This window comes from Marmota flaviventris, chromosome 15 (assembly GCF_047511675.1).
Source record: "Marmota flaviventris isolate mMarFla1 chromosome 15, mMarFla1.hap1, whole genome shotgun sequence".
NCBI lineage: Eukaryota > Metazoa > Chordata > Mammalia > Rodentia > Sciuridae > Marmota > Marmota flaviventris.
Window position 1 is genome coordinate 1799081 of NC_092512.1, and position 56075 is coordinate 1855155.

General features: G+C 60.4%; 5 protein-coding genes across 5 annotated transcripts; 4 read left to right on the forward strand and 1 right to left on the reverse strand.

The window, feature by feature from the left end:
- Window positions 1-5697: 5697 nt before the first annotated feature.
- LOC114082005 (putative RNA-binding protein 15B) lies at window positions 5698-7159 on the reverse strand. The gene is given in 2 exon segments (XM_027923463.2): window positions 5698-6942; window positions 6944-7159. Coding segments are annotated over 2 exon segments (1263 nt in total). The 5' UTR covers window positions 7130-7159; the 3' UTR covers window positions 5698-5865.
- Window positions 7160-12476: 5317 nt separating this feature from the next.
- On the forward strand, window positions 12477-19495 carry LOC114102889 (ly-6/neurotoxin-like protein 1). The gene is made up of 3 exons (XM_027948340.3): window positions 12477-12528; window positions 16013-16111; window positions 19284-19495. The coding sequence occupies exons 1-3, from the start codon at window positions 12477-12479 to the stop codon at window positions 19493-19495; spliced, it is 363 nt and encodes a 120-aa protein (XP_027804141.3).
- Window positions 19496-29119: 9624 nt separating this feature from the next.
- Window positions 29120-30806, forward strand: Ly6d (lymphocyte antigen 6 family member D). Its single transcript, XM_027948770.3, has 3 exons — window positions 29120-29240; window positions 29994-30092; window positions 30274-30806. Exons 1-3 carry the CDS (start codon window positions 29180-29182, stop codon window positions 30504-30506), a joined length of 393 nt encoding a protein of 130 aa, XP_027804571.3. The 5' UTR covers window positions 29120-29179; the 3' UTR covers window positions 30507-30806.
- Window positions 30807-38461: 7655 nt separating this feature from the next.
- Window positions 38462-44380, forward strand: LOC114104634 (ly-6/neurotoxin-like protein 1). Its single transcript, XM_027950843.3, has 5 exons — window positions 38462-38493; window positions 39067-39174; window positions 40059-40229; window positions 40422-40523; window positions 40685-44380. Exons 3-5 carry the CDS (start codon window positions 40178-40180, stop codon window positions 40879-40881), a joined length of 351 nt encoding a protein of 116 aa, XP_027806644.1. The 5' UTR covers window positions 38462-38493; window positions 39067-39174; window positions 40059-40177; the 3' UTR covers window positions 40882-44380.
- Window positions 44381-45569: 1189 nt separating this feature from the next.
- Slurp2 (secreted LY6/PLAUR domain containing 2) lies at window positions 45570-48839 on the forward strand. The gene is made up of 2 exons (XM_071602417.1): window positions 45570-45621; window positions 48550-48839. Exons 1-2 carry the CDS (start codon window positions 45570-45572, stop codon window positions 48837-48839), a joined length of 342 nt encoding a protein of 113 aa, XP_071458518.1.
- The last annotated feature ends 7236 nt before the right edge of the window (window positions 48840-56075 follow it).

The following is a 56075-nucleotide window of genomic DNA, read 5'->3' on the forward strand; positions in this document are numbered from 1 at the left end:
GCCAACAGGCTGGTGTCAGCTGGCAGAGGGAACCCCCTGCCAAGATGATCACCACTCCACTGTCCCCGGCCTCAGTTTCCCTGAGGTGCTCAGAGGAAAATCGTCTTGCGAGGGTTCCTCTGCACAGGCATCTGCTGGTGCCTGGTACCCCTAAAGCTGACCCTGCCCACAGAGGCCACGGCTCCCTCCAAACACTCCTCGGCACACCGGAGAAAACCCACTCCTCCACCTGCAGCGGTGCCCAGGGTATCGGCTTGGCAGGTGGGCACTGTGTCTGAGGGTCCTGTGGAGGCGGGAGAGCTAGGGCCACCTCCCAAGGCCCTCAGTGGGGAGAAAGCCTGGGCCACCATGGGACCTGTGCAGTGTGGGAAATATCTCAGGCAAGTCAATGCCCGCCTGGGCCTCGCCACGTCCTCCGCTCAGGGGCCATGCAGACAGCAACGCCCTGCACACCCAAGCTGCCCAGTGCCCACCCCCTCCTTCCCAGGTCCTTCCCCTCCCCTCCATGCCAGTCAGATGCCACTGCCTCACCCCTGGCACGCGGCATGCTCAGAAGAGTCCCTTGCCAAAATGAGTCTCTGAGCAGTGTGTCAATGTGACCACCATGTCCAGGGAGCCCTGGGTCCAGATGCTGCCCGTCCCCACTGTCACCAATTGGGCATCTCTGGAAGGGGCTCCAGGAGGCCATCCCCTGCATGCGGGAACAGGAGCCGTGCTGCGGGACTCAGACCGGTGGAGCAGCCCGCTGGCCCCGTGCAGGTGGGCAGCCTCGGCTCTCATCAGGCTGCCCCACCCTGAGGGGACAGCCCCGCCCCAGGACAGAGCCCAGCTGGGATCCAGGCTCACCTCAGACCACTGCTCCCAGACCTGGGCTTCCTACGCTTCACACATCACCCCGCAGGCTTCCTTTACCAGGAGTCGGTCCCTGATGGCCACATGACCTGTCCCTCAGGGATCAAACTGAGCCCCTGAAAAGAAGTGCTGAGTGGGTACCAGAGTATGCATCAGAGGGATACCAACTGTGGAAGTGTGTCAGGGTGTGACTGTGCGAGGGCATGTGCTCGTCTGCAGGCACGTGTGCGTGTGTGAGAGTGTGTCAGGGAGTGACTGTGCGAGGGCGTGTGCACATCTGCAGGCACATGTGCGTGTGCATGTATGACTTTTGGTGGACTCACCTGCAAATGTGTGAGGGTCCTGAGTGTGCAGGCATGTGTTAACATGTGCACGTGTGTTTGGGTGCCTATGCCTGTGTGTTGGTGGATGGTGAGTGCCTGTGCGTGTGGCAGGAGAGCCTGTGGTGTGGGGCAGGGGCTGTGACAGGACGCGGGCTCTCTGTAGGAGGACTCCGTGCTCCGCGTTGGTTCACACGAACCTCGACCTACAGCAGCATTTAGGGGGCTGTCTGTGAAGAATGGGAGGGGCCAGGATGGGTGTGTGAGCCCTGGGGCCACCATGCCTCTGACTGGTGTGGAAGGAGAGAGACAGAAGGTTCCCGGTGGAGGGGCCATTCTGGGGTCCAGCAGCCTGGCCGAGTACCTGGAGGGGAGGTCCAGGGTGCGACTGCCCGCTGTGGCAGTCATCTGCTTTAAGCAGGGAAGGCACCCATAGAACTAACAGGCTGAGTCCACAGGGGCAGTGGCTGGGGTGACTGTCCACTCCCAAAGCTTGAACAATCCATGGCTGCGCAGTCAGGCTGCTGGCAGAAGTTCCGGACTCACACCCGACACTGCAGCTGTGCTTCTGCTCTGCAGGCAGGGGTGGCTGGAAGGACCCTGGACGCTGGGGGCTGGGGGCTGTCCCTCAGTCTGGCTTAACAAAACAGGATAACTGAGCGTCCATCTCTCAGATGTACCCAGTGTGGAAACCTCTATCACACGATTCTGGTCAAGAACTGAAGGGCTCATGTCCCAGAGGCCAGTGGTGCCCACACTCCCCAGGACAACTTTGCCCGATTCTCTAAGCACCGTCCTCCCGGCCCCCCTTCAGCGTCTCCCACTAGAGGCCCTTCAGGACCAGCCTGTGGCTCAGCCCCAGCTGTTGGGGAGGGGGCAGACAGAGCTGTCCCAGGTGCACCCCAAAGAGCGCTGGGGCCTGGGAAGGAAGCCAGAATCCCTTGTCACCCAGCTGCCACCTCCTCACTGCTGGAAAACAAGGGCCGCTCCCTGGCTCAGAAGCACATGCCCAGGCGCCCTGCAAACTGGCTCCCGGCCGGCCTGACTGGCTGAGCCTGGTGCAGCTGGACTGCTTGGGAACCCAGGACGCATTATCAGTGTCCACACCCCACCCCGCGGCCTCCTACAGGAGCCAACAAGGCTCAGGGAGGGGCAGCAGGGCACGTCTGGACAAACAACTGGCTGGTGCAGCTACCATGGCACTTGGCGAACCCAGACCCGAGACTGGTCCCTCTGGGTGGGCCTAGGGAAACTGGTGCCTGTCCCAGAGGAGAACAGGAGGTAGCAGGGGACAGAGGTACAGGGGCTGGGCAAGTCAAGGCACCTTGGATGCCCAATTTTCACCTGGCAACTCCCCCAGTCGGGATGCTCAGTGCCCATGGCCTGAATCCGCAGTGCTGCTGAGCCCTTCAGGGGAACTCTGTGCCCAGGCAGACGGGCACTGCCTTGTCCCCAGGTTCTGTTCTGAGTCCATGACCTGAGCCAGGGCTAGCAGGTGAGCAGGATTGACACCAGAGATGGGGACATTTGGCTCAATGACAAGAGACATGAAGATGGGCCAAAGGGTATAAAACAGGGAAGGCTTTCTAGGAAGAGGGGCTCACCCAAGAGGGCAGCACCGCAGTGGGGAGGAAGCCCGGGGAGGGAGAGGCTGGCCTTCCATCAGCCAGCGAGGCAGGGCGGGGGCTGGTGATGTTGGGGAGATTTTAAAAGAGCTTCCCGTGAAGGAGCCTCAGGGCATCCAGATGGCCATGAGGGCACCTGGTGTTTATGGTTGATCTGATTAAGAAAGGCGCATTCCACAAGAGCTAGACAGTGGGGCAAAGGCTCCAGTGTGGAAGTTGTCGGCCACAACAGGTTCCAAATCAAGGAGCAAGAGCTTCTCTGTGCTCTCCCATGACTATCTCGGGATCAGGGCTCAGTGTGGGACCAGGGCCAGGGCTCAGAGTGTGTTTAGTGTCAGAGGTCAGTGTGTGTCCAGGGTCAGGGCTCTTTGTGTGTCCAGGGCCAGAGCTCACTGTGTGTCTGGGATCAGGGCTCTGTGTGTGTCCAGTCTCAGGGCTCTGTGTGTGTCCAGGATCAGAGTTCGTGTGTCCAGGGTCAGGACTCAGTGTGTGTCCAGGGTCAGGGCTCAGTGTGTGTCCAGGGTCAGGGCTCAGTGTGTGTCCAGGGTCAGGACTCAGTGTGTGTCCAGTGTCAGGGCTCTGTGTGTGTCCAGGATCAGGGCTCAGTGTGTGTCCAGGGTCAGGGCTCTGTGTGTGTCCAGGATCAGGGCTCAGTGTGTGTCCAGGGTCAGAGTTCAGTGTATGATCAGGGTCAGGCTCAGTGTGTGTCCAGGATCAGAGTTCAGTGTGTCCAGGGTCAGGACTCAGTGTGTGTCCAGTGTCAGGGCTCTGTGTGTGTCCAGGATCAGGTCTCAGTGTGTGATCAGGGTCAAGGCTCAGTGTGTGTCCAGGGTCAGAGTTCAGTGTGTCCAGGGTCAGGACTCAGTTTGTGTCCAGTGTCAGGGCTCTGTGTGTGTCCAGGATCAGGGCTCAGTGTGTGTCCAGGGTCAGGGCTCTGTGTGTGTCCAGGATCAGGGCTCAGTGTGTGTCCAGGGCCAGAGTTCAGTGTATGATCAGGGTCAGGCTCAGTGTGTGTCCAGGATGAAAGCTCAGTGTGAGTCCTGGGTTAGGACTCACTTTGTGTTTAGTGTTAGGGCTCCATGTGTGTCCAGGATCAGGTCTCAGTGTGTGATCAGCGTCAGAGTTCAGTGTGTGTCCAGGGTCAGGTCTCAGTGTGTGTCCAGGATCAGGGCTCAGTGTGTGTCCAGGATCAGGGCTCAGTGTGTGTCCAGGGCCAGAGTTCAGTGTATGATCAGGGTCAGGCTCAGTGTGTGTCCAGGGTCAGGGCTCAGTGTGTGTCCAGGGTCAGGACTCAGTGTGTGATAAGGGTCAGGGCTCAGTGTGTGTCTAGGGTCAGGGTTCAGTGTGTGTCCAGGGTCAGGTCTCAGTGTGTGTCCAGGATCAGGGCTCAGTGTGTGTCCAGGATCAGGGCTCAGTCTGTGTCCAGGGCCAGAGTTCAGTGTATGATCAGGGTCAGGCTCAGTGTGTGTCCAGGGTCAGGGCTCAGTGTGTGATAAGGGTCAGGGCTCAGTGTGTGTCTAGGGTCAGGGTTCAGTGTGTGTCTGGGATCAGGGCTCAGTGTGTGTCTAGGGTCAGGGTTCAGTGTGTGTCTGGGATCAGGGCTCAGTGTGTGAGCAGAATCAGGCTCAGTATGTGTCCAGGGTCAGGGCTTAGAGTGTGATCAGGGTCAGGGCTTAGAGTGTGATCAGGGTCAAGGCTCAATATGTGTCACAGGTGAGGGCTCAGTGTGTGTCTATGGTCAGAATTCAGCATGTTACTAGGATCAGGGTTCAGTGTGTGATCAGGATCAGGGCTCAGTGTATCAGCAGGGTCGATCGAGGCTTAGTGTATGAATAGGGTCAGGGCTCAGTGTGTGTCCAGGGACAGGGCTCAGAATGTGGCCAGATATTAAATTTTAGCCATTTTCAAAGTCAGAATACCCTCCAAGGGCAGTGGCTGGAGGGCATGCTGTGGCCTCTGCCCATGGTCTTCACATTTGTCTCTGTTGAGGAGCCATTTCCAGGGCTTCTTCAAGCTAAAGAGATGGTGCCACTGCCCGCACAACCAAGCCATGCCAGTGGGACATTTGAGGTGCCAAGGCAGCACCTACTCTAAGGTCTGTGGGAGACCAACCTTACACGTGACTGAATCACACTCCCCAGCTGGGTGCTGAGGCGCTCAGTTTCACGTGCATGGGTGTGTCTTGCTACAGCCCCATGGGTGAAGCTACGCTCACTTGTTCCTTTGTAATATAACCCCTTGCCCTGTTTAGGGTAGAATCTTCCATGGAAGTGCCTTGTGTGTGTCTCCTTCTCTTACTGTGTCCTTGGGTGTGGCCTACCCAGGTGTCAGTCAACCTGCTGACAGTGGACATCATGAAGATAGACTCAGCCCCCTGAAACCTGACCCCTTGCCTCATTTGAATAGCTTCTCCTCAATAAAAGGGGTCAGCGAGTGCTCTCTCTGTCTCTTTCTGGAGACCCTTAAGGTCAGAGGAGCTGTCACAGCAACCCCAAAGAAAAAGGTCTTTGTGTCTCTTGTGTGGTTATTTTGCACAGCCCAGTTAGCCCAGTTTACCTGGAGTGACCCTGAGCCTTTTAGTCGCGAGAACAGAAACCCAGCAAAGGTCGACCAGCTTGGGTGGAGGAAGGGCCGTGGCTGCCCGTCGCCCTGCCAACCACGTAAAACCTCGCGTGTGGCTCACCTTCTGGAGGCCGTGACTCGTTTTTTATGTAAACTTTCTTTCTTTTTTTTTTTTTTTAGAAATCCATCCTCTGACAAAGGCTTTACTGACAACTTTCCATACAGTTAGTCAAAAAATAAAAAAATACAGAATACAGCAGACAGTATCTTGTACACTATAAGTCAATGTAACAGAGTCCCTTCTCATAGTTGTTTTTTTTTAAAAAATCCCCCCCCCCAAATCTAAGAACTTAGTTTTAGTGGTGGACAGAACTTTGTTCCCCTTCAAATAAACCAAAATAACCCAGCAGAGAATTCAAACCAAGGGAGTAGGGTTGAGAAGGGATCAGATTTTAAAATAACTGCTTTTGTGACACAAACATGGAGCTGGAAAAGACAGGTTTGGGCTAGGCAGAGTCTCTCACTATAACTATCACCATGTGCTCTTCTTCTAGCTTGCCCAATGTCCTCAGTGCTGACTGGAGGTACTGCTGTGAAAAGTCGCAGGGAGGGAAGGCATAGAGCATGCCTGTGCTGTCTCTGCCCTTGGATCCATCCACTGGCAGGCTGATCACCCCTGCAGCCTGCTTCTGTTTCAAGTAGGAGACCAGGTTCCTGAGAAGCCGCCTCTGTAGGCCTGGCTCCACCGTGGGCATCCCCTCAGTGCCAGGCCCACTAAAGGTTGCCTGGGTGGCTAGGAGCACTGCATAGCCATTGGGGCTCCCCTGTTTGATGCGACGCGTGACCTCGTCCAACTTAGGCTGGTCCAGTCGAAGGCGCTGGGCAATCTTCAGTTGAGTCAGCTTGCTCCCGGAAGAGTGGTCTTTGAGGAGGCCACTGATAACTCCCTGGTCCCCCTCCAGGATGTGCATAGATGTTGGAAAGCAGCTGTTTTTCAACACTAGAAGCCCATTCCAACCTAGCTGCAGTGTCTGAGCATACTCTGAAAGAGTCTTTAGTTTTTTGGTCTCATGTTTTGGCTCTTCAAGAGGCTTGGTCTCGGCCTCAGTGGTCCGATGATTGCGGTCGCTCTCTCTTGTCTTCTTCCCGTGAGAAGAGTCTGGGGCTTCATGGTGGTGGTGGTGATGGCCCCGCTCTTCAGCTCTGTGTCTGCTGTTGCTAAGGGAGTTGCTACCGGATTCCTTGGTCCCTTCACTGGAGTGGTTCTCCTTGCGGCTGCGCTCAGGGGTGCGGTCTGAGCCACGTTCAGACTGCTGCCCACCACCCTTGGTCCTGCTCCGTTCCTCATAAGGAGAGTGGGTTGTCCTTCCACGGTCACTGGAAAGGCTCCTCCGCTTGCGCCTCTCTTCCCAGGGCTTCGGCATGCCCCGGTCAACATCTCCCCCCCAGTGTTCACCACTACGGCTGCGCACAGAGCGGCTATAACCTTCCAGGCTGTTTCTGCGATCAGAACTTTTACTGGGACTGGTCCAGTCCCCTTCCAAAAAGGTCCGGTCTCGGTCTGAGTATAGAAGGTGTGGGGGGGGGGGTCCTGTCTCGCACCCTCAGGTCCGCATCCAGGTTGCGGTGCCTGGTATATCCATCAGTGAGAAGCTCATAATGCACGGGGAGGGGTGAGGGCTGGTACTGCTGGGGATAACGAGTTTCCTCTGCTTTGGCAAAATCCACCCGCAGCCTACGGTCTGGACCACCCAATGGAAAGCCCCTCATTTTAGCACAGGCGGCCTGGGCTGCGTCCAGGCTCTCATACTGGATGTAGGCAAAGCTGTATGTAAACTTTCCATTTTAGATTGGGCCTGGGTCCTCCGAGTGGTCAGAGGGACAGCGAGCATGGTGCCATTCCCTGCACTCGGGTTCCCCCCTCCTGGCACCGGCACGCGTTCTGCCCTGTGGTCCGTGAATGGACATGGCTGCCTGCTCCCAGTGAAAGTTCAGACCTCCCTGCTTCTCCCTGCGGACCTTTCTGCTCCAGGGTCCCTTCCAGGACCCCCCACGACACTTACTCACCACGTCTCCTTGGACCCCCCAGACTGTGACCCTGGCTCAGATGCCCTTATTTCCCATGACCCTGACAGCTGTCAGTACTGGTCAGTAGTTTTTAGAGTGTCCCTCGAGGATGCTGAGCCAGGTGGACATGGCCAAGAAAGCCCGAGCAGAAGGGAAGGGAATTTCGTGTCAGGGCCTCACCCTCTCGGTGTGACTTGTCACCAAGGACGTTGGCCTTGGTCTCCTGGAGGACCTCGCTGGCCATATTTCCCCATCCCAGGGTTCTGTCCACGCCCACACTGCACTCCTGGTGTTGGGGTGTGAACTGATAAACACCATCAATAAGAGTGTGAGTCACAGGTTACAGATTAGTAAAGAACATAGATCACAGGTACGAGGTTTTGATAAGTGAGACAAGACAATCATCTTGCTTTAGCAAGAACTGACCCAGGCCTCAGTCTCCATTTTGCTGCCTTCTCTAAAAAACTGTTACAAGAGCTGTTTCTGAGAAGCTGAAATGAAAGCTGTTTTCTTATTTTGAAAACTTGTTTTTCTGCACTTTGTACCCACACCCTGAGCCCTACTCGGGATGCAGCAGTGGGCATGGGAGCTACACCCTGGGTGTGAGTGCCCTTGTGGGTCTACGTGACTTTGAAGTAGATTCTTGTCCCACTGACGCCCACCCAGGTTCGGGGGTGACTGTCTAGCACCTGCTTGAGCCCGGGGACTGTGGTCATCTGAAGCGCAGAGCTGTGCATTTTTAGCTTCTGTTTATCGCTCGCTGGCTGACTGGAGTCCTGCCCAGAGCCCACGGTCCCATTATTAATATTTTCATGTCTGTGACTGGCTAGCTTCGATGACGACAAGCACGTCACTGAGTTGGGGTTTTGTGCTTTCTCCTTGGATGGACAGGAAGCTGCTGTCCTCCCACAGAGCTGAGTCTCTGCGGTGGGTGGCAGTCCCTGGCCAGGTAATTCGGACTCAGCGGCTTTCTGGAACGGCTCCCCATGGCACTGGGAGGCAGGCCCAGCTGGCTGGGGGGTGAGAGCCGGCCGCCTCCCGAGGGCCGAGGCCCATAGAACCTCTGAAGGGTCAGCCGCGTCTCGCACCCGCTGTGTCTGGCTCTGCTCTTCTTCCGTCGCCTGTTTGTGTCGTGGTGGACTCAGGTGGACTCAGGTGGACTCAGGTGTTCACTTGACACATGGGGCTATGACACAGTGCCGTCCTATTAGTCACTTGGCTGTTCAGAGTGGCCCTGGAAGATTCTTTGGTTGCCTCATGATTCCCTCTGTCAGAACACCATCGTTTTGTCTTACGTTTTAGCATTTTCTCATTTTCTGTCCCACAAGATGCTCCACGACCCAAATGTCCACCAGTGAGACACAGCGTGGCCCACCCACATGAGGGAGCACCACTCCATCTCTGAAAGGAAAGCGGGACGGACACCTCCTACCACGTGGGAGAACCTCAGGTCACCAGGGTGGGCGCCACCAACACGGGGTTGTCCACAGAGACTGTCCTGGGCTGGAGGGAGGCCGGGGTGGCTGCGATGGCACAGGGCTTCTTTTCCGGATGACAGCTGGATGCTGGTGATCTTGAGGGACAGCCCGGAGCCTCACAGCGCAGGTGGAGTGAGCCCATGCCACTGGCTTTGGGTCCTCCGTAGATGTCCTCGTCTGTCCCCTGAGAGGACCTGAGATTCTTCCATGCTCCCTCTGACTGATGCTAGCCCAGGGCCTGGACATTCTGCCGTCCTCAGCATAGGGGTCCTCCGTGGGTGCAGAGCCCCCAAGTCCAGTTGTCCAAGTCCCCAGCACAACCCCTTTCCACACTTGCCTCCCAGTGGAGATGCCTGAGTTCAGCCCGGGCTCCTCCTCAGCCTTCCCTGTGTCCCGAGTGAGGGGGCCGCCTGGCTGAGCGCCCAGTGCCTTCGACCAGCTGGACCAGTGCGCCTCTGCCTGGGGCGGGGGGCACATGATGGGCACAGGGGGTGTTAGGAGGTCTCAAGGTGTTGTTGGGGCTCAGCAGGCAGCAGGTGGTGAAGCGGGGGTGCACACAGCCTGGACCCTCCACATCCAGGGGTCGGTGTGCGTACAGCCCCCAGACCACACTGAGAAACCCCGCCAGAGGCTTTCCTCAGCGCGGCTCCCTCCACAGGGCTGTGAACGGCATTCAGACGGCATCAGGTGCCGTAGGTGATCCAGAGGTGACTCCAAGGTACCGGAGGAGACGCGTAGGTCAAGTGCAAATGCTGAGCCATCCTACGCGAGGGCCTCGAGCATGCAATCATGCCGGACCGACTGCTGCAGAGACCAGCAACGTGTGCTGCTGCCCCTGCCAGCCGAGCAGGAGAGGGCGGGGTGCCTGCCCACACGCCTCCAGCTCCAGCCCCCCCACAGGTGGGAGCAGGCAAAGTGGAGGCTGGGAAGGGCCTCAGGAGGGAGAGAGCAGAGCGGGCCTTGGCCCTGGCTCACTGGGAAGTCTTGGGGCTCCTAAGGGGACGCAGGGTCCTTCCTGACAGTCAGCTTGAGCTGGGCCTGGTAGAGCACTAGATGCTGACCAGTGCAGCACCCCACCCTGGCCCCGTCCCTCGCCTGCCCTGCACACCCCTGGTCCGGGAGGCCTATCCCTGGTGGGCTGCTCTGGGAATGGAGGCCAGTGCCTGGTTGGTGAGGCCAGGGGTTAATTATGGCCCTGAGTGAGCATGGGCTACAGTTAGTGCACACCCAGCTCATAAAGGAGCGAGTCTCTGATGCCTGATTAGATTAATGAAGAGGGTCACAGCCAGGCCGCAGCCTCCCTGGGTCCCCCGCCCCACCAGCCCCCAGATTAGAGGTCTCCCTTTTCTAGGACCACCTGAGCACCTTCCCCTGGGGGCTGAGGAATCTTTGCCCCGAGAAGGCCCTTTGAGATTTGTTGAGTGCAGCATTTCTCATTCCTTACTTTCATGGGTTCCTGACAATATAGACGCCAACCTAAGACCCTTCTTGGGCAAGGAGTAAAACCCGGCGACTTTGCCGGCACCGAGACCGTGGAACCCAGCAGGCCCTGGCTCACCCTGTCTGGGTGGCTTGTCCTCCACTGTCAAGGGTCCATTGGGACGTCCACCTTCTCCAGAAAGTGCAGCCTGCCCCTGCCCTGCTGTCCCCTGGCTGTGATCACTCCTGCTACTGTGGGTCCCCCCACACACAAGCCACCCCAGGCCCCTTGTCCCTTCACTGGTCAAGAGTCCCAGCCTCCAGCAGGAGGGTCGCTGCCTGGGGCAGGGAAGCCTGGCCCAGCTGCTACTCCCCTGTCACTGCCCTCAGCTCTGTCCCTTTGCACTCGGGGCCAGTGGAGTCTGAGCAGGGTGTGTGGGCTGCGGGCGGGGAGCAGATCTGGGTGTGAGGATGGAGGGAAGCTTGTTCTCATCGACCGTCCAAGGCGCACACCGGCCGCTGGCACAGCCTCCTGCTCGGGGAAAGGTTCGTCCTGCCCTGAGGGCCCGTCTAGAGCCTGGGGGAGGTGCCCAGCGGGACCTGCTCTGGGCCACCCCCACTTCCCTCAAGGGCTAGGCCCAGGGCCTGTGTGCTGCTGGCTGCCGACAGCCTGTCCCACCACACTCTTCCCACTGCCTTCCCGGCCACAGAGCAAGAGAACCTCGGGTCAGGCCGAGGGCTGGGGCTGCATCTGGGGAGGAGCCCAGGCCAGCTCTAGACAAGGCTGGCTATGGGCCTGGGAGACTGGGGCTCATAGCACAGGAGGAATGAGCCCATGCCACTGGCCCCGGGTCAGCCAGGGCCTCCGGGGCCTGCCCCGCCTGTCTGGGCTCACTCTGTCGTGCCCAGCACCAGGGGCTCCAGGCTCAGAGGAGACAAGAGTGGGCTGAGCAGAGCCCAGGCGGTCAACCTGAGTGTGTACAGCCGTGTCTGCCCTCACAGCCCACAGAGGTGTCCCTGTCCCAGGAAAGCTTACGAGAGCCCAGGCCTCACCATCCCCCACGACAAACAGCAACTCGCACATCATGTGTCCAAACTAGGGAAGTTCTAAGGAAGTCTAACACACAGTTAAATAAAATAGACCATCCCAACCCCCTGGAGTGCCTGGTATGTGGGAGGGGAGTCGCCCCAGCTGACCCTCGTCTTCCCTCCCCAACCCCATCCTCACCGCCCCACCTCCCTCCCTGGACCTGACAAATGCCCCTTCACCTGGGGCCCAGCAGCAGGCAGCCAGCAGCTCGGCCACACTCCAAGGGGGCGGGAAGAGAGAGCCTTGGGCACCCAGGTCCCCAGAGAGGGTGTGGGAAGGGGTCAGGCCCCATATGAGTGCCTCCTGGGCACAGCCAGGACAGGGGAGGTGGTGTTCTAGACAGAAGGAGTCTTCCTTGGGTTCCTTGTTGTGAGCACAAGGTCCTGAAGGGCCTGGAGGTAGGTGCCAGTGGTCCACACAAGAGGGCCAGAGCCACCTGGGGTGCAGGGAGGGGTCGAAAGGGACAGGGAGGCCAGCTATTAGAGGGATGGAGGAGAGATCAGGGACCAGAGCTCCTCCCTCAGCCTCCAAGACCCAGCGAGACCCGTGGACCAATGCAAGCACAGACCCTTTCCTGTGGCCCCTGGGCACCCTGGTCACACCCTGGTCACTCTGCCGTTCCCAGTCCAGCCTGGAGGCCAGACTCAGGAATCTGGTGGGGATTGGCTGCTGGGTGCTGCTCGGCTCTGCCTCGGGTTTGGCTCTGTGGGTGATGGACCAGTAGCACCATCAGCCCCAGGACGAGCCCAGACCTTCACCCTGCCCGGACCTCCACGTCAGAGTCAGCATTAGTCCCCAGTAGGCCCAAACAGGTGTCCATCATCGACCTCAGGGAGGAGAGGTGGCTGGCTCAGAACCTAGGCACAGCCAGAGTGGGCACAGAGGACCTCCTGAGAGCCCTGAGCCCTGGGGGTGGGGCCAAGGGAGCCTGGGGGCATGAGTCAGGCCAGCCCTGCCATCCCAAGCTCATCTTCCTGCTAAATTACCAGGTCTGACCCCGGCACCCGCAGCTGTATAAAGGCACCCTTACCCAGGCGGCTCCCAGTCCTGGCGGATGTCCACGATGAGGCCCCTCCTGGTGTTGCTGCTCCTGGCTACTGCGTGTACTGTCCTGGGTAAGGCCGCTGGCTGCAGGCGGGGCGGGGCGGGGCGGGCTCCCAGGCAGGGCGCGGGGGCCTGGGCACTGGCGAGGCTGGCTCTTTGCCGAGGAGACCGAGTGCTCCCTGGAGCCTCAGCCTGGGTTGGGGGTCACAGGGAGCGAGGGGAGCCCCTCAGGCAGTCCCCTGCCTGGAAAAATGTTGTGGCTCTCTACTTAGGGCCTGGCTCTTGTGGAGACAGAACTCTGGCGGAGGGCTGGAGAGGCAGACTGTGTGCCCAGGGCACCGGGGCTGGCCTTCGACTGGGGCAATTCCATCCCCTTCCCCCCAGGACAGGGTTCCTGGGGTGCAGGACTGTTCACTCTAGGAAGGAAGTTCCCAAGCAAAACAGAATGAGTGGGTCACCCCCACCAGCCCACTCTGCCCTGACCCTGATAAGCTGGTTTGGGGACAGAAATGAGGCCAGGGGTGGGAAGGGATGTTCTGCAGCAGGCGATTATCAGCTGAATAATTATCATTTGGAGGATAATTAGCCCCATCAGCTTCCCCTGGGGGTGTGGAGAGGGAACCTTGGGGATCCATCCAGCTGGAGGGACACCTTCAATAGGAGGCTGGAGAGGCAAATGAAGGGGCATTGGGCAAGGGCCTGAGGCTGACTCCAGAGGACATGGCAAGGACAAAGCTTAGGCACTCACCAGAGGAGGCAGGGTGCTGGAAGATCCCAGGCCACAGCGCCACTCAGGTCCCACCAGTCCTGGTCAGGACACCGCTGTGGGAGAGAGGGGCTGAGAGGCCTGGGTCAGGAGTTAGGACACTGGCCGGACCTTTACCCTAGGGCTTAGCATCTGTGGGTAGCTGATGAGGACATAGTAAGGGTCATCCTGGGGTCTCTCACAAGTGCCCAGGGCAGAGGGTCTGGAGAATCTCAGGAAAGAGACTAAGGTAGGGTCCTTCCTCAGAGAACCCTGGGAGTGCCTCTTGGGCCTGGCAGGACCAGGGACCAGCTGCAGAGAGAGGAGGCAGAAATGGCCAGGGGTCACCCCAAAGGCAGCTATTTCTCCTTGGGTGGTTCCAGAGCCCTGACCTGAGAAGTGTGGCCTCTGAGCTCAGAGTGGGGACTAAGCACCTCCCCACTCTCTGCCCAGGGCCGTGACAATGGCTGTACATGGGCTGACCCATGAGTGGAAGGTGTGATCACCTCATTGCACAGGTGGGGCTCTTCAGTCACAGTAGGTGTGCATATCCAGGGGAACCAGGGCACCCTACAGACCACCCCTACAGGACACCCCTTCAGAGAACCCCTACAGGACACCCCTACAGGACACCTCTGCAGGCCATCCTTAGAGGGCACCCCTGCAGGGCACTCCTACAGGACACCCCTACAAGACACCCCTACAGAGAACCCCTACAGGACACCTCTACAGGACACCCCTATAGGACATCCCTACAGGACACCTCTACAGGACACCCTTATAGATACCCCTACAGGGCACCCCTACAGAGAACCCTTACAGGACACCCCTACAGGACACCCCTATAGGACATCCCTACAGGACACCTCTACAGGACACCCTTACAGATACCCCTACAGGGCACCCCTACAGGGCACCCCTACAGAGAACCCCTACAGGACACCCCTATAGGACATATCTACAGGACACCCCTACAGGGCACCCCTACAGAGTACCCAAACAGAAACCCCTACAGGCCACCCCTACAGACACCCCTACAGGCCACCCCTACAGGCCACCCCTACAGACCACCCCTACAGGCCACCCCTACAGGCCACCCTTACTGGCCATCCCTACAGACACCCCTACAGGACACCCCCATATGACAACCTATGGGACATTCCCTACAGAACACTCCTTACAAGGCACCTCTCCCGGCAGCCCAGCCTCCACACAGGACACCGTGGGGGAGCCTCCTGGCCCCTGCATGCCCTCTTGCAGCCCCCAGGTCCTTGCATCTCTTTAACTAGCACGTCCCTTCCCCAGACTGCCCACAGAGATCCTTACTACAGGCCAAACTCTGGGCCTCCCACTCCAGAAGACCTTTCCAGGTCACCCTCTTCACTCTGTGGAGACAGCGTCCACAGAGTGACCATTGTACCTTCTGCTCCAACCCGCTGCAGGTCATACCACTGTCCCTGGGCCAGCCACACCCAGGCAGTTTGTCCTCTGTTAAGGGAAGCCTTGACACAGTCCTTGTAGTCAGAAGTTGGGGTAACCACAGAGCACCAGAGCCAGCCATCTCCAGGGCCTGCCCAGCTGCTGACCACTGGCAGCCTGGACCAAGGCCTTTTGCTGCAGACTCTGTTCATCCCAGGGATGAGGGTCACCCCATCCTGGAGGCTTCTGCCCTCCTTCCTCAAGGAAGGAGAGGACTGGACACACACATGTCATGCATCACACCACTCCATGATCTGAGAACTCCAAGAGCATCATTGTTAATCCCATCTCATCGGTGAGGACACCTTGGCTCAGACAGGGAGGGGACAGGGATGGTGGGATTAGAACCCAGATCACCTCTGAAGCCAACCAACCCACTCTGCACAGATCCTGCTGCTGAGGACTGTTGCTTTCTACCACCCATTCATGCACCCATGCATCCACCCACCCTGTCATCACTATCCACCCTCCCACCCATTCATGCACCCATGCATCCACCCACCCATTCATGCACCCGTGCATCCACCCACCCATTCATGCACCCGTGCATCCACCCACCCAGTCATCACCATCCACCCTCCCACCCACATGCACCCACCCACTCGTTGCCAAACACCCATCAGGTCAAGGGGGTGCCCGTGGTCTGCAGTGGCCCTGTCGGCACTCTGGACCCACTGTCCTGACGGCTCCAGTTGGGCACAAGGTAGGAACAAGAGCGGCCAGATCCTGCCCTGCAGGCATCTTGCTGGGAGAGGAAACAAGGTGCCAACTAGAGAAACAGATGCCAGGCCCCAGAGCCACTCTTCTCCCCAGTGGTTCCCAGTAGCTCAGGACCACTCACCTACCCATCATCCACCCCCTCCCCCGTCATCCACCCGCCCATCCATCCATCTGCCCATCACCCATCCATTCACCAGCTATCTACTCATCAGGACCTTTCCTGGTTCAGCTGTCATGGCTCCGCTACTCTCTCTAGTCCTCTCTAGAGGCACTGCAGGGCAGAGACAGAAGAACGCAGGAGTTCACGGTGCCAGGAAAGCCTGGGCAGAGGGGCTGTGAGCCCAGCCCCAGGGCAGCCTGTCCACACCACACCCCACACCTACCTATCCCTCAAGCTGACGGCCTGGCACTGACACATGGGACCAGAGGGAAGGGAGTTGGGAGCATGTCCAAATCACCAAGTCCCTACCCCCCAACCCTCCAAAGACCTGGAGCACCCCTGGAGCAGGGAGGAGGAGACCCAGAGAGGAGACCCTGAGTGGGCCGCAGGGCAGGCAGCTGGGCCTTCAGCCCCAGCCCAGCCCAGACTGACGGCCTGTGCTTCCCCCCAGCCCGGGCCCTGCACTGCCACGTGTGCTGCGGCCACGAGAACTGCGAGTCTCTAGTGGAGTGTGCCCCGACGGACAAGTTCTGTGTGATCACCAGGGCGAGTGAGTACCCTGGGCCACGCGGCCCCGGCCTGCCCACCTCCACACCCAGCCAGAGCCCAGTGCCCAGCCCCACCTCAGTCAGATCCCAGGGACACCCTCCAGTCCACAGTGCAACCCATGAATCCACGTAGGAGATGAGGGATCAGGGGCAGCTGTCCACACACTGGCACCTGGAAGACGCTAGCCCCACTCCACCCCGGCTCCTAAGCCCAGCCTTCCACATACTGTGTGCCTCTTGGCCTCTTCCCAGCTCCCTCTCAAATCAGCCATGACTGGACATGACCTCCTGCCCCAGTGCCCACTCCCTGAGCTGGATCTCTGCCCTGTCCACATGGTAGCAGAGCAGCCTCCTCCAGAAGTCACTGCCTGCCGCCCTTCCCACACCTCCACAGGCCAGAGCTCCTCCTTCCTGTGCCCCTCTGCACCCAGGCTTTGGGGGCTGAGCTAGGGCCAGAGCTCAGGTGTGGGGCCAAGAGGTGCCTGTGACAGGAGTCCGGGCAGTGCACGGGAGTAGCCCAGAGGTCACCTCACAGGGCTGAGCAGGACAGAAGAGAAGGTGCTGCGCACAGTGAAGCAGGTCACCGTTGGTGACCCCGAGGGCTGTAAGGCCTGACCCAGTTGCAAAGGATGAGACTGGGCAGTGGGGAAGCTGGCCAGAAGGGGCAGCAGGACCAGGTGAGACTGCAGAGAAGGAAGGAAGTGTACAGGCAGAGCCTCTGACCTTGGTGTGTCACCTCTGGGCAGTGTCACCTCTAAGCCTGGGGTGCTCTCCCCTTGCAGCTTGCTGCCACCATTGGGATCATGTCCATGAGGTTCTCTGGCCCCTGATAAATGGCAGCTGCAATGGTGACTGTCCCCAGGCTCCTGGCCTGCGTGTCAGGCAGGGGAACCAGGCAGCACTGCAGCTCTGGGCCACTCCCTGGGCCACAGACTCCTACAGCTCCCAGAGATGACAAAAGCCCCCTCAGACTCAGAGTCACCCCATCTACCGAGGCAGTATCCTCCCCGGGCCCTACAAGGACCCAGGTGGCCCTTGTGCACCTGCCAGCCCTGGAGAATGAAGGGGAAGCAGCATGTGCCCCTCCATGCCCCCTACTCAGCACAGCAGGGCCCTGCCTGGAGACACCTCCTCGCCCCACTCTCCACCCTGCTCCACCCTGCTCCGTACCCCCGAGCTCGGGCACACCCGCCCTTCCGAGGCTCACGTGATGCAGGGGTGGCAGGTCAAGGGGGTGCCCGTGGTCTGCAGTGGCCCTGTCGGCACTCTGGGCCCACTGTCCTGACTGCTCCAGTTGGGCACAGGTAGGAACAAGGGTGGCCAGATCCTGCCCTGCAGGCATCCTGCTGGGAGACGAAACAAGGTGCCACCCAGAGAAACAGATGCCAGGCCCCAGAGCCACTCTTCTCCCCAGTGGTTCCCAGTAGCTCAGGACCACTGGGCGCCCCTCGCCTGAAGCCTCGGGTCTCACAGCCAGACAGTGCCCAGTGCCCTGAGGGCCCTGGCCTCCTCGGGATGGGGGTTCTCTCAGGCCCTGCAGGCTCCCACTCCACGCCCCTTCCCCTAAATAGTCACTGTGTCCCTGAGTGCCAGCTGGGGGTGGGTTCAGAGATGGGTGCAGACTTCCGGTCCTCCAGGGACCTCAGGGTCACCGCTGACCATGGGACAACGGGGTGCCAGGCTGACAAGCAGTCAGGGGCACTCCTCTGAGGGGCACCAGGAAGCACCCTGGAGCAAAACAGGAGGCTGGGGACACAGCCTTGGCAGGAAGGTCCAGGTGGAAGGACCCCACACCCTGGGCCACCAAGCTGACCCCAGCAGGTGGTGGGACTCCCTGACTCTCCTGGCCCTGAGGAGGGAGGGAAAGGCCATGAAGCTGCGTCAGAGACTGACCCTGCCGAGCCTGGCCCGCGTCCTTGCCCACCTCTGACTGGAGCCTGCAATGGTCCGGCTCAGTAGCCCATCTCTTGGGCGAGGAAGCCAGCTCAGAGCCCAGCCAGGGAAGGAAGGCCAAGCTCCGGCCAGAGCCAGAGCTTGCTTTCTTCAAACCAGTGCCGGCAAGGACACTGTGCCCGTCCATGTCCCCAGCAATCACTCAGAAATGGCCGGTGAACATTGCCTCTCCTTCACCTGACCCATCAAAAAAGCTCCTTGCTTAAAAACTGGGCATAATGACATACTGACCACAGGTCTCAAGCCACGACTCACGCAGGGCAGGATGGGAAGGGGTGCCACGGCCTGCCATCCTGTGCCACCCTGGGAGGCTGTGTCCTCAGAGCCTCTCAAGAGGGCCACTCAGCCTTAGCCAGCAGGTGGATTCGCACTGACCTCAGAGGCTCCCTGGTGTCCAGGAGAGCTTCGTTCCACCTGGACCCAGCGGCTCTGTCCTTCCACTCTGCCAAGGCCGGGAAAGGGCTGTTCAGACTTGGCCCCGAACTCTGCTGTCAACCACCAATGCTCCCAACACGACCCCAAGTTCACTCGTGACCCCAGAACAAGGGCAGAGGCTGCTGGCTCCACTGTTACCAGATGGAGAGACCGAGGCACAGGGACCTGGCCCGCGAGGGGCACAAGCACCTTACCCCACCCGCCTATTTCTGGGCCAGTTGTAAACAAGAGGCCCCTGGGGGCTGGCCCGCGTCCTTGCCCACCTCCGACTGGAGCCTGCGTGTCAGGCAGGGGACCAGGCAGCACTGCAACCCCACCCCACAGCCCCCGGCCTCCCCCGAGCCCTGTGCACACAGATGCAGAGTCACCTCCCAACAACAGCCGTGAGGCCTGGAGGCAGCGTGCAGGCCACAGGCCTTGCCACCCTGTCCCTTACTACCATCGCAGGTTTCCTAATCCCCAGGTGACCAGGGCTGAGGGTGGGGTCGGTGCCTTCCTGAAGCCCAGAGGAGGAGAGGGGAAGGGAGGGAGGAGCCTCCAAGTCGCTCCTTGGACTCAGAGACCACAACGGTGCCAGGCAAGGGGGAGACAGGTCACTGCAGGTGCCAAAGTAGGACCCCACCTACTCCTCCAAGGCTCCACCTCAAGCCCTCGCAAGCATTCGAAGTCCCAGGAGCCCCCCAAAGCAGGCTGCGCCCTGGGTGTTTAGGTGGCAGGGCTGGGTGGGTGCCGGGGCCTCTGGGCCTGTGGTTCATGCCACCCATGAACCCTGTCCTCTCTCCACAGCCAACCCCGGCGGCATCCTTGTCATGAAGTCCTGCGCCCCGACCTGCCCCAACAGCACTGTGTCCTCGGACGGCCGCGCCCTCTCTGTCTCCTGCTGCGAGGGCAGCCAGTGCAACCGCAGCGCAGCCTCGGGCCTCGGGGGCAGCCTGGGGACCCTGGGGGCCAGCGCCGCCGCCAGCCTGCTGTGGGCCCTGCTCCACGCGGCTTGGTGAGGGTCCAGCCTGCATCTCGGCGCCTCGCAGCAGGGGTCTGTCTGCACCTGAGCAGTGCCCCACTCAGTCCCAGAGGGGGCCCCAGACCCAGCTAGCACCCCTCCCCCACTTCCCAGGACCACCCAGCACCCTCCCCAGCCCTTCCCCAGAGAGAAATGAAGGACCACAGCCCCTCAGTCCCCTACCCTGATGAGGAAAGAGCCCCTCCTGCCCTGGGGGCCGTCCAACAGGCTGCCCAGGAGGGGACATCTCCAGCCATGCTCAGCCCTTTCCTGCTCCTGAGGCTTCCTGGCCACTTTGCAGTGGGAGGGGTGCCCCCGGTCTCCCAGCTGTCTGCACCCCCACTCAGGGCTAAGACCCAGGGCTCAGGCTGGGGTTTTCCCTCTCAAGGGTGCCTGTAGGACCTGGTGCTCATGGCCGTCGGGCCCCTGGGCCTCTCCTGTGCCAGGAGTAGCCCTGACATGGAGAACATGGCTGTGAGTTTGGGGCATCTCTCTGCACTCCCGTGCAACCCCCGTTCTTACCCCATTCACCCACCCGCCACCACCCACTGCTGTCACTCACTGTTCCTCACTCTCACACATCCCATCCACCACTGACCACAGCACTGACCAGTCACAGACCTACCTCCCAGGGCTTCCCAGGGACTCCAAATGCTAGCCAGTGCCCCCAGCCCAGGGACCACCACCAGCCCCTGTCCAGGTGAACACAGGCTTTTTAAATGGTCCCTTGGTGGCCGCCGTGGGGGTGGGGCAGGGCCTCGGGACTTGGTATCCGGCATTGAGACATGGGGGGTGGGCTGTCCATTCCCACTGGGCATGGGGAGACCCTCCTATTTCCAGAGAGTGTTGCCTCCCAGCCTGTTCCCCAGGGTGTCCTGAGAAATGAGTAAAGTGGCAGAGATGTCAGGTCTGGGGGTCTTTCTGGTCCTTGGTCTTCGCACTCAGAGAGAAGACGGGCCTCAGCACCTCAGACAGCCGGGGGGCTTTGGGAAAGGCTGCTGGTTCCCCTGAGGCCAAGCCCAGGCATGAGGGAGAGCACTTGCTTCGTACCTTGGTCTACTGCAAGCCTCAGGAGGACGCTAGGAGTGCGTGTCCAGTCAGTCCCAGTGGGGGTGCCCTTGGGCTGCTCTGGGGAGCTCTTCTGAGCCTTGGTGTCCCCCAGGGTGCCCACATCCTCCTTGGTGTCCCCACGTGGCCTCACCCTCCTGCTGCCGTGGGCCCCATGCCCTCACGGTCCACATCCCCTCCACCCCCTGACAGGCCCTGGGACTCTGAGGCCTCTCAAGGCCACGTCTCCTCCCAGGGCTCTTTCTGGGGAGCAAAACCAGAGCCCCCCAATTCTGGAGGAACTCTGTTCCCCCACCTTCAGCCCAGGGCTGGCCTGCAGGGGCAGCAGGAGGCCCATCCTCAGAACCCGCCCAGGCCCTACAGGCCATGGCTTGGGTTTCCCTGCTCCCGCCATGGGCCTGCCTGCCCTGCCCACTTTAGTGTCCAGTCCTGAGTCCTTCCCTGCTCTTCTGCCTTTTGGAGTTCAGAGGCTGGAAGAGATGTCGTTTCCCTTCCCCTGCTTCTTTATCCCCCATATCCCTGCCCCAGGTGACAGGAACAAACACTGGGCCCAGGCAAGTGGAGGCAGGCCTCCTGCCCACCTGGCAGAGCCGGCTCTCATGGCCAGGTGTGGCTGCGAGATTCCCTAAGCAGTGTCTGTCTGCACTCTGGGAGTCTGGCAGGGGGGGAGGCAAGGCACCCAGCCTCCCCCACAGTCTCCCTTGGCCTCTACCCTCTTCACCTGCCTGCTACAGGGTCACACCCAGAAGGAGGAAGGCCCCACCAGAGCCCCACCTGTCCACTGGCCACTGCCCCTTTGTGCCCAGACTCGAGCCCCCTGCCCTGCATGTTCCTGAACAGCCTTGCCTGGCTGATCCCGTCCTGTGCAGTGGCCACTCTGTGGGACATGGGTGTAGCTGGAAATGAGGTCAGGACACCGAGATCTGGAGGGCACACTTTATTAGTGGAGCCACGGCCCAAAGGGATGATTCCCAAAGTCCGAGCCCCGAGCGCAGCCGGGTTCTTACTTTCATACATAAGCAAGTTTGGGGTGCAGCAAGGCAGGGAGTTGGTGCCATGTCACTGGGGGGTGTGTTCTACGTCTCCTGTGCGGGCACAAGCTTGTGGACAGTCCGGGACTCCACATACAACACAGGGACTGTCACTGCACTGAGTCTGAGGGGACGGTTCCGTTGCTTTGTTTTCCTGCTGCTGCTGCTGAGGTTTCCTTTCACAGCTGCTGCAAGCCTCTATGGTGACATGTCCCTGTGCAGAGCTGCTGGGCTTCCGCCTGCAAGACCGCAGCCCGCCAGCTCTGCCCCTGCTCAAGTTCCTATTGTGTCCTTCTACCACGTGGGGGGGGGCGGGGGGGGGCGGGGGCATGGGGTGGGGTTCCCGTTCCGCTCTCACCACACCTGGCGCTGGGAAGACAATGAAGGGCAGCGCCCCCACTCGGAGCCACCCCCTGGAAGCCAGGCTGTCGGACCCCTCACCCTCTGGCCCCAGCCTCCAGGCCCTGCGTGGCCTGCCACTCTGGGTTCCCTTGGGAGTGCTATGGCCCCCGGGAGGGACAACCATCCAGGAGCAACATGGGTCTTCTCTTCTTAAGGGTGGAAAGCCCAGCATGACCCAGGAGGGACCCACCCTGAGGGCAGTCCCCACCTGCAGGTCCCCAGGGAGACCATCAGATGCCACACGGCATCACACCCACCTCCTCTCAGAACTCCCTGCCTCCCGGGCAGGCGGGACAGGGGGGCTATTCCCCCCCCACCTCCAATGGGGAAGTGGGACACAGAGAGCTTCCCACCCCAGCCCCCAGCTCCGGGGGAGTGGCGTGGGCAGCCTGGGTTCTCCACCTCCCACACACTGAGTCACCACACCCAGGCGCCCCCTGCACACCAGGCTCCTTGGACTTGGGATATCGAGGGACAGCAGACTGGGTCCCTGCCCTTAAGCAGGAGAGGCGGGGGGCACTGTGAGCAAAGCAGCTAGCCCACGGGGGCCCCGTATCAGAGAGGAGGGAGGACAGGCCTGGGGAGCGTGGCCGAGATGCTGCCCACCAAGGCCTGGAGGAGGGGGTGGGTCCCGGGACTAGGAGGAGCCCAAACGCTGGGAACAAATAGGGGTGGGCCCCTGAGAGTGGCAATAAGCCTGGCCAGCCCAGAGGGCGCTAAAGCAGGGCCAGGAGGCGGGTCTGACCCTAAGGCACTCTGTGGGCAGAGGCCCTCCATCATCATCTGTGTCTAGAGTCTGGCCCCCTCCTTGGGACAACACTGGGGATCCCGAGGGGATGGCAGGGCTGGGGCAGCAGTCTCAGCCCCCGCCAGCCAGAGATGGGGCTACAGAGGAAAGAGAGGAAGGAGGGAAATGGGGGACCAGGACTTGGGGAGGGTTTAGATGTGCCCTCCTAGGTCCCTTCTTGCTGCTAGACTGGTTCGGGAGGAGCCATTGCCATATGTGGGGACAGGAGCCAGCAGGCTGGGACAATCACCCCTGAAGGCCAGGACGGGGAGAGGCATCCAGAGCCCACAGGAACTCGGCCAAGACTCAAAGTGCAGGTGAGCCAGACCCGGGGGCCAGCCCGCGGCGGCCCTGCTGGGAGGGCAGTGGGGAGCTCTGGAGCGGAGGCGGGGCCCTCTGGACTCTGCCAGCTCAACTCATCAGACCTGGGCCCCGAGTCAGGCTGCACCTCTGTCCTCTGCCCCACAAGGGCCTGCCAACGTCTCGCCCTACATGACCCTAGGTGCTCACAACACACTTAAACTCTGAGGACTGTGGTAATGAGATCTCAGGTAGGGCCCAGTGTGGGATCCTCCTCCATCTCCTGGGGTTGTCACCACACCCCAAGAGGGGACTTGTAACAACATGCAAACTCCTGGGTCAACTTCCCCGTCCCTGCCCCAGACAGAGCACCAAAGTGGGGTCCCTGGCTACCAGGCCAAGCCCACCTACTCCAGACTCAAAGCTCAGAAGCCACCTGAGCCTTGAGGGACCCCAGTCCCCCCGCTCCCATCATGCCATGTGCAGAGAGCTGGCTGCTCCCAGAGACGAGGACCAATGACAGAGGCCAACCTGGCAAGCAGGTGCACAGGCACGCCCTTTCCCCTCTGGGCGAGCATCCCAAAGCCCCTCCCAGACCCCTCATATCATATAACCCTTAAAAAGAGCCTGTCTGAAGACTGGGTGTCTCAAGTCCCAGAGCTACCGCCCTCCACCTGCAGACCCAGGGTCTCGGAGCCCCCCGTAGCTACTCTACAGCTTGAGAAGGACCGCTCTCCCGTAGGGAAGGTGCGTGTGGGTGGGCAAGGGCAGGGGAGACGAGAAGCAAGGCAGAGGCAACCTGGCATCTGCCCTCCAGTGGGGACTTCTAGCTGGGGACAGGGCCTGGAGGAACAAAGCAGACCACCAGGTGGCCCTTTCCTGGGATGAGCTAAAGGTCTCCATGCCCCTGGGCCTTGTGGGACTCCACCCTGGGAGTTGGTCTGCACTGACTCACAGGGAGGGGTCCCTGGGTGGGGTAGGAACACTCCAAAGGCACAGGGAGGCCCTCAGGGAGAGTCAGAAGACCAAGGCCCATCCAGAGGGCGGGGAGCAGTTGGGAAATGGATATCTGGGAAGGGACTCTAGATACCGTCACCGTCCTGGGACTTGTTCCCATGACTAAGGGAAATGTCATTGTGCAGCACTGCTGAATTCACCCAGGTCGTGACAAGATCCAACTCACTGCTTCTTCTAGAACAATCAACCCACACGGCGCCCCACTCCTCATCCCCCACCCTGTTCTACTCCTCTTCATAGGCTCTGTCCATACCAGATGTCCCAGAATGCATTTTGCTTTCCTTATTTAACAAAATAAAACCTTCAGCTCAGTCCTGAAAAAGTGAATTCTGTGGGGAGGAATGCTCCTCGTTCGTGTGGGTCTTCCTGTGTGCTGTCCAGCAGGCAACCAGCCCATGTCGGTGCTCTTCCGACCATATTTATGTGACGGAAGATGGATGAATGGGCACAGGGATGGATGGGTGGATAGATAATGGATGGATGATGGACTGATGCATGGATGGATGGGTAAATGGATCAGTGAATGGATAGGGGATGGATGCATGAATGCATGAATAGATGGGTAGATGAAGGGATGGACGGATGACGGGTAGGTGCAGGAATGGATAGATGTGGACCAGTGTGTGCATGATGGATGAATGGGTGATGGCTAGATGAACTAGTGTGGAGGTGGACATTGGGAGCAAGCGAAGGCAGGGGGCAAGGAAGGAAGTGTAGGAGACGCTGTGTTCTCTTCCCCCGTGGAGTTCAAGGCTTGGCAGCCACCATCTCTGGGCTATAACGGAGGTGAAGTGAACTGCAGCTCAGCAGAGAGGTGAGCCCAGAAGCTGAGCATAAGCGCAAACCCTCGTCCTTCCCTCGAAACTTGGAAGGAATTTATCTCAACATGCAGAGAGCAGATCACCTTCCAGGTACCTGGTCCTCGGGGCCTTTGTGTGCTACAAGCCCACACTGCCACAAGCCTGCCGTCCTGGTTTGGGGTCCCCATAGTCATTTGTGCCAAGGTTCCATGGCCCCATGGCTGTGCCCTCTGCACTCTGCCGCACTTCATCATCACTCACTAAAGTCTTCTCCGTCATCACCCAGACGGTGGCCCGAGGCACCCCTGGCTGAGACCTTGGTGCCCGTGTCTGTTGGTCCTACCACACAGGCCTGAGAACTGGTTGCTCCCTCTCTGAAGCCTAGGGCCCCAGTCTTGCCCTTCCCAAGAGCAGGCCCCACCCAAGGCAGGGCTGAGTTGCTCAGGCTGACTCCGTGACGTGCTCCTTGGATGTGTACCGTGGCAGGCAGAAAGGAGAGGCCCAGCAAGGATGGAGGGCCAGCACAGGGCATGGTGCCAGCCACACACCCAGACCCCGACCCAGTACCTGGACACTAACTGCACCCAGCCCAGCCCAGCCCAGCAATGGGGGGAGGGTACACTGGAGAATGACTGCTGGGGGCCAGGGTCCCAGAGAAGGAGCAAAGATGCAGGCAGGGTCATGTAGGCCCTGGGAAGCAGGCCAGCAAGACCCACTTCCAGGCTGTGGCTGAGCGCAAAGGTGACTCCTGTGCTCGGAGGGAGGGCTGTGGAAGAAGAACCCCAGGCCCCGGGGACAGGCCCAGCTATGACTCCACCGGCAGGGTGATGCTGGGAAGGCCCCACCCCTCCCTGTGTCACCGAGGCCCTGCCTGCCAAGTGTGTGATCTGGAGGGACTAAGTGGCCCAAGGGAAACCCTGCCTCACTGACTCCTCTGGGAGAGCCCCAGGTGACAGGGGACTTGGAACCAGGCCCTGGTGCACTTGTCAAGATGTCCTCCTTGCTCCACAGCTGATGGCCACCTCGGGTCTCACTTAGATGGCTCCACCCAGGTCTGCCCTCCCGCGGCCCCAACCTTCTGGATGGTCACATGTCTGCAGCGTTAGGGGCCAGGCTCTATGGGCCACGGCCAGACAGACTCCACTTTACCCGAGACTCCACGCCATGGAAGACGTGCTTCTCCCAGGGACAGCCCCCTCTGTGCCCAGGGACAGTTGCTTACAGAGCACGTTTGGCAACACAAGATGGCGATTCTCATACAGTGTAAAATCGTCCTCTTTTGGTTCCCATTTTTCTTGGACAATGTACCCTGTCAGAAATTGACTGTCTAGATGTTAGTAACCATTCTCTAACTTGTACTCAACTAGGGACATTTGGGGTCACTCCCCCTTCTGCTTATGATTTTAGATCTCATGACGTTTCTTTATGGTTTTAAATCATAGCAACAGCCACTTATGATTAATATGGTTTGGGAGCATAAAGATGCACTCAAACCCCAGGAGGGGGTCAAAGGGTGTAGACTTGCAGCCTGCCCCTTGGTTTGCCAGCTGGTGGGTCCAGACTCCGGCTGGTGAATAGAGCTTCTGTCTCCTGCTTTAAGATCAATTTGGTGATTTACTGCAATCTCGCCTTAACAGCATAACCGCGTACACCACAGATCAGTCTGCCATCTCTCTTTCCCCCGCTGACCTGGGGCCTGAGACCTGCATATGGTATGTCCTGATAGAATGTAGACTGAATCAGTGAAGTGCCTGGAGGGGCCTGGGGAGTGGCCAGGACTCGGGCCTGCCCACATGGCAACCTTCCTTTGCCCCAAGGTTTTTGGACATCTCCAGTCCAGGGGCCTGACCTGCGGCCTGGTGTCCGACTTCAGGCCAGGGCAGGACCCGGGCTACACTTTCAGAGGGCCTGGAGTAGCATGCTCTGCCCCCTGAGCCAGGGCCTTCCTTTCTGAGCTCAGGCACCTGGCGGCCTCCTGGCACACACAGGGGGACCACAGGAAAGCAAAAGGGAGGGACGTCAGCAGAGGTCTCTGCTCCAGAGCGAGGTTCAGGCCTGTTCCCCGACTTCCTGGCCACCCAGCCAAGTTCAGGGAGTGGGCTGGGCGAGGGGCAGCACAGTGCATCCCTGCTCTCTGCTCTGCACCATTCCTATGGCCAATGTCCTGAGGGTACAAGTCACATCAGGGTCCTGGTCCCAGGGACTGAGAGAGAAGGGGCTCTGTGGGAGGAGGGTACTGGAGGGCCATGGAGATGGTAAGAGGGCTTGACACCACTCCAGGGGTGCTGCCTGTCCTCTCTGCCCTCATTTCCACTCGTAGACGGGTGCTGGTGGGACAGAAGTAAGGCACCACGGGCTCCTGTGCCCGCCATGCCTCCAGGGCCCCGATCTGGCTGCTGCCTGCAGAGAGCCCAGAGTCCACATTTCCTCCTGAGAGTGAGTTTCCTTCGAGGCTGCTTCACACGTGGGCCAGGAAACTGCGCAGGGAAGCCAGCTCACGTCCTCTCGGGCAGCCCTGCCAGGGACAAAGGCCCTCCCCATAGAACTGGAGCCCAGCTTCTCTCTTGGCCTCGGGACACACAGCCATTGTGAATCCCGAGGCCCCACCAGCTCCATCATACCCATCAGAAATTCCAAACCTGTTTTTCCAACAGATTCCTAGCCCAGTGAGTCACCCCTCCCACCTGCCATGCCCCATCTTCACCACCCTGTCCCCAAGCTCTGGGTTCTGCTTCCCAAGGCCTCCAAGTCACCCTCCCTCCAACCACCCTGCGCACCCTGGGCCTGTTGTGCCCAGCGGGCCTGGAGCTGGGGTGGCCTTCTGGGCAGCATGGGCCCTGCATCGCCTGCCCACCCTGTGAGGCTGTGGCAGCCCTAAGCAAGCGCCCGGGGACCGGGATCAGCCAGGGAACAGGAGCCCTGACACACGCAGGCTGCAGAGGTGGGGCCGCCCCAAAGGGCTACTCCCGACACCCCTCCGGGTCCCAAAAAGCATCACCCGTGCCCCCTCTGTCCTTGGGCAGGTCTGGCAGGCCCAGGGACTGTCAGAAAGCAGCCTGTCCTCTGTTCCCCCGCCTACAGCCTGAGCTTTACCCCCGGCTCAACACAGAGCCAGCTGGCCCAGGTGTAGGCCACAAGGGCCCAGCAGTGTCAGAACCACAGGGCTCCCAAGAACTTCAGACTGGCCCAGGCCCAGCCTTGGGATAGGCCCAGAGCTCCCTCCATGTTAGCCTGGCCCCCCAGAGCAGGGGCAGCAGCCGGGGGAGCAGGAGGACCCTGCAGGGTCCACCCACACTCCCAGCTGGGCCCATAGGGGAAGCCCCGGCTCCAGTGAGGTGGGTGCTTGAGAGACTAGCTCACGGGGAAAGAAAGTCCCTCTTACACATACAGAGCAAGAAGTGGCCTCTGCCTCCACTCGGCACCAGAGCCAGCACCTGCCAAGGACCCTGGATGCTGGGCCCAGACTTGAGGAACTCCGGCCTGGGAGGATTGAGCAGACGGGCAGATCAGGATGGTGCTGGTTCTGTGCCCCTGAGCAGGGCAGGGAGTGCTGGGTGGGGAGGGTTATGGGCTCCAAGGGAGGGAGGGGGTGAGTCCTGCCTCCACAGGCATCTGCAACGGCCAGATCTCCACAGCCTAAGGTCTCCACACCACCTTCCCGGCCCACACTCGACTTCCAAGAGCTGTTCCTGCCCAGTGGCTCCTCCTCCCCACCCACCAACCCAGCTGCCCCACAACCTCTGCCTCAGCAGGGATGCTTTACTCCCTGGGGTTCTTGCTCCAGGGTCCACTGGGCTGGCCCAGCACCCTGAGTCAGAACCCAGGCAGGCAGGGTCAGCGCCTCTCCCCTGCCTCCCTGCAGTGGGTTCCCCAGAGCATCTGGGACAAGCTGTGGCTTGAAGGACCTCTCTGGGGTTGGGAAATGCAGGGCAAAGACACAAGGTGACAGACCAGGTAGATGGTTAGAGACAATGTGACCCAGGACCAGCAGACAGACAATGAGGGGACTGAGCAGAAGCAGGGAGCCGCAGGGCAGGACGGACACGGAGGCCCTGTGCACACCCAGCCCTGGCTAGGCCCAGAGAGGTGGGCTAGGGGCAGTGTCCTTCCAGCTGGCAGGAGCCAGGCATGAGTGGGGCTGGTGGGTGTGGACCAGGCAGAGTGAGGCAGGTCCAGATGGCATGCCACTGGCTGGCGGGCTGCCACCCCACACCCTCTACGGCACCGTCCCAACTATAAGTCCTCCCCAGAGGAGGGGCCCCCACTGCTCCCAGAAGATGCTCGGTATGAAGACGGTCCTGCTGCTCCTCGTCATCCTGGCTGTGGCCATGGGCCCAGGTGAGAGGCTAGGCCTGGGGGTCAAGTGAGGGTGGGCAGCTTTGGCCTGTTTGCCAGACCCTCAGCCTCAGCCAGGGCAATCACCAAACACTGGAAGCCTGGAGGAGTTCAGGCTCAGAGAATCCCGATGTTGTGGAGGGCTCGACTCTTGGAATCTAGAGCAAAACGAACTCCATTTCGACTTGGCAGAATCCCAGACTTAGGGCACTTCAGAATCAGGGAATTTTGTAATGCACCAGGAGAATCTCGGGCTGAGAGCCACAAAGCCTGGAGTTGTCTTGAGATGCCGCTCTCCTGGGAAGGACAGACTCAGGGCCATCGGCCCCTGCTGCCAGCCCCTCCCTGACAGCCCTGGGGTGGCTTAGCCCCACTTCCCCAAGACTCAGGAAGCCAAGCCAAGAACCCGCGTCCTCAGAACCATCAGGGTGGAGCAGCAGCTGTGTCCTGACAACTGTCCTGGCCTAGTCCCAGGGCTGAGACCTCTAGGAAGGGTCTAGGAGGGGTCTAGGAGGGGTCTCCCTGGTACTCCATCCTCTTCACTTCCTGGCTGCTCCCCAGGCATGGTCCAGGACAGGACCTCTAGGAAGGGAGTCTGAAGGGCCAGCAGACTCCCCCAAGCTGTGCAGGGGGTGAGGGTCCTGTGCATCAGTGGGCTCAGGGGCGGGGGCAGGAGTAGAGAGGGTTCTGTCCTGCAGGGGTCTCTGTGGGCAGTGGCCCCAGGCCCAGCTGAGACACTGACCCCTCACCCCCTAGCCCGGGGACTCCGCTGCCACGTGTGCTCCAGCTCCACCAACTGTAAGCAGCCGCAGACCTGCCCAGCCAGCTCCCGCTACTGCAGGACCATGACCACAGGTGGGTGGCAGCCCAGCTGCTGCAGGGTGTGGGGGACCACGGGGGAGCCACGCTCGTGACGGTTTGGTCTTAGTGGTGATCCTAGCCCGGAGGTGGAGGGTGCCCGTGGCAGCTGGACTCGGGGCTGTGTGGGCGTGGGCTGGGGTGAGGCGGGCAGGCCTGACACCCCGTCTATGTGCAGTGGAGCCTCTGTCGGGGAACCTGGTGAGGAAAGAGTGCGCAGACGCGTGCATGCCCAACCACAGCCAGCAGGGCCAAGTCAGCAGCGGCGTCCAGTCCACCCAGTGCTGCCAAGACGACCTGTGCAACGAGCGGCTGCACAGCTCTGCGCCCGCCCGCACCCTGCTCAGCAGCGCCACCCTGGGCCTGCTGCTGGCCCTGGGCCTCCTCGCCAGCGTGGCCCCCAGCCTGTGACCCCCCAAGGCAAGGGTGTCACCCCTTTCCCTCTCTCCCCTGGGGCCCCCCACAGCCCCCTTCCTCCCTGGCCATGACGGGAGTGCCCGATGCCCAAGGCCGGGCCTTCCCAGGAGGCTGGGCCAGGTCAGGGTGGGTATGGAGAGTCGACCACCTGGAGCAGCACCTCCCCCAGGACGGGAGGGTGTGGCCGGCCAGGCACGCAGGAGGGCGGACAGGCCACCCTGGTCCCCTGGTTTTGTCCTGGCTCCTTTATTTTTCTACTTGAGCCTCTGCAAGGAAATAAATGATGTAAAACCAGTGTGGGTGTGGAATGGGGGTGGGGCAGGAGACCCCAGTCTCCAGCACTTGCCGCCTGGGGCAGCCTTGGCAGCGCGCGGGCAGTGAGGGAGGCTTCACCACCCCTGGAGGGATCAGGCCTTCCCCGGTGCCTCCAGCAGCCACAGAGGAGGAAGGCGCCCCTGGGGTGAGGCACCCTGGAACACAGGCCAGCAGCGCCCAGAGGCGGAGGGACACCCACCCAGGCCACATCCTTGAGATCTGGGTACAGAGGCTCAAAGAGACCCCAGTCTTGAGCTATGCAGACACTGCTCCAAGGCCAGGCCAGCTGTCCCCTGACCACACAGAGCCCCGCAGCCCCTGGGCCAGAACTCACCCAGGGGAGCTGGGGGCCTGACTCGGCCAGAGGCTAGGTGCGGTGGCCCAGGGGCAGGGAAGGGCCTGAGGACAGCACAGGCTCCAGCTGGCTTCCTGCCAGGCTTGGACAGTTCTCCAATTTGGAGGCTGAGGTGGAGTGAGAGAGGAGTCTATTTACAGATGCCCAAGCAAACATCGTCCCCATCCTGGGAGCAGGCCAGTCCCACTCTCCAGTAGCCATCCTCTGAGCCTCCTGGGGTCAGCACAAGGTCCTGACCCCGCCAGGACTGGCACCGTGGCACCCTGGCTCCCTGGTTTGGCGAACTCCTCAGTGGCCCAGCATTACCCTGCCCCCAGCAGACAGGAGGGATGGCCCTGAGGAGGGGTCTGGCCTCTTTTCCCCGTGAACCTGCCCTGAGATAGGCATTCTGGACACGCTGGCTCAAGCTGAGGGCCCTCAGCCTGGCGCGCTGTGAAAGGTGGAGTGTGACCCAGGAAGCGGTCACTCTTAACCCCACCAGCATCTCGCCTCCCCTGAGACCTGGGCCAATGTGTGACCTCAATGCCCAGGCTACCCCTTCAGCTCTGGGTATGGCCTGGGTGGGCCCCACAGCCTCACCCTGTCAGCCCCCTCTCCATACCCAAGCCATTCCTCAGGGATGGCCTGGTCATTCCTGGTCCTCACCAGGTGAGTTGAGCAAGACACTCGACCTCCCAGAGCCTCACCCACCTGGTGGGATCAGCATCTGCCCCTGGTGCTGGTGCCTGTAAGGGGTCCCCTGGTCTCCTGCAGGGCCACTGCTGAAAGAATCCTCCACGCAAGACAACTCGCCGGGGAGAGTTCCAATTTCATTGCAAAAGGCTCTGTGCTTATATAGATCTAAGGGGAGATGGCAGGGCTTAGGTAAATGGCAGGCCACCCGTTCATTGGCAAGTTCTTCCAGATATCAGCTCCAGAGCCCAGGAATTAGTTCTTATTGGGGCTAAGGTTCCCCGCCAGCGAGATTTGAAATTGGGGCCGGCGGGAGAGTTCAACCTGCGGGAACTTTTCGAGCCAGTGGAAGAAAGGGAAAGTAGGAAGAGAAGGTCCTTAGACGCCACATTGAGGTTTTTCTCTGGGGTGCGGCTGGCGTTATACTTTTCCCAACAACTGCCCCTCCTTCCAGCCTCTGCAGGGCAGCAGGCTTTCCCTCTTGCTGCATGTACAGCACCCAGTGATCGGCTCCCATTGGCAACTGTGCCCCAGGGCTGCAGGGAGGAGCTCAGGGGCCCCTTTTGGACCAGCCACCCCTGGTGGCTGCCAGATCGGGTGTCTTAAGGCACCTGCCAGGATCATTCTCTTCCCCTGACCAAGCCACCCAGAACCCGTGTGTGCCTCTCACTATCCCCGCTGGGCACCCAGGACAAGGTATAGTCTGGACATGGGAGTCAGGCAGAGCCGAGGGCAGGGGCACCCATGATGCAGACCCATTCCCCATGTGGACACAGAGGACAGGAACAGGGAAGTGACTCCTGCTCACTCCACAACAAGCCAGCTACAGAGTCCAGGGGACAGCAACAGCCACCTTGGGCAAGGGAGGCTCTGTGTCCAGCATGGAGGCAGGGAGAAGTGTGCCCCCACCCCAGAAATTAGGCCACCGAGTGAGTGCCGTCTGGCGGGTCAGAGAGGGTTTCTAAAAGTGGTGGCCAGTAAAGGGACAGCAGAGGTGGTGGGTGGGCGTGTGCAGGCCCCAGGCCAGGGTGCAAAGCTGTCTGCACTCTCGAGGGCGCCAGGCTCCTGTGTGGCGCAGCAGTGCCTGTGACCGGGCAGCTCTCCAGAGCAAGTCCAGAGCCACAGCTCCTAGCCAGACCCTGTGCCGTGGCCTGCAGTCCCCGGGGCCTGACTAGCCTCCTGGCTACCTCGGCGTGACCCCACTGGGCAGCCCCTTCAGTGGTCTTAGGATCAACCTGACCCCAACCTAACTGGGATCCACCTCAGGCCAGAGCCCTGGGCCGGGTCTGCAAAGGTGGGGGCCCTGTGGGTGTGGACAGAGCTTCCCACCAGTGGGAGCCCCAGCCCTGCCCTCTCCTTCCTGGTGCCCTCAAGGAGGGACTCCCCCTGTAGAGCCCAAGCCCAGAACCTGCACAATGCTGTTGGGGAGGTGATGGCAAGGGGCAGGGCTCCCGGATGGCCACCCAGAGGTGGGTGCTGACCCCTCCAGGAGGTCTGGATATTGCTGACCACATGAGACAGGGAGGGCTGCTTCTCTCTGCCTTAGCAGAAATGCTCCACACAGCCCAGCACCAGGGCAGCCCCTAGGCCATCTTCAGCCTCGTCAAACACTGGTCCTCAGCCTATCAGGCCTGGCTTCCCCCTAGAAGGAAGGACGGGGGTCTGTGCCTCCCTGGCCCCTAGCATGGGCATCCCATCCTGGACAAGGCCTGGGGGCAGCCCCACCACCTGCCCTTCTGGTCAGCTACCAGCCAGCTGGGTTGGCATGTGACAGGCCCTCTTTCTGGTCCTGCCATGGACAAGCTAGATGGTGCCACCTGTCTTCTCCCCGATGCTCTCAAAGAACCAACAGGTGGGTTCCTGGCCCTCTTTGGTCCAGCTCTTTCTAGCTCGTGATTCTGTGGTTGCTCTTCTCCTTCTCACAGCTCCCCTGTGCTGCCTGCTCTGGTTGGTCTGCTCATCATGTTCTATTTTCTGGTGTTGTGGTGTGAACTGATGAATCAGTAAGAGTGTAAGTTACAGGTTCTAGATTAGTAAAAAAAAACCAGATTATAGATACAAGGTCTTGATGAGTCAGATAAGACAATTATAAAGCAAGAACTGTCACAGGCAGGCCTCAGCCTCCATTTTGCTGCCTTCTCTAAAAAACTGTTGCAATGGGGCTGGGCCGGGGCTCAGCGGTACAGCACTCACCCAGCAGGTGCGAGGCCCTGGGCTCGGTCCTCAGCACCCCCATAAAAATAAATAAATAATAAATAAATAGAATGAAGTGTCCAACTACAACTAAAAAATAAAAACTGTTATAAGAGCTGTTTCTGAGGAGCTGAAATGAAAGCTGTTTTCTTATAAGAATTGTTTTTCTGCACTTTGTACCCCACAAACCGTACCCTCTTCAGGATGCAGCGGTGGTCGTGGTGAGCCACATCCTGGGTGCCCTTGTGGGTATGCATGACTTTGAGGTAGATTCTCGCTCCCACCAACCCCTGCCCCAATTCAGGAGGCGACTGCCTAGCGCCTGCTCGAACCTGGGACTGTGGTCAACTGAGCTGCAGAGCTGACGCCTTTTCTCGCTTCTGTACTCGTTGCTTGCTAACTGGAAAATTCCAGTCCTGCTTAGGGCTCGCAGGTCCAGCTTACTGTTTGTTGACCCCTGTGACTGGCTTACTTGCATGGCGTCTTTACGTTCCCAGGACACAGGCCAGGAGGTTGCTGTTCTCCCACAGAGCTTCAGTCTCAGTGGGTGGGTGACAGTCCCTGACCAGATAAATCAAGCGCTCATTGATTTGAACGTGGACTTAGAGTGTTTTCTGAATGGCTCCCCATTACACGGAAGGTGGAAGATCAGGTCCTTCCCGAGGACCTGCCCTCTCCAACACAGCCCCTGGGCCTGCGGCAGCTGCCTCTGCAGCCTAGGACTCCCCTTTCACCTTCCTTCAGCTGGAAATATTTTCTGATTTCCTTTTTTATCTCCCCAATTGATCAATAGGTTATTTAGAAATGTGTTGTCAGCCAGTTTCTAAATATTTGGAATCTTATCAATATCTTGGTTATTAATATCTAATTTCATCCCATTGCAGCTCAAAAAGAAAATAATTTGCATGATTTCCATCCTCATACGTCCATCGAGACTCGGGACCCAGGCTGTCCTGGTCGGGGTTGGGTGTGTTCTCTTTCTGCAGGACACAGTGCTCTGTGGGTGCCCCACGGCCACTGGGGCTCTCCCCCGTATCTTGCATCCCATCAGGAGTGTCTGCTGCTTTGTGTGCTTTGAAGGTCCGGTGTCAGGTCTTGAGCTTTAGGCTGCTCTGTCCCCCGATGACCCTCTACCATTTGGAAATGGCCTCTGCTCCGGTTTCTTCCTTTGCTTGAAACCTGCTCTGTGGGATATCGCTAAGTCCTTCTTGCTTCCTTTCCCCACCCCGTGGTACCGGGGATTGGACCAGGGGTGCCCTAGCACTAAACTGCGTTCTCAGTCCTTTTCATTTTTCAACCTTGAGACAGGGTCTGACTGAGCTGCCCAGGCTGGCCTTGAACCTGTGACCGTGCCACCTCCACTGCACCTGGCTCTTTCTCTTCCTTGGTGTCCCCTTCCCTCTGTCTCCACTCTTCAGTTCTAACCTACTTGTGTTTGCACGAGTCCCCTGGGGTTCCTGGCAGCGGCTGTCAGTCTTCCTCTCGTCAGTCCGCCTGTTCTGGAGGAGGGTCAGAGCATCATGGTGGGTGCGCGTCAGCTGGAGTCCTGTTCCACTTGTCTCTTCTGTTTTTTTTTTTTTTCCCACTTTTTCTGTCTTCTCTTTAATAAACAGGTTAATTTTGTTACAATTTTATGTTGTCTCCTTGGTTGATTTATTATCCAGAACTTGATGTTTCCCTATTTCTTTTCTTTAGTCATTATTTAATGCTTACACCTTAACTTATTACAGTCAACCTTCAAGAAATATTGTGCTGGACACAGTGGCACATGCCTGGAATCTCAGCAGTCTGCAGGTTGAGGCAGGAGGATTGAAGTTCAAAGTCAACCTCAGCAACTAAGCAAGACCCTCAGCAACTTAGCAAGACTCTGTCTCAAAATTTAAAAAATTTTTTAAAGGGATGTGGCTCAGTGGTTGAGTGTCCATAGGTTTAATCTCTAGAAGAAAGAAAGAAAAGTAGATTGATTGCATCGAGCTGAGATATACCTGTAGTCCCAGCTACTCAGGAAGCTGAAGCAGGAGAATTACTTGCGACCAGGGGTTCAAGACCAGCCTGGGAAGCACAGTGTAAGACTCACCTCCCCCAAAAGAAGAAATAAATCATTCCACACTTAGTCTAATACTTTAAAACAGTAAGCTTCCATGTTCTCTGTCAAGCACTTTGGCTCTAAGTTGCTAAAAGTTCCATAATACCTTATTATTGTTTCTGCCCCGAGCGATCAATTATCTTCTAAAATGATCTAAAAATCAGAAAAGTTGCCATGTGCCTCCCAGGGCTGGTACTCTGTGTCTCCCCTTCTATCTCAGGGCTTCAGAGACAGCCTTCTGCCTTGGTGTCTGAGACTTCTCCATTTCACCTTTATTTTTCAAAGATATCTTTGCTGGGCATAGAATTCAAAATTGACAAGTGTGTGTTCCTCTTTATTTGGGGTTGGGGAGGGTCCTGGTATTTTAGACACTCCTTTGTTCTGATGCCTGTGTTGATTCTGACAAGAAGTCATGGCCAGCCTTATCTTTGACCCTCTGTACAAAAGTCCGTTTTTAAATCTGACTCTTTTCCACAGTCACAAGTGACGTGACTACCATGTGCTCTGGGGTGACACTCTCCCCGTTTCCAGTGCACGGGGATGTGCTGAACCTCTGGGTCCACAGTTCATGGCTTACGTCAGATCACAAAACGTTTGGCCATTACCTGCCTGTTGGAGGTCCTCCTCTCAGAGACCCCGTGCCATGTGAGCCCACCTGAAGGTGCCCGGCAGGGCTCCAGCCTGCTGCTCTGTGCTTCCTTCCCAGTGGACCCTAACGTGTCCTCACGTTCACGGACGGTCTTCTGCAGTCTAATCTGCTCTATCCCGTGTATTTGCGGTGTATTTTCTCAGTCTAACTTACTTTCCACCTTTCGAAGTCAGGTTCTGTTTTAAGCTTCCTCTGCTGCCTCTCCACCCCTGTTCATGTCCTCCTCTACCCACTGGGACACATGAAATGGCAGCTGTGTCTCCCTGTCCTTGCCATCGACGCTCATCTCTGTATTCCCAGGCTTGTTTCTGGTCATTGGTCTGCATCCTCCGCCTGGCCAGTGATGCTTAATTGTGTCAGGCATTTCACTGGATGGGCTTCACATTGATCAAACTTTGAGTTTTGTTCTAGGAAGTGATCAGAAGCTTTTGAGGAGTGCTTCAGCTGTGATCCTGGGGCCAGCAGGGGCTGATTTGCCTGCCATAAGGCAGGTCCCTGCAGAGCAGGCCCACCATGGCCTGTGACTGGCAGGGTTTCTCCTGGCCACGCTAGTGAAGCTCCCAGATCAGTGCTAGCTCTGGGCATTGTCTGCCGGCTCCTACCAGGGGTGCTGTCCACGCCTTTGGGTAGGTTCCCCAAACTCACACAAGGATCAGAACTCCGTTGAAGGTTGTGGGAAGTCCTCTACCAACCTCCTGGCTCTCTTTTGGGATACTTTTGCCCTGTGAATTCCAGCATCTTTGCCCCCCTTAGACACCCCCCAGTCTCCTTCCTAGGACACTGTGCACTGTTCCAAAACAGCCTGCCCAGTGCCTGAGGGCAAAGATAGCTCACTCCCTGCCCCCTTTATTCAGGGGTCACTGCCCTGTGCCACCTGTAGAGCAAGATCTGAAAAAGCATTATTTTGTGTACTTTGCCTCGATTTTCAGTTTTTAAAGTCAGGACAGTGAATCCACTTCCCATTCTGTCATGGGGTCTGATGGTTCCACACAGCTGGGATTGTGGGAATGGGGTGGGCTTTACTCCCTCCTGCATCAGGACTTCCGGCACATTTGGTGAAAAGCACGACCATCCAGCCCAGTTGCCATGAACCCCAGAATCAAGCTACGTATCCAGCAGCCAGGCCCATAATAGAGTTAAAGAAGAGAAAGAGAAAGAGAGAGGGGGCGCTGTCAAGGTCAAAGGAACCAACACTCTCGAAATAAACCCATACAGCAACAGCTGAGCCTGTTGAGGGCTTAAGCATCAGATCTGCTTGAAGAAACAGGAAGTGCACTCACTGTCCTGTCCATAAAAACTGAAAAACAAGGTAAAATATCCAAACAATGTGATTTCTTTCACAATAGAAAAAACGAAAATTTTAGGGCCCAGAAAGTCTCTTAAATTTTGCCTTAAACAGGCCATAAAATAAAATGAAAAAGTTTTAAGTCATATAAAAATAATCATTTAACACTGGAATCATGGCAGTGGGAGGGAAGCGTTAACCACATGGCAGCTGTGTCCCCGGTGTCTCCCGGACTTCCAAGGCTCCTAAGCTCTGCTAGTAGACCAAGGCGCAGAGGCGTTCCCAGGCAGTGGGTCACCGGGCAGCGAAGCCGGCGTCGGTCCAGAGTCAGCTCACCCAGGGGAACGGGTTTAGCCCGCCCGGCCGCTGCAGGAGAAGCTCACCGTGGGAGGACTCCGGCGGGACACGGGGGACAGCGCTCGGGAGGTGCGCACTCGCCTGAGGTCACCAGGTTGACACTGCGGTGCTCCTTGTGTGTCGAGGTCCCCGCGGGCAACCCTCGAGCCGGCCAGGGCCACTCGAGGCAAAGTACACAAAATAATGCTCAGTACAGGGGCAGCCCAGCGGCTGGGCCGGCGGTGAGCTCTGGTGGCCGAGAGGCACGGGGCGGGGCGGGGCCTATGGTGGGGGGGCAGAGAGGCACGGGGCGGGGCGGGGGCGGGGCCTATGGTGGGGGGCAGAGAGGCACGGGGCGGGGCGGGGGCGGGGCCTATGGTGGGGGGCAGAGAGGCACGGGGCCGGGGGCGGGGCCTTCGGCGGAGCAGGGGGTGGGGACGGGGTGGGGTCTGTGATGAGCAGGGTGGCCAGAGAGGCACGGGGCGGGGCTTTCGGAGGGACGGAGGCGGATCTGGGGTGGGGCCTGCGGGCAGCTCGCGGGGCGGGGTGGTACCGGGGCAGGACCGGGGTGGCGCCGGAGGTGAGCTTGCGGGGCGGAGCGGCATTGGGGGAGGGAACAGGGCGAGGACGGGGCGGGGCCATTTGTGCGCTCGCTCCGCTCAGCCCTGGCAGCGGAGCTTGCGGGGGCCGGTGATGCACCACCACCAGCACTGCGGAAAGTTCGGACCAACGCGCAATCAGACCGAGGGAGGGACCGGCTAGAGGCCGCGGGTGAGTTCCTGGCGCGGCGGGGTCTCGAGCTGTTGAAGGTCACTGTCTTGGTCACCAGGTACCGCACCCGTCTGGAGCCCTCCCTTGGCTGTGCCGCAGTCTTTGGGGCGGGGCTCTCCGAGAGGGGGCGGGAAGCTCCGGAGCCGCAGGCTCTGGGAAACGGGTAGGGAAAGACGGGAGTGTCTTCCAGGGAGTCTGATTTAGTCCCTGGGGGCAGGGTCGGCCCTTGTATGCGGCGGGGAGAGACAGTCCTGGTCCAGATCCCCGCTTCCCGGCCAAATCCCTTCCCAGACACGGGCCCTCTCCGCCCCAATCACCCGGACTGGGAGTTCTTCCTCCCGCCCTGCCCGAGTGCCCTCCCTAGGCCTGTCAAGTGCATCTCCCTGGGTGGTGGTCAGAGCTCATCGCGACCCGGGGCTCCTGCGGTGCTGAGGACTCAGACCTGAGAGCCCAAGCAGGCTCCAGAGGCCTTCCTGGGAGAGGGAACACAGGGTCGCCCAAGGGCAAAGTGGAGGGAGACCAGGGAGAAGAGATGCTCCTGGGGCGCAGTCGTGCCCTGCCCTGCCTGCTGGGCCCAGGGCCCTAAGGGGAGGGAGCTGGGTACCAGGCTTCCGTCGCCTTCCGCAGGGCAGCTCCTGTCCAGGGTACAGGTCTTCAGGGCCCTCCAGCCTCCCCTACTCTTTAGCCCTGCCCCTCATCCTCCAGGCTGTGCCTCAGTCTTGGACTTGGTCAGTGCTGGTCTCTGGTTGGAATGCGCTGTCTCTGCTGCCTCTAATCGCAAGTGTCCAGAAACCCTGTCCTGATATCTATTGAGTTGGGTGACTCCTTTGCCCACCACATGCCTGCCCAGCACTGACCACCTGTCTTTGTCACCAATTATGCAGCCTGCCTCCCTCCTCTAGGCCTGGAGCTCTGGGAGGGCAGGGGCCGTCCCCGTCCTGAGCTGGACCTGAGACTGGTGCTGCTCACCTCCCCACCACCACACTGTCGCTGCCCTCCAGTCATGGCGCCCCTGCTCGTGCTGTTCCTGGCCGCCCTGGTGGGCCTGCCTCTAGGTAAGGTAGCCAAGGCCAGAGGGGTGCAAGACCCATGTTTGGGGGAAGCAGGCTGGAAGTGGAGAGTCTGGCTACAATTCCCAGTGACCACCTTTCCTTTCCTTCCAGTGGTCCCGTGGTGGGGAGGGATTGGGCTGGGCAGTGGGTGGGGCTTCTCCCAGTTCTGTGACCACCCCCTCATCCTGACCCAAGCCCAGGCTCTGGACTGCCATGTGTGCGCCTACAATGGAGACAATTGCTTCAACCCCATGCGCTGCCCGGCCATGGTCACCTACTGCATGACTACACGTACCTGTGAGTCTGGCAGACCCTGGTCCCTGCCCCAGAGCATTGGGGTACAGGAGGGAGGGTCCTTCCTGGGAGTTCCTGCTGAGGGTCTGCTTAATGGCCCTGCATGCCGGGATTGAGCCAGGCAGAGTCCCTCCCCTCTCAGGAAGGCCTTCTTGCCTCTTCAGACTACACCCCGTACAAGATGAAGGTCAGCAAGTCCTGCGTGCCCAGATGCTTTGAGACTGTGTATGACGGCTACTCCAAGCACGCGTCCACCACCTCCTGCTGCCAGTACGACCTCTGTAATGGTGCTGGCTTGGCTGCCCCAGGGACCCTGGCCCTGGCCCCCCTTCTCCTGGCCACCCTCTGGGCCCTGCTCTAAAGCCCTGGTTCCCCGGCAGACCCACTGGAGGACAGAGCTCTCAAGAGACAGCTGCACGCTCTCACATGGTGTCCCCACCTGACATTCTGCCTCCCAAGACCCCCTCAGCCACACCCGGACACAGAGCTGTCTGCAGAGGGACTCCTGGCCTCCCACCGCCCACAAGGCCTCACTCTGAGGCCACGGGCTTTCATTTTTAAACAGCTGCTGTGTGGGACTGGGCCTCCCAAGGGTGCCTGGCCTTGGTGGGCAGGCTGGGCCCTGCCTGGGTCCAGGGACAGAGATCTGGGAAAGTGCTGTTTATGGGGAGGTCCGTCAGCGGAGAAGCACTGATTTGATGGGAGTAGCGCCAGCCCCACCCTGTGTGCAGCAACTGGTGGGTGTGCTGGAGCAGGAGGGAGACCCGAACCCACTGTGGGGCAGGCAAACCCAGCAGGACCTCCCTGCATCCTACTGAGGCCAGCTGCTGCCCAGGGCATGTGAGGAGGAGCTCTCATTGTCAGCTGTCACAGGAACTGTGCCTGGCCTGGTGTCTGAGTGGCCCTCAGCATAGGAGGGGTCGCCCTGCCTCGACAGACCCAAGGAGAGACTTGTGCCCTCCTGATCAGCCAGACCTCTAGCTTTCCCATCCCCACCCCGACCCGGGTGCTGGACAAGCTTAATCAGCCCAAGACTGGCAGGACTTGGAGTGGGCAGGCCAAGCTATATTTGGTCTAGCCTGCACTGACCAGGGCCAGGGCTATTCTGGGCAGGGCAGGGCAGATAGGCCGCCAGGCCTGGTCCTCAGCCCAGTGGCCCTGGTAGAGAAAGAAATGTGCCCACAAATCAGGCAGCCTTGGGGAACAGGAGGACCCAAGGGACAGTGAGGTGTGACAACAGGAGTGGGATCCGAGGCTGCCTCCTGGGCCCTGCAGGCCCCTCTGCCCTGCTGATTGTTCTAGATCTCAACAGAAGGGAAGGAGTACCCAGGGAGGCCCCCAGGGCTGCACCCTCTGCCTGAGAGCCCTTGACCCCAGGAGCTCCACCCAGCCCAGAGCTGGGAGGCTGGGTCTGCCCAACACCTGCCATTCAAATGTAGAGGGCCTGGGGAGCATCTGTCCTTTCCAGTGAGACCAGATGGGGCTGGATCCTCTTCCCTGACCAGTGCCCCAGACCAGTGCTGGCTGACGAGACCCCGAAGCTGATCCAGCCCAGGTGGGCAGGATGGTGGCCAGTGTTCATGTGTAGCATTATCCCTGGCTCCAAAGCATGGTCCTCATGGGGGAGGCCTGCTGGACGCTGCATCCTGAGACCTTTGCTTGTGACTACGCCTCCAGGGGTGTTCAGGAGATGAGGACTTCCATCCTGGGGCTCCTCTCCCCAGCCTTATGCTGGGGCTGGGGGGTGGATTTTCCCACCTCCGTTAGCTTCTCTGGAGACAGGTAGCTGGATGGGGAAGTGGAGTCCCACGGAGGGCTCGCCAGTTCCTCAGGGAGGACAGTGTGGACCTCTTGCAGAGGTGACTCTGGTGGGAAGGGGCCCAGGGGTAAGAGCACATTGACTTCCCAGAGAGAGAAAGGAGTAGCACACACAGGGGGCAGGCCTGGACACACACTGTGGGGCCAGTGCCAGGCCCAAGAGACCACCCTGGCTCCAACTGACATCTCCTTCCCCCAAGGCCCTCTTTGCAGGCTGGCAGAAAGCCAGGTACTGACCTGAGCTCCCACTGGACCCCCACCAGCAGGCAGCCAGCCTCAAGACAGTAGTGACCAGTGCAGGTCTCAAAGTACTGGCTGGGGGCAAGGGACAGGTGTGGGCCCTGACTCCATGGGAATGGCCCAGGAAGCTGTCACTACCCCACTTGTGCAAGTCCATTGTCCCCAGTCAGATGGCATCCTGTGACAGAGCTGTGTGGGGCCCCAGGCTGGTCCTTCCTTTGCTCTCTGTAGCTCCCCAGGGTGGCTGGAATGTGAGGAGGGGCAGCTGCTCAGACCTGCCTCCTACATCTATCTGTCCATGTCTCCCCCCCCTGACCTGCCCCAGCCCAGTGACCACACTGCCCCCAACCCCAGTACTGTGCTGCCCATGCCACCTCCACAGCCAGGGGTCCTGCCTGCCTGGCCTGTCCCTGGGACCTACTACAGAGCATGTGGAAGGTGTCCTGCTGGGCCAAGGCTGGCCGAGGGAAGTGACGGCTTGCATACTGGGGAATTGGGACAGCAGTGCTGGGGGTTGGCCTGTCCTGATCCTGTCCACTCCCACTGCAGCTGGCTCTGAGCACTCCATGGCAGCCTGCAAGGCAGGAGCCACAGCCATGCCCCAACAGGCGAGGAGACTGAGGCCCAGAGAGGGGAAGCCATTAGTTGCCCCAAGGCCAGCTGGCCTCCCACAGGCCCACAGCCCAGCCACCTTGCAGGTTCTTCCCCCACAGGCTGCTCCTCCAGGCCTGGGAGTGGGTGGAGTGCTTAGAACCTTCAGAGTCTTGCCATGTTATGTAAGAACCTAGGAGCAGGAAAGCTTGGAAGGGAAAATTGGAACCATAGGTTTGAGAAGCCACAGGCCAGTCGGATCCAGTCCTGCAACCGGCTGTGAAGGGGAAGGCGGTGAACAGGCAGAGGAGGGCAGAGGGGCAGTGGGCACCAAGGGCTGGCCCTCCTGCCTGCGTCTGGGCTCAGGTCTGCAGGCCAGGCAGTGGATGTCCCTGCTCTGGGAGAAATAAGAGCCCCTCCAATGTGGGTGAGTGCTCAGGGCTATTCGCTGCTGCTCTCTGTGGAGTCCCAGCCTCGAGACAGGCTTCGGTTGACACTGTGGTGCCAAAAGTGTTGTGTGTTCTCCGTGGCCCTGTCTAGCTGCCTAGACCCCCTGTCTAGCTGCAGCTCTGGCCACCGCCTGCAGGCCAGGCCTGCACCAGCAGCAAAAGGCATGCTCGGCAGCTGTGGGCCTGGTCTGGCCCTGTCACAGAGAGGCTGTGAGGTGGAACTGTGGCAGGCCAGGCCCTGCCGTGACATCTGGACTCTCCCCAGGACCTGGAGGTGGGAAGGGAGGCGACTGGCAGCTGCAGCTCCCAGCTTCCTCTCAGTGCCTGTCACAGGGCATGTGTGTTCTCAACCCCAGCTCTGAAGACACACAGAAATAGAGGGTCCCCTTTCCTCGCCACTCCATCCCTTCCCTAGCACACTTTGTGGGTCCCGGAACTCTGGGCTTCTCAGCGGAGCTCCAAACCTCAGCCCTCTCGTTGACAAGACGGCCGTGGGTGTAAGTTTCCAGCCTGGGGCCTGGACACCAGGGGCCCCAGATGGGTGGTGCCCTTCCATCCTAACTCCCTAGGGTCCAGGAGCTTCCTGGGGCCATGTGCCTGCCAGCAGCTAACGTTAACCCTAAGTCCCAACTCGCACCTGGCCAGGATGTGAAATGCCACCCCTGTGCCACAGGTGCCCCTTTACTTAGCACACATACCCAGCCCCCAGGAGAGGTCCTGTCAGTGTCCCCTGTGGAAGGCATGAATAAATGGACAGATGCATGTGTCTGCCCCTCTCTCCCTCCGACAAGCTGGCCTGAGCCCAGCCTCGCCTATCCAGTCTGCTTGGTGGGGTCTCCTGGCCCGGGTGGTCCTGTCTCTGCCTACCCCAGCCCTTCCATCTCCAGTTTTCCTTCATCTCCTCCAGGCCTGATCTGACCTTGGGATCCACCCAGGCACGGGGTCGGGGGCAAGAAGTTTCCTGGGGCTCCCTGGGAATCACCCCCAGTTCCATAAGAGAGAGACAGACCCACCAGCTCTGAGGAGCCACAAGCCCTGGGGAAGGCCGGGGGCCTGGGCGCTCAGGACCTGCTCTATTTCCCGTCCCTCTTCTGTTCCTGACCTGTTTCCCCACCTCCCCCTAGGAAGAGGGGCTGAATCTCAGAATCTCCCTCCTCTGGGCCCCACCTCCCCAGCCTAGGAAGGCCACCAGACAGGAGTAGACCAAAGCCACTGGGCAGCCACAGCAGACAGCAGGGGGCCGGTCAGCAGGGTCAACTCCCTCTGATAGCCCCCAGCACCCCCTGTCCCCACTGGCTTTTGGTAGAAAGGCCCCTTCCTTGCAGTGTGACTCTTCTGGCTCCTACCCCATCTTGGGGCCCCCTGAACACCCAGGGCCTTCTGCCCCACCCACCCCGCGGGGGCTCGCTCGAGGTCCAGCCCTGTTCCGCACAGCGCCGGCCTTGCCTGGAGCTGCTCACTGCTTCCCGGAGACAGACCCATGACAGGCTTCCTTGGCTTTCCTCTGTCCCTGGGACGTCGGACAGGTCTGCAGGCCCATCTGGCACCAGCCGCCCTCTAGGTGGGTGCTGAGGAAGGTTCTGGCTTCCAGCCAGCCCTCAGTTTCAGCTGCACTTCATGGCGCAAGGGGTGGGCTGGCCGCCTGTGCCAGACCCTGATCCCAGCCGCCGGGGAGAGCGCCCATCCCACGCCAGCCCCTGCCACAGCCTCGGTCCTAACAGCAGTGGACAGGGAAACAGGCTCAGGGCTCCGACCAGGCTCACTAGAGGACAGTCCATAGCACCTCTGGGGCAGGCTGGTTCCACCACTGCCTGGGCCAGCCCAGCTCCTGGCTGAGCTGGATGCTGGGTGACTCAGAGCTGGGAGCCAGTGGCCGGGAGGCAAGGCGGGGTGGGAGCAGTCAGGTATAAGGGCACGCCAGGGCGCCAGGCCTCCCCTTCACCAGGAGAACATGCGGCTCCACTTCTGGCTCCTGCTGGCTGTGGTCTTGGGCCTGGAGCTGGGTGAGTCCGGGGGTCAGCCCACCCCCACCCCTCCTCCCCGCCCACGCCTCCCTCCTGTCTGGCCGCCACTAGCCCTGGACAGAGTACCCCTGGGGAGCCCTTCACCTGGCCCCTCCACCCACCTGCGGCACTCACAGCTTTCCTCCTGAAACCCACCCTCCGGGCCCACGAGCTGCTCCCCCGTGCGCGCCCTCGCTCTGGCCCTGGACTCCTCGGGCACTGCCTCTGCCTGAAGCCCCCTCTGCCCCCACCCACCCCAAGCCCCTCAGTTCCACGGTGACCCCTCACGCACACATCAGCAGGTGCACGGCCACTCAGCACAAGGGGGCTCCAGCTCCCCGGCCTCGGCCCAGCTGGCCTGTCTCCTGAGGCCACCCTGTCCTGATGCCCGCCCCCCTGTCCTCGGGTCATCTCCTTCTGGCTCTGCCTTCCCTCTGACGATGCCCACGTCCCCTCCACTGGATCTTCCTGCCCAGCCTTGAGCCGCTGGCCCACTGCCTACCTGAGGGTCCCCTGCCTGAGGGACACCACTCAGACACCCAGCGGGGCCTGGCCTCTCCGTCTAGCAGCTGGACAAAACCAGCCAATCCGTGACCCACCAGCTCCTTCGCCTCCAAACCACACCAGCCCCGGTTCCTGCGGCCCCACCCGGCAAAGCCTCGGTGTCCCCATCTGTGGGTGGGCATGCCCTGGGGCCACAGAGCCCCCTTAGATGGCACCCATTCAGACGTCCCCATCCCCAGAGACACCCTTCTTGGCCTGGCCCCACAGGGACCTTCTGTCCCGGGAGAGGCCACACCACTGATCCTGAGGGTCTGACCGGGTCATCAGGGCAGACCCACAGGCCTCCTGGGATCGAGCTCAGAGTGAGGGGAAGCCTCTGCCGTTGTCAGACGGGGCTCCAAGGGGCAGCTGCAGTGTCCAGGGTTCGTACCCCAGAGCATCCCGACTGGAGGGCGCCCTGGGCCCTCCCTGCCCCTGCCCCAGAGGAACAGACCCCAAGCTGGTCACAGACGAAGAGTCGGTGCCCGTGTCCTCTGTGTGGCTGGGTGCCTGCTCTGTCACACATGGGCAGAGCCATCTCTCCAGAGCTCACGGTGGCCCAGGAGGGGCGGGCTGGCCCCCTCCTGCTTCAGATGGGCAGACCAGGCCGGAGGGAGGCGTCGGGCTGTAGCGGAGAGTGGCGCTGAACGCCCACAGGCCTTCTGCCCCCAGAGCCCACCCCTCAGCTCTCCTCCCTCCTCTCCAGACCCCCTGCCCAGGCGCCAGGCGCTGCTCTGGCTCTGTCCCTGTGACCCCACGCTCCATCCTGCAGGCAGTGTCCCACTGGGCACTAACACTTGTGCTGAAGACAAACCCCCATAAGGGACACGACCGTTCTTTTCTGGATGACCCAGCCTCCACCCAGAGTCATCCCGCAGGCCTCTCTTGGCCTCACTGGGTGTGGAGGAGGGTTGCTGTGTGGTGGATGCTTTGGGGGACACTGAGGAGCAGGAAGAGAGCCCCACCTCCAGGGCCTCGTGTCTGGTGGGGGTGGGGAAGGAGTCCTGAACACGAGGCCGTCAGTGTAGCCCTCAGCTGGGGGCTGGTGTGCCAAAGGAGGCACCAATACTCCTGTGTGGGAATCCAGGTGGCCTTCCTGGAGGAGCTGGTCTTGTCTAGACCTGAACCTTTGACACTTGACAGGTATCTGCAGCAGTAGAGGTCAGAGGGGAGGGGCCTGGGACACTGCCATTAGGGTGGATGGGGCCGCCTGCACACTCGGCCCACTGCCTATCTGAGGGTCCTGTGCCTGAGGGACACCACTCAGACACCCAGCGGTGCCTGGCCTCACCGTCCAGCAGCGGAGCCCAAGCTCTCTGGGTAGCTTTAGCAGCTTGGGCAGGTGAGGTGCCCGGGCTTCTTGCTCCTGGACGGGGTCTCGGCTTGCTCCGCCGTCCTGGTAGGCCACTGAGCTGCCGAGGGGCCCTCTCCCTGTCGGGATGTCCTACTGCCACTGCTTCAATGTGCACAGGCCGAGGGCTCCACCAAGGCCCAGGGCTGAGCAGAGACCCCCACACACTAGCCCTGGGGGCGCTGGGCTGCTGTCCTCAGGACTGGGGGAGGGCGCCTGGCAGGTGGGCATCAGGAGGGCTGTGTGGGGCCCAGGCTTCGACTCAGCTCCCTGGAGCACAGCAGGAGGGAGCCAGCTCGGGACCAGGAGGGGCCGTGTGCGCCAGCATGGCGTGGGGGCTGGCCCTCTGTAGGCGCCCGAGCACCAGGACACTCTGCTTTCCTGGGGAGAAGGGAGGAGGGAGACAGGGAGTTGGGGATTAAGAAGCAGAGGCAGGGCCTGGGGCAGGGGCAGAGGGCAGGAGTGGAGAGCAGGGGCATCGGGAGGCGGCAGCCAGGGGCAGGGCAGCCGGGACAAGGACCCCCATCTGCAGGAACAGGCAAACAGAGCTTAGTCCGCCCTGCATTCCTTCAGTCAGCCTGGCCCCATCATCTCAGCCACCAGATCGGAGCCCCCAGCTCTAAAGGGTCTGCCTGGGTCTCCAGAGGCGCAGGTGGGCATGGCCAGAGAGCACAGCCAGACGCCCACCAGCCCACCCTGCCACTCAGCCTCCCCCCAAAAGCCCACCCTCCCCACTCCCCCAAAGCGCCACTCCTGCTTGGTGTCCTGGCAGAGGGAGGCAGGCCAGCTGGCTCTGACGTGGTCACCTGCACCCTGTGAAGAGCAGCTTCACAATGGTGGGCTGAATACCCGCCTCTCACCCAGCCCTCAGTCGAGACCTGGGACAGGGTGCCCCAAGGTCCATGGGGACTGGCACCCCAGGATGGGACCGGGGGACTGGGCCACCAAGCTGAGGGACTGGCCTGAGGGTAGGAGAATGGGTGTGGCCCTGCAGGAGGCACCCACCTGTGCCCCGTCTGTCTGTCTGTCTGCAGCTACAGCCCAGGGCCTGCGGTGCCACCTGTGCAAGGGCTTCGGAGGTTGCTCCCACGTGTCCAACTGCCCGCGGGGCTCCACCCATTGTGTGATCATCGCCACCCGTGAGTGGGCGGGGTGGCAGGCTACACCTTTCTTGCCCAGGTTTGGAGATCCAGGCTCAGAGGGGGAAGAGCCAGACCCAGGTGCCCAGCAGGTCAGATGTAGAGTGGGGGACATCTGTCAGACTCTGCCCTGGACAGGGTCCAGACCGGGGCCTGAACATGTCCGCTGTGGCCCATATTTCTGATGAATCTGGATGTGACCCTGAGCTCAGGGGCAGGTGGGACAAGGGGATTCGGGCTGCTCAGAGCCTCAGGGACCCCCTCCTGCCTCCCCAGGGTCCCCCATCAGCTTCCAGGACCTGCCTCTGGTCACCAAGATGTGCTACAACGGCTGCCCTGATGTCCCCAGCCTGGGCCTGGGACCCCATGTATCCATTGCCTGCTGCCAGTCCAGCCTCTGTAACCATGACTGACCACTCTCCTCCATCATGTCCAGCCTGACAGACCATGTTCCCTACCCTGGCGTAGCCCCTGAAGACCCTCTCAGACTGGCCAGCCCACACCTCCCCAAACTCACTCTTCCTGGGGAAGTCCTGCGTGAAGTCTTGCCTCCATCCGCTGCAGTGCACGCCTAAGCACCCCTCCCTGTATTTCATCCCCCCCCACCACAGTCCCCACAAACCCCCAATAAACTGTGGCCACCACACAGCACAAGTCGTCCAGTGAGAGCAGCGGCGCACTCCAGGCTTGGGGTTAAAGCGATGGGTCCACCAAGCCTTGGCCCCCCCACCCCCTCCAAGCTGTGGCCTCCTCACCCCAGGCCGTCCCCAGTGACACCCACTCCAGCACCCTCCTCTACCACAAGTCCTCCCAGCTCCAGCCAGACAGCAGGGCCTGAAAGGTCAGCCCAGAGATGGGACCTAGTGACCTCCAGGCCAGCGCTGCTCCTGAGCCGGCAGGAAGGGGAGCTGGGCTGGAAGCAGAGTGGGTGCCCCAGAGGGGGAGTCCAGAAGTCTCAGGGAGAGAGACTGGGAGGCTCTGGAGGCCCAGGGGAGGGAGGAGGCCTCCTGGAGGAGGTGGCGCTGCGGTGACAGGCCTCGCTGAACCTGTCAGCTAGGGTGGTGGCCCCCTGTCTCACGCACAGCTCCGTCACTGCTCATGGGAAACCTGTCCCCTTGGCCTGGGTGCTTCTGACACCTTCAGCCACGCCAACCCACGGCCCTGGGCTTCCCGCTCCCCTCGACGAGCTCCCCCAGGAGCCTCCGGGCCACTCAGGCCCTGCCGGCCCCTCTCTGGGCAGAGACTCTGCCTCCAGCTCCTGCAGGCCACCAGCCTGCCCACAGGGCCCAGTGCCCACGGGCCACAGTGGAGCTGTGCCCGTGAGGTGTGGGAATGGGCTGGCCACCTTGGTGGCGATCGCTGTCTCAGGGTGGACACGGGAGTTAAGGGGGAGGGTGTGTGGAAGCTGCCCACTCACTCGCTCAGCAAATATTTATCACCAAGCCCCGGGCTAAGTTTCGGGCTCCTGGTTTCGGAGACAGTGAGGGAAGTCAGCGACCAGGTCCCTCCCCAGGTAAGTCCTGCCAAGGAAGCACACGGCAGGTCCTTCCCCCAGCCTCCCGTGCTCTCGCTCGGCAGCCTTCTCATGAAAATAAACAGATGCCCACGGGAGGGAGACTGCCCCAGACAACAGCAGCCCGACGCCTGGCACCCCAGCGCCCACCTCACCCAGAGAGCAAATAGCCGCCATGCTCGCGGCGCCCAAGTGGGCACAAGAGCGGGGAGCAGGGAGCGCGCGCCAGCTAGGGTGCCAGGGAGGTCGGCAGGGAAGGACGCCGCCCGCCGGGCGGGCAGCTGGCCACACCTGCGAGAAACCAAGTGAACAGGCATTCCAAGGAGCCCAAGACTCCAGTGCCCACGGTTCAGAAGTCCTCCCGAGGCTCTGACTGGATTTTCTCGTCTTGCAAACCATTAACTGAATGGAGAAGCCCAGAGTTACCACATGCCCCACAGTGGCGCCCCTGGGCACATACACCCAAGGGAGGTGGGGCTCGCCCACACAGACAGGCCACAGACGCTCACAGCACTGTTCACAGCAGCCGTGGAAAGCACCCAAATGTCCTCGCCTGGCAGCCCAGGGACAACAGGCGAGGCGCCCAGGGCGGACGCCACCCAGCCCCGCCACCTGGCTCAGCATGGGGACCCTCGCAACAACACTGAGTGAAAAGTGTCACACACACAGACCCTGTCCTCCAGTGCTGTCCCAGGAAAGGGCAGAGTGGGGACATCGGTGCAGTGACCCGAGGCTGCGGAGGACGGGAGGCGATTCCTGGGAGGGGGAAGTCAGTGCTTCCTTCTGCCACGGCTCAACACAGCACCGCCTCCGCTCCGCTAAATCCCGAGGGTTCTCTTGTCCATCCAAATAACCGGGAGACCCTCTCTGAAGAATAGTGGTCTTATTTTGGAATAACGGGGTGTTGCAATGGCAGACTGGGGCTCGCTTGAGGAGGCTGAGGGCGGGAGAGTTTTTAAAGGCAAAAGGGAGAAGCTCGGGAGCTGCTTGGATCCAGAGCTCCATGGTCTTGGAGACCCCCCAGGACTTGGCGTCAGGGCTTTGGTGCAGGGGCCTCTGCTGTGCTCCGGCCAGAGCCTCCCGTCTGAGCTGCCCCTGTCCTAGAGAAGGCTAAGGTGAACTGTGCAGGGACCTGTGTGCACGTGTGCCAGCGCACAAAGCCCGGGACGGGTAGGACAGGGAATCTCTTGTGAGGCTCTGAGGCATTCCTCGAGCAGGTACAGGAACGAGTGAGGAGCCCTTCCCAGCGGTTACTTCCTGGCTCTGGTTCTGTCTGGTCTGAGAAGAGGATTTCATCCTGAGATCACCGACTGTCACATGCCCCAACAGCAGGCAAGCAATCTTGAAGCAGGCATGAGCTGGGCGCCTCCTGGCACCACGGGCATGGAGACAACATGAGATGGCATGGGCTGAGGGCTCACTTCCAGAGACTCCCCCTCTTCCCATACGAATCCCCAGGATGTGGCCTGCGCTTCTGCCTGACCAGCCCTCACCCCTCCTGGGGTCTGAGGAGCTATTTCATCATGTTCACCCAAAAAAACTTATCATCAAGGACAGACAAAGGATGCGGATGGACAGGGGAGGAGAGGTGCAGAGGGTGAGGCTGTGGGACAGGCACGGACTCCCAGAGCCCTCCCTGGGTGCTCCACCCTCTGGAACCTCTGTGTGTCTGGTTGCCCAGAAGCTCCTCGAACCCTGTCCTTCTGGGGTCTTGGGAGGCCTCAACATGTGGCCACGGTTGGCACCCGACCACTGGTGACCGACTCGACCTCCAGCCCCTCGGACCTCCCCGGAGGCTGGTGAGGCTGCAGTGTATTTGGGGTGACCAGTCTCACCGTGAAACTATCCAGGGGCACCCAGCTGTCAGTCACCTTTTGAGCTCACAGAAGACACTCTGTTGCTCTGGAGATCTAGGAGATTGCACCAAGAAACTGGGTTGAGGACCAAGTGTGTGTTTCCCAGTAGCTGGGGAAGGGAAGGACAGGTGGTGGCTGAAGACGCTGTGCCTTTGAAATCAGAAGTGCTACCCACTGCAAGTGACTAAGACGGTTGGACCACGTGTGAGGTGGTGAGCCGCACATTGTGCGCAGCAGGTTCAAGCCGTCTGTCAAAAACTTGAAAGAAAAAGATGAACAAGGTGCCAAGTTCAGATGGAGAAATGTTCATGGATGACTCCAGTGCGATGACAAGGGACACCACAGCAAAGGCAAGGTGACCAGGAAATGCCTGCCCTGCAGGCCAAGGACTGTGCTCTCCAGGTAGAGCGGGGGCTTGCAGCTCCCCAGGGAGGGGAAGCCCCGCAGGAAATGGGCAGAGGTCCTGCCCAGCCAGACTGGTGGCTGACCACAGGGACTGACCACAGGGGTAGAGAGGGAAGCTCAGCCACAGCCCCGCAGCAAGGGGGTCGGAGGCCATGGCCAGGAAGGAGGGGTGCTGCCCCAGAGAGCAAGTGGGGTACTCTCGAGTGCCCCTAAACACTGGCCCCATAGCGTCCCCTAGACACATCTGGGATTTGGGAGCCAAGGAGGGGCCAGATGAAACCGGTTCCCATGGCCAGGGGTGTCTCAAAAGGTCCTGTTCAGCCCATGGGTCCCCTGGTTGGTTATTGGTTGGTCATTTGCCGATTCTGTCTCTGGACTTCCTGAAGCCCGAGCCGAGGCAGAAGATGGCGGGGGGGGGGGGCTTACACTGTGGACGGCCAGCCCTGGGTGGGCTCTGGTTCCAGCGTGACGCAGCACTACCCCATGAACACTCCCAGGAATCTCAAGGGACTGTGCTGGGGACACAGCCAGAGGGGACAACACCAGCTTCCACGGCACTCGTTCCTCTAGACTCAGGAGCAGGGTGAGGCCTCCCACGCACCATCAGAGGTGGCCTTTCCTGGCCGCAGCACCCCACCAGGGCCCAGGCAGTCCTCCCCAGAGCATGGGGCTGCCCCAGGGAGACAGAAGACAGGACCATGGAGGGGCCACAAAACGGGCAGCAGGGAGAGGCAGAAGGCCTGGGGGCTGGGCCAGGCTCCGGGCAGAGGGCAGCACGCCGGCCTCATGGGTGGAAGGCCCGCAGCACCCCCCACCCCTCCAAGGCCCTCCTTGGCCTCCCTTTCTCAGACCCCGAGAAAGGCGCCAGGGTCCCAGCACACAGCCCCTCCCCGACCAGGAAGACGGGACCCTGGGCTGGCTGGCTGACCTCCCAGGGTGCTCCAGCCTGAGTGGGGGGAAAGGGCAGCATGCAGGGCAAACAGGCGGCCCACCCTGGGATGCCGTGGCCACTGAGGCACGGGTGAGGGTTTGTGGACGGGCGGAGGCTGTGCTTCCTCAGGGCGGGACAGCGGGGCCAGTGCTGAGGCGGGCTGCCTCAGTGGCCGTGGAGTGCCCGAAGGGACGGTCAGGTGGGGATTTTGTTTGTTGCAAGATGAGCCAGGGATGAGGAGCTCCTGCTGGGGCAGGAGGGAAGGCCCGGGAGGACCCCGCCGTGGCTGAGTTGCACGCAGGGCGGGTGGGGAGGACTGCGGGTGGCCCAGAGCAGTCCCACAACCACAGGACCTGGGTCTGCCAGCTCCTGGGTGAGCCAGGACTCCCTTCGTCCCCAGTGAAGAGTCCGTCCAGTCCACAGCTTGATTTCCAGAGGGGACCTGAACACAGAGCCCAGCCAAACCCACATGGCAAGAAAGAACTGAGCCAACAATGGCACTCTTTCAGCGGTGAGTTCTGGGGACCTGTTCATGGCAGTACACGTGCAGCTAGCTTGCTGGCTGGGAGCTGGGGCTTACACTGTGCTGGAAAGGCCACGTGGCAAGGACCTGAGGGCTGTCTCCACCGACACCCGTCAGAGCCTCCCTGCCAGCTGCACATGAGCTGGGAAGCTGCCCCTGCCTGTTGAGCAGGGTGACTGCAGCCTATGCCAACCTGGACAGTGGCCTGGGAGGTGCCCTGGAGCACAGCAAATCTAGCCCATCTCTGACCCACAGAAACCTGAGACAGTGCATGTAGGTGACCATCGGATGTTGACTTATCACAGACGTTGCTTGACAGTGGACATGGAGTGACATGGGACACTGGGGACCACAGACACTGGATGAACACAGACTTTGGGACATGGTGGCGTGGGACACTGGAGACCATGTACCTCTGTAGCCATTCCACACTGGGCACTGGCTGGGCCACTGAGCTCTTAGCAGACACAGCCAAGGGAACTGACATGGCCTCTCCTCACGCTGCTCCCCCATGGACAGAACTGCACCTTCACCTTGACCTGTAGGGAGAAGTCTGATCAAGGCCTGAAGAGGGTCTGCCCAGTAGAGTCCCAGAATACCCAGAAGTCAGGCTGAGGGGCAGGGGAGGAGCAAATGGGCCACCTTCAATTCCTGGATCAAGGTTCAAGGGCAAGTTCTTGAGGGCCCAGCTCCAGGGGCAGAATGACCCCAGGTGAGCAGCCTCTCTGCAGAGGCCCGCCCTATTCACACACTGAGTTCTGACCGTGGACACACGCTGAGCCCTGCCTGACCCTGGACATACACTGAGCCCTGACCCTGCTCACACACTGAGCCCTGACCCAGAGGTTCCGGGAAGAACTGAGGGAAGGGTGTGGCCCTCTTGGAGCACAGGCCCCAAGCAAAGCCAGCCCAGACCCTGGCAGGCCACATTCCTTCCTGCCCCAAGCAGAGAGGTGCAGCCCGTCTCCCAGGAGTCAGGCGGGAACTCTAGGAGGAGCCCAAGCCTGGGGTCTGGGTGGGTGAGTGTAAGGGGAAGGAGGAGCCCCTGCCTGAGGACAGGAAGGAGCCGTGGGAGGCCGCCTGGCAGGGGAGCTGGGTCAGACCTAGGGAGGCGCCTGGGTGTGTGTGGTGGGTGTCTGATCCAGTTAGCTGCGGCCGTGTCCCTCCAGGTTACAGCACCGTGGTGTGGTGACTGACATGCAAAATCAGACAGGCCCAAGCTGCTGCCTGGCTCACCAGGTGACCTTGCCTAAATCAATTAGCTTCTGAGAGCCCAGTTTCCTTATCCAACTAAAATTAATTAGCACTGTGCACCTCCAGAGCTGTCATGAGGAAAAACAGATCCAGCAGCTGCCTCTGACACACACTGGACTCTGGGCTGCCAGGCCCTCTCCCCTCCCGCCATGCACACTCACCCTGCCCAGGGCCCAGGAGGACGAAGGCTCTCCCGCATCAGGGGAAGCCCAGATCCCAGTGGAGCTGACCCAGTAGAAGGCCTAGGACCATAAAAGGACCATCAGAGACCCCCATAGGCAAAATTCCATCCATTGGAGGGGCATCTTCTGCAGTGGGGACTGAGAAGCAAGAATCAGGAAGGGAGTGAGACTCTGACACTCCACCGGCCCCACCCCCACCCCAGTGTGAGTCCTGCCCAGCATGTTGAGACTGTGCCCTGGACCACTAGGCGAGAGACAAGCCAGGCCCCGTGGACCCAGCCACACTCCCCCCACATACTCTGGCAGCTGGGCCTGGAGCAGGGGTGACCAGGACCCCTGGGGATGCAGGTAGGGGTGGAAGCTATTGGTGGCTCTCTCCTGATCCTGGGGCAGGGAGGGAGCTTCCCTCAACTTCTTTACCAGCAGTCGGGCCAGGGAAGTCCCTCTGAGGGACCAGCAGGGTGGGGCTGGCCCCCAGAGGACACTGGGACTAATGTCCCCAACGTGACCCTGGCCCCTTCCCTACACTCACCCTCCAGCCAGGCCCTTTTCTGTTGACCCAGCAGTTTTCGTTTTTTGTTCCTTAAGCCTCTGAGCAAACTCTGGGCTGGTTGTGGATGGCACTGCAGCCCCACACCCGGTGCCCCAGATGGCCACCTCAAAGGAGGCCAGAGAGGGCAAAGTGGTCCTGGGAAGATTCCAGCCCAGAGTGCTAGAGCAACAGTCGGCCTGGTCGGTGGCAGCAGAGGCAGCGTAG

Bases quoted from the DNA above. Each gene is read 5' to 3' on its own strand.
- LOC114102889 (XM_027948340.3), top strand. From the start codon at position 12,477: ATGAGGCCCCTCCTGGTGTTGCTGCTCCTGGCTACTGCGTGTACTGTC. The intron at 12,529-16,012 runs GTAAGGCCGCTG...GCTTCCCCCCAG, and splicing joins TACTGCGTGTACTGTCCTGG to CCCGGGCCCTGCACTGCCAC. The intron at 16,112-19,283 runs GTGAGTACCCTG...CTCTCTCCACAG, and splicing joins CTGTGTGATCACCAGGGCGA to CCAACCCCGGCGGCATCCTT.
- Ly6d (XM_027948770.3), top strand. From the start codon at position 29,180: ATGCTCGGTATGAAGACGGTCCTGCTGCTCCTCGTCATCCTGGCTGTG. The intron at 29,241-29,993 runs GTGAGAGGCTAG...CTCACCCCCTAG, and splicing joins GGCTGTGGCCATGGGCCCAG to CCCGGGGACTCCGCTGCCAC. The intron at 30,093-30,273 runs GTGGGTGGCAGC...GTCTATGTGCAG, and splicing joins CTGCAGGACCATGACCACAG to TGGAGCCTCTGTCGGGGAAC.
- LOC114104634 (XM_027950843.3), top strand. From the start codon at position 40,178: ATGGCGCCCCTGCTCGTGCTGTTCCTGGCCGCCCTGGTGGGCCTGCCT. The intron at 40,230-40,421 runs GTAAGGTAGCCA...TCCTGACCCAAG, and splicing joins CCTGGTGGGCCTGCCTCTAG to CCCAGGCTCTGGACTGCCAT. The intron at 40,524-40,684 runs GTGAGTCTGGCA...TTGCCTCTTCAG, and splicing joins CTGCATGACTACACGTACCT to ACTACACCCCGTACAAGATG.
- Slurp2 (XM_071602417.1), top strand. From the start codon at position 45,570: ATGCGGCTCCACTTCTGGCTCCTGCTGGCTGTGGTCTTGGGCCTGGAG. The intron at 45,622-48,549 runs GTGAGTCCGGGG...GTCTGTCTGCAG, and splicing joins GGTCTTGGGCCTGGAGCTGG to CTACAGCCCAGGGCCTGCGG.